The sequence below is a fragment of the Pinus tabuliformis genome, chromosome 5_2 (assembly GCF_031772625.1).
Source record: "Pinus tabuliformis cultivar Carrire ecotype Pingquan chromosome 5_2, CPIR1, whole genome shotgun sequence".
NCBI lineage: Eukaryota > Viridiplantae > Streptophyta > Pinopsida > Pinales > Pinaceae > Pinus > Pinus tabuliformis.
Genome location: NC_142306.1, coordinates 496,240,686 through 496,312,774, shown reverse-complemented (window position 1 = coordinate 496,312,774; position 72,089 = coordinate 496,240,686). Strand labels below are relative to the sequence as shown.

The following is a 72,089-nucleotide window of genomic DNA, read 5'->3' as shown; positions in this document are numbered from 1 at the left end:
TTCATCTTATTTTACTTTATGTTCAATAATTGAATATTCATAGATTATAAAAATATGTTTAAATTCAAAATAAAAATAAAAGTACAAAATAACTATTATTCATATATACCTGTTTAAAAAAACATTTTATTTACTAATTTACGGTATAAATTTAAGAATAATTCAATAAATAAATAAAGAAAAACATGTTATCTTATTATCCGTCCTTCATCATTGCAATTAATCAGAATTAATAATTAAAACTAAAAAATTATCTTATTATCCATCCTTCATCCTTGCCATTAATCAAAATTAATTATTAATTAAAACTAAAGCATATGATTAGATTCTGTTATGATGCATATGCAATCATGTATACCAAAACTCCATTCAAATTTTATAATACGTATTATTGTTAATGAAGATTAGCTGTACCTGAATCATTTGTAAATGATAGAAAATAGGGAATTGTGAAGGAATATATACATGACGTTATGTAACCTTCGAGTCCCTTCACGAGTTGTCCATTCAATCAACAACATTGAGTTATTTTGGAGACAAATGTGTTGCCAAATGGTTAACCTCATCTCAGATTATTTTTTCTTTTAAATTTTTAAGTTAAGTGGTGGAATTTTTCATTAATCAAAATATATTAAAATATCTAGTCCAAAATTGAGACATGGTAGCTAGTTTCACCATGTTTTAGAGGAAATTAAATATGTAGACTATTAGAGGAAATTAAATATGTAGACTATATGTAAACATACAAATTATTTTTTCTTTTAAATTTTTAAGTTAAGTAGTGGAGTTTTTCATTAATCAAAATATATTAAGTATCTAGTCCAAAATTGAGACATGGTAGCTAGTTTCACCATGTTTTTAGAGGAAATTAAATATGTAAATTATTTGTAAACATAGAAATCAAATATGTAGATTATCTATAAACAAAGTAGGTAGTTTAAAATTTTAACAACATAAAAAATTGTATCCTCACAAAGGACATTATATGAATATCAAAACATAAAACTAAAACTAAAAGCATCAGAAAACTAAGATTCAGACGAGTTCACATGGGTTGGATCTCTTTCGCTCAATCCCCAGTGGTCTAAAGTAGCAATGCAAGGGAGGTGTTGCTCAATTTTAGCTAACTGAATGTCCATCGGCTCCATGTAAAATCCCATGTTGTGTTAATCTCTCTTAACATCTGTCAAGTTGGAAAAACTATTATAATGGTATGCTTACCTCTCCATCAGGTTCATGCCCATTAAGAACTTCATTTTCCAATGTAAAAAAAGAGCTTGAAGATAATTCTTCCTTCCGCCACTGGTGTGTCTGGGGTCTCACTATAGTTGGCCAAACTCCTCCACGAACTTTAAATCAGACATAAAATGTTTTCTTCTTGCTGCAATCTCCTCCAAATTATGTAGTTCATTGTGGACGTTAGTAGAGGCGGTTTCATGGATGGCTTCCATGACCTCACTAGCTTGTGCTTGGTCCCAGTTGTACCCCTTTGTGCCTTGTCCTCCTCCTCCACCCCTTCGGCAATGCATTTGTTGGCGTTCCATGTCATCCATGCAATCACCACGAAAATTTATATATCCCCAACTCAACACACAAATATTTACACCCAGGTTGGTAGGACGTTGCACCTCAGCAAATAAAAACCTTCAACTGGTTCAAGCATAGATGCAGCCCCTTTGCAGACATAAGGTGATTCTCACTGAAACACCAGATCCAATGTGACAAAATGTGCCACACAATTCTGCCACTATCTTCTTCTGGAAATTGTTTTCTCTAACTCCCAACAAGTTCGGAGAATTGTGATGCATCTCCATAATAACAGTAAGAAATAAATCTTTCAATAGGATACATTTACAAAAGCAATAGGGCAAGATTGTTGTATACCGATACACAACTTGACACTTCATAATAACTCAAAACACAACTACATGAAAGGTCGGACATGTAGAAGCGCAACTCCTCCCAACAACACACGGGTAAACCCCACCCACAAAAGTAAGACACAATGCAATATGATCTAGGAAGTTGGTAGACTCACAATCCTAGGTGGTTTTATATGACTAGATAATTCTAGAGTCGGAGGAAATATACCTAACGCATCAAGTTGACCCATGAGCATTGGATCCCAACACATTAACAACTAAAAATAACTAGACCTAGTCTCTCCATCTGTATCAAGCAAAACGCCCTCCACTTTACAATTCAAACTCGATAAGTATTGGTCCACTGAGTCATTGACCAAATAAATGCAAAACCAGACAATTAGCCAACTAAAAATAGCAACAAAGAACCTAAAAGACCATGCATAAGCCTTGACATAAGAATTTCAACAATGAAATGAAAACTTAAAGTGGTTAATACTTATATGAAAGATATTAGTTTGTGACTTAAAAGAAAGTAATTAAATTATAAATTATACCATTTTTGTGTTGTATAATTAGTTTATAATTGATCAAAATATATAGTGTTTAAATGCAATAAAATTTAAAGTTCAAATTCCCTTATTTACATGTACTTTCTTAAAAAAATTATGTTTTAAAAAAAAACATTAAATTATAAATTATATAATATAACTAATTAAAAAAATTGATATTCTTTGAAAAAAATCATTAATATTCAATAAGATTAATTAATTTTAATAATAATAATAATAAATTTGTAAAAAAAACAAATAAATATCTTTCGAATTTAACACCGATCCACAAATATGTCCCTAATGTTTATTTCCTTTCTACTTTGACTTAAGACTACGAATTATTCACATAATATTGAAGCGAAAATGATGGACACGTGAAATCGTACAAAGTACGATATGGAAAATCGAAAAAGAATCCCTGATGTTTACTTTCTTGCTACTTTGACTTAAGACTACGAATTATTCACATAACATTGAAGCGAAAATGATGGACACGTGAAATCGTACAAAAGTACGACATGGAAAATCGAAAAAGAAGATCGATGATGAAAACTGTCACTTCTCTTAATGTCGAGGCGATGGCAGCGGCAACTAAACGGCACACTACTCCCATTTGAAATGACGGTCGCTCATTCACTAGCTTTAGAGTAGGTTGGGAATTGAGATGTAGATGAATGAATCTCAAATAACTTTAGTACATCCGAGTAATATAAAAAATGCATTATTATAAACCAGACCAACCAAATCATTGGATGTGTCACACATATTTTATATTTGTGATAAGCCAAAATGGTTTGATTTTAGCTTTTTCAGTAGTCATGGTCAAAGTGAGTTATATCAATTTTGTAAATGCACTAATTTTTGTAGCCTTATTAGTCTCTGTCTAGGACTATTAGCGATCGATCGATCGCTGACCGAGTAGTTTGACCGTTATATTTTTGGTATATTGGCATTTTAACCTAAGTTTATGCAAAGTTTTGGTGCGGAAAATAATTGGGGTTTTATTATCGGCTTCGAGTTGTTCGATGCAAAGGACGGTTGATATGCCGCGCAAGTTGGTTTGTCGTAGGACTCGCCGTACACGCTCTGGTCTGCTCCACAGTCCACCCGCTTAGTAGTCCTGAATATGGCAGTATCCCCCCACTCAGCGCCAAAATCATAAGCTTGTGGATGAAGCTGAAGAATCTCGATGCTCATTACCGAAGGATCACCATGGCCGGTGCTGTGAAAGCAGACAGTGGCAGCAGTGTCCAAGACAAAAACTGAAGTTTCGACATATGCCTGGTCGTCGTTCATGCTCCAGCCCGGCTTTAAAGAATAAACCTGTGTTCCTTCAATGGAGACGTCAAAGAGCGGCTCGCGGTCGGCCAAAACATCCTCGTTGAGGCCAAAGAACATTCTAACGGAATAATGGTCGTTCGGTAAACGAGTGACGTTGTAGCAGTTCTCAGGACCGTCCGAGAGCTTAAAGAAACATAGTTTCTTGAGCTGAGGAGCGATCTAGCTCATGGTGGTGGCGTTTGCGGACGAGCCGCCTGTGTAACCGTAGTCTTTTACCCAGAGCATATTCGTCTGGGGGTTATGTGTGTTCTCCCATGAGCCGTCGCTGATCCAGATGGCCAACGGCTCTGCAAAACCAAAAATGCTGTTATACTCTTCTTTTGACTACTTTGACAAGTAGAATTTAATCAAAATATGATTTGAATTGTCGAATCTTGAAGCTATCGGCTTCTGAAGTTGAAATTTGAAAACCTTCAAAATATTCTGGAATTTTAACTTAACTGAGATCATGTGGCTTTGAGCTTACCTGCATTCTGTGAAAATGCTGTGTAAATGCTCGTCCACACACAAATACACGCCACTGCGGTCAATCTAAAGCCAACCTTGACTGTTTCCTTCGCCATTTTTCAGTAACGAAACTCGATCGCGAAGCCTCTTACGCATGATTAGGATATGGTTCCTTAACAGAGAGCCTAAACTTCATCAGAAATGGAGACATAACGTCAATGAGAACTGCAAAACTCCAAGACGATATCCATGATCTCCACAGGCTGGAATCATGAGGCGTCTTCAGGGGCTCCACAGTAGTCCAAGAACCGCAAGATATTGCAATGATGGCGTTTTCCTGCCTTTTTACAGTCATACAACGGTAATGTTTGTTGGTTCCCGTGGATCTGTGTTCCCACGCCGATCACGCGTTCGAATCTCATCGCCAGTACCTGCAGAAACCAAAGTACATATACGATTAGAATCAAAGGTAAAGGTGGATGCCTATGTTGAAAATATGAACGGGAAAAGAGTGTTGCAGTGTAACTTGTGGTTGGATATGTATTTTGCTATTTTTTGAGTCACAGATGTGAACCTAGTCTGCCTCTGTATTTGTGATTTTGCAAGATTTTCAAAGGAAGAAGAGAATGTCATACCCCTTGAGATTTCAGTTCTCTGAGACTGAGCATAACAAGACGACATGACCCTGAGGGTGTCATGGCAGGGTGTCCTTTAGCAGAGGGTGTCCTTCAATGCGATGTAGTAGCTATTGTCTCAATTTTGGCGGTCAGGAGTTCGAAGCACAGGGTCACTAATTCTTCATTAGCGGCCTTCCCTCGCCCTTCTGACAGATCCAATTTCAGCTGCAAGTCGATATACGCATTGGCGCCACCATCAAGGGACCATCGCTGAGTATGAAGCACATACAGATGATGCACATGGGTAGTAACGTCTTCCTCCAGTTGCTTCCTGAACTTACACTCTTAGATTGACGTGTCTAACTGTTGCCGCCTGCCATGCTTGTACAAGCAACATAGTAAAATGGTAAAAATTAGTTGCATGCAACTTTCCAACTGTCGAAATAAAAATATGAATGGCATGGCATTCAAGGCAGCACCAGCTGTTATGTTTCGCTCTTCGACACCCAACACCAGATGTTATGAGTTGGGAGTTGTGCTGAATTTTGGATATCACACAGTATTTTATAAGTTTAGTTTGAGTCGGTAGTTAGTTTGAAAATAAATTAATTGTAATTTTTACAAATCCGATAAAACTCAGATTTTTTGTGAAATTTTCTGGATCCCCTGTCAAATCGGCAGGGACTGCCATTGCTTGCAATTCTTGTTTAAATGGAATTTGGCGCTTCTATAAGTGGGATTTGATTTATTTATTTTTGGTTAATTCGTCATGTTAATTTATTTTTCTGAATATTTGAACAAGTGAAAACTCAGTCGTAGTCTAATGAGCCGTAGGGAGGAATTGCTCGGAAAGTTATGGAAATTCCAATCATATTTAGAGAAAATCTGGCAAGGATTTTCTTAAATCCAAGTTATAGTTGTTAAACTTCAAAATTTTAGGTGTCCTAGACATTTTTGATGGTGTTGAATCTATTCCCACCATCAAAAACATGATTCAAACACTGCTTCCACAAGATTTTTTGAATTTTTTTGCTCGGATTCTGGCCACTTTTGGCCATCCGGGCAATTCCTCCACCTCGATAACTGACTCCAAAAACTCAAAACCGAAACAAAAAACATGGGTAAGGTTGAACTGCGTATAGAATTCCGTTCATGCTAAATTTCGTTCAGGCTAAATTCAAGCTATGGCAAATATTTTGCTAGGAATTTATTTTTTCCTTTATTTTTAAAAATAGAATTTGTTTATGAAAAGTATAATCTCCATTTCATAATAAATGAAATTTTGACTATAAATATTATTACCACAATTGTATTAGAATATATGGTTGATATAAACGAGAAAAAAATAATTATGATTATTATTACTATTGATTAATATTAATATTAATATTAATAAATATTATTATTTATTATGGTTAATAAATATTATTATTTATTTTTGTTGATATTAATATTATTATTTATAGTTAATATTAATATTATTATTGTTAATAAATATTATTTTTTAAGCTTTTGCCATGGTTTGCCTCTTCATTGGTCCTTATGATGAACCACACTTGTTGGTTCAAATCCGTCGACCAAAAAGTTTTCTCATGTGATTTCTACCAAAAAGCTTTGCTAAGTTATTTATTATTGTTAATTAAATTTAAATTATTATTATTATTTCTTATTGCTAATTAAATTTAATGGCATTTTTGATTAAAAATATTAATAATAATTAATTCACTCATTGTTATTTCATTCATTATTAGTCATTTCATTAAATATATAAATATAAATATGGTTTTTATTAATGATTGTTTTTATTAATATAAATTATAAAAGAACAATATTTATATTAATAAATATTAATTTTTTTTATAATTTATATGAATTAATTAAATTAAAGGATTATATTCAATTCAATGACTAATATTATAAACTTTATTAATAGTATTATAATCTATGAATATGAACTTTTAGATTAATAGAACCAAGGGATTGATATTATAAACCCAAGGAAATAATATTAAACCCAAGGGATCAATATTATAAATTCAAGCTATATAAAACCTAAGGTATATATTATAAACCCTAAAATGATCATGGTTGACCATGGTTAATTTTCATATTGAGACAAGCTTGGTCACAATGTGACATTGCACCATGGTTGACCATGATTGTTCTTTATACGCAGACAATCTTTGTAACAATGCAACGTTGGACCACGATTGATTTTCATATTGAGAAAATACTTGTAACAATGTGACATTGGACCATGGTTGACCATGATTATAAACCCAAAGGATTTATATTAAACACAAAGATTAATATTATAAACCCTTTGAATAATATTATACCCTAGGAATATGAACCATTAGATTAATAAATCCAAAGGATTGATATTATAAACTCAAGGGAATAATAAAACCAAGGGATTAATACTAAAACCAAAGGGAATAATATTAAATCCAAAGGACAAATATTATAAACCCAAGATATATAAACCCTAAGATAGATATTATTAACCCTAAAATAAATACGATTGACCATGTCTTACCATGATTGATTTTCATATTGAGATCATCTTTTTCATAATGCGACATTTGACCATAGTTGATTTTCATATTGAGGCAATATTTGTCACAATGTGACATTGGACCACGGCTGCACATGGTTGACCATGATTATAAACCCAAGGGATTTATAATAAAATTTAAGATTAATATTATAAACCTTATGAATAATATTATACCCTTGGAATATGAACCCTTACATTGATAAATCCAAGCGATTAATTCTAAAACCCTAAGTTATTATAAACCTAAAGGAATAATATTAAACCCAAGGGATTAATATTTTAAACCCAAGGTATATAAACCATAAAATAAATATTATAAACCCAAGGAAATAATAAACCAAACAAATGAATAATGAAAACCCGAGGAATTATAAACCCAAGGGAATTATTAAACCAAATTGATAAATATTATAAACCGAAGGTATATAAACCCAAATATAAATATTTTAAACCCTAAAATAAACATGGTTGACCATGATTTACCACGGTTGATTTTCATATTAACATAATCTTTGTCACAATGCGACGTTAGATGATGGTTGACCATGATTGATTTTCAAATTGAGACAATCTTTGAAACAATACAACATTGGAAAATGGTCGGCCATGGTTGATTTTGGTATTGAGACATGGTTGATTTTCATATTGAGACAATTGTTGCCATAATGTGATGTTGTACCATGGTTGACTATGAATGACCATGGCTGTCACAATGTGACATTGGACCAAGGTATTGATAAACTGAAGGGATATGAACCCTTAGATTGATAAACTAAGGGAACGATATTATAATCCCAAGGGATTAATATTATCAATCCAAGATATATAATTCCTAAGATAAATAATATAAACCCAAGGGAATATTATTAAACCTAAGGAATGAATATTATAAAACCAATGTATAAAAACCCTAACATAAATATTATAAACCCTAAAATAAACATGGTTGACCACGGTTGATTTTCATATTGACACATTGCTGGTCATAATGTGAAGTTGGACTATTGTTGAATATGATTGATTTTCATATTGAGACAACCTTTGGCACAATGTGATGCTGGACAATGCTTGCCCATGGTTGACCACGATTGATTTTCATATTCAGCCAATACTTGTCACAATGTGACGTTGGACCATGGTCGACCCATTATTAATGTGGTTATAAACCCTAGGTATATAAAGCCTACGATAAATATTATAAACTCTAAAATAAGCATGGTTGGCCGTAGTTGATTTACATATTGACACAATCTTTGGAACAATACGATGCCGAATCATGGTTCACCATAATTTCTTTTTGTATTGAGACAATATTTGTCACAATACGATGTTGGGCTATGGTTAACCATTGTTGACAATGATTGACCTTGAATAACCATGGTTGACCATGGTTGTCCATGGTTGATTATCATATTGAGGCAATCTTTGTTTAAATGCAACGTTGTACCATTGCTGACCATGATTGTACGTGGTTGACGATGGTTGACCATGATTAATTTTCATATTGAGACAAAATTTGTCACAATTTGACATCAGACCATGGTTTACCATTATTATAAACTCAATGGATTTATATTAAACCCTACGAATAATATTATACCCAAGAATAGGAACCTTTAAATTAATAAAGCAGAGGTATTGATATTTTAAACTCAAACCTATAATAAACCTAAGGGATTAATACTAAAAACCAAAGGTATTATAAAACCAAAGGCATCACACTAAACCTAAGAGATTAATATATAAACTCATATATAAACCCTAAGATAAGTGCAAGGTTGTTTTAGCGATCCCCTACACGATTTAGTATTAGCTTGGTCGTAACCTTAAAATTAAATGATCATTATTATTGGTATTATGATTATAAACTTTATTTACCTTAAAGAAGTATAAAAATCAATGTATATAATGACTTCATAATAATTCTATAAAAATATATAATTATGTATATGTGTGCGCGTGTTTTAAGTTGAAATGCAATAATATAATTTTTGGTGGCTTAATAAATTTTACTTATTAAAAGTTTTATTTTGTAATTTTAGTATTTTTTTCTAAATTTTATACAAAATTAATAAAAAAAAATAAATGGAAAAAATAAATAAAATTAAACCTGACACATATAATCTAAATAAATTGTATAAAATAGCATAGAATTTAACAAATATGTATTAATAATTTAATTCTTATTTAAAAAAAATCAAAATCAATAAAAAAGTTAATATATTAAGAATATTTAATTTTCCTGGCTTAAAATAATAAATCTATTAAATAGTATTAATTTATAGAAATTAATACTATAAATTTCTATAAGTAAAATATTAATTTTTAATCCGTGGCTCCTTCAGGTCTGTGAAAAGGCTCCTAGTGATCATTTCTTGGGTGTGAATCTTCCTTACATCCAAGGAACCACGGACAGGATTGCGAGGATTCTGAAGAAGTATAATGTTCCCGCAACTTTCAGACCTCTCAATACTATCCGTGGCTCCCTCAGGTCTGTGAAAGACCCGATTGACCCTAAGGACATGAAGGGCGTCTATGTCATTCCTTGTTCATGTGGGACCCCTTATATTGGTGAGACTGGTCGCTCTATCAATCAACGGATCAGCGAGCATTCGGCGGATTTAAGACATGGTAGGACCAAGTCCTCGGCCCTGGCTGAGCATGCTGGGAAGACTATGCATCATGTATGCATAGAGGAGGCTCAAGTCATTGCCAAAGTTGCGCAGTTTCACCATCGAAAATTCAGAGAGGCCCTGGAGATCGAGAAAAGGCCAATTAATCTTAATAGGGATGATGGATGGAAGATCAGCAGTTGCTGGGTCCCAGCCTTATCTTCCTAGCCGCCTCATTCCCCTGTCTTTTGGTTTTAGGTTTCTTTCTTCCCCTTCCTTTTATTTTCTTCTAGCAAATTTGGTCCGATCATTTTGGAGTTTTATTAGAGTTAGGAATCAGTCTCGGGCTTATCAGTGTATTAACCTTATCCTAATTATGAAGGCATTTATTATTATTATGTTCATAAATTTATTAATTATACCTTGATAATTATCTCTATGATTAATTGAGTTTCCCTTTAACTAATGTCTAAAACGACCCCCTTTTTTAGTATAGTATTATAACAGAATTAACTTTAATATTTTTGAATAAATAAAATTTGAATATTGACTATTAATAATCTTACCTTAGATTTTAAGGTTAAATTATGATTGACGAATGATTTTAGTTATATTCTTAAGAATAATCATTCAACCCTATAAGTAATTATTTATTTTTGAATAGAAAATATTGAACTAATATGGATTATTTGACCATTAAAGGAATAATACTCTTGGACCTTATCCTTAATTTTGGCTGTTACTTAGGATAAGAAACTGTTTAGTTAGTGAGTAGTTATAGATTATTCAATAAGCATATATTATAGGTTTAATGACCATTATATTTAAATAATAAAAAACTAACCTACTAAGGGCCATTAAGAAATTATTACCAATTATCCATTATAACTAAATTATAAATAGTAGCGCATTATTACATAATAATTAGATAGCAATTGAATAATAATAAATCAATATTATATAATGACCATGTAGATAATTGAAATAATATTCAATTATATATCTTTAAATATATTATTAATAATCATTATTTAGTAATATAATAGTAATAAAGCAATTAAATAATATATATAATGACCTTATAATTAAAATATTCTCTTAGTAATGTTATTAATATATCGAATTTTAAATTGATTTATTTAAATAATAATTGAATAATATTGAATATATATTATATAATGACCATTAGAATTAAAATATTAATATTATCCTTGAATTAACAAAAAAAAAAAAAAAAAAAAACTCCTTCATTTACCTATTTTAACTATTTCTTGAAATATTAATTAGTTATTTGAGTGGTTTGACCAGGTTCATTAGGTCAAACTAGCCGTTATCCTATAGCCGTTGGAGTCTCTGCACACTCTATTTAATCGAGCTAAGCGTGATTTGATCTTCATCTTGTCCTGACGATGAACCACACTGGTTGGTTCGAAACGCGTCGACAAACGATTGATTATGTGATTTTGCCGAAGATTATCTAAACAATATTTATCTCATACCAATCACATAAAATGTTATTTATTTTTTATTGGTCAATGTATAACGTTTGATAAAGAATACTAAAACCTTCTTTAATTTCATTTTATTTTAAAGAATATTAATCTTTACCAATCCTTCTTGCAAAACAATACATTAATGTATTCAATTTTATCTATTATTGTATTCTTCTTTATTGCCTTTTTTTTTTTTTTTTTGTAGAATGAGAGAAGCATAACAAATAATAATTCAAACATAGAGAGCATAATAGAGATAGAACAAAAAAGAACTAGAGAACATAAATCACACTTAACATTACATGACAAGACTTGGCCTTCGCTTGCTTAAACATAGGAGAGATTTCAAATTTATAGATGAGGGAAGCTCTAGAACTTTCTAATTCTCTCATGTGGAATACATGACTGCACAGTCAATTCAATGGATGGTGTAGTAGTTTGGCATTAGTGGTATCTTTCGGTGTGCGCACTAGTGAGAAGATGACTGAGGACGGTTGCATCGACTTCAATTGGTTCCAGATTTAATATTCTACTAGTTGAATCCAAATGAAGAATGATGAATCAAGTCATACTGAGTCCTACCGGGCCTCTACATAACTCATTTTTATTTCTTGATAGAATCTTAGTGAGAATATCAATAGGGTTCTTATCTATATTGATCTTTGCGAAGGATAATTATCGTTCCTCCAACACATGCAAGATCAAATGGTACCTTAAGTCAATGTGCTTGGTTTTTTAGTGAAATGTTGGGGTTTTCACCAAGTGAATGACACTATGACTATCGCAATATAACACATACTTTTCATGCTTTATTCCTATTTCTCCTAGGAATCGCTGCATCCAGAACATCTCTTTATAAGCTTCTATTGTAGCTATGTACTATGCATCTATTGTAGAGAGAGATACTATTCTTTGTAGCCTTGACACCCAAGACATTGTTGCACCAACAAATGCATAGAATAAATTGTAGTGGACTTTTTGGTGTCCATATCTCTAGCCATATCTGCATCAGTAAATCCCTCAAGCACAGTCTCATTATGACCAAAACATAAACAATAATTACTAGTACTCTTGAGATACGTGAAAATCCATTTTACTGCTTGCCAATGTTGTTTTCCAGTATTGGCAAGGAACCTATACACTACTCCCACTGAATATGCAATGTCTGGTCATATACATACCATGACATACATCAAGTTTCCAACCGTTGAAGCATAAGGAATATTGCTCCTTTCTTCCTTCTCCTTGTCATCACTAGGACATAACTCAATACTCAACTTGAAGTGGGCTGCAAGGAGTGTACCAACTAGCTTGGCATCCTTCATATTAAACCTGTCAAGAACCTTCTTTATATATTTTGCTTGTGACAACCACAATTATCGTTTTCTTGCCACGCATGATCCTCATGCCTAATATTTGTTGTGTTGGACCCAAATCCTTCATTGCAAACTTGCTGCCAAAATCCTTCTTCAACCTATTGATAATATTCTTATCATGCCCAACAATCAACATGCCATTCACATATAACAATAATATCATATAATTTCCTTGATCAAACCTCTTGATATAGACATAATGGTCAACTTCCAACCTGTGAAAACCATGTTCCAACATGAATGAATCGAATTTCTTGTACCATTGTTGAGGTGCCTATTTCAACCCATAAAGACTCTTCTTCAACCTAAAAACTCGGTTTTCATTGCCTTTCTCTATGAAACCTTATGGATGCTCCATATAAATTTCTTCTTCCAATTCACCATGAAGGAAAGCAATTTTTACATCTAACTATTCACATTCTAAGTCTAAAGCAACAACAAGACCATGGAAAATTTTAGGGGCTAATATTCAAAGGTGGGCTAATTTTCCATACTTTTTCGAAAAAAAAGATTCGTCAATTTCGATTTTTTTTCTAAAATGATTCATCGAAATTTTATAGTACACTATTTTACCTTAAAAATTGCCAAAATATTATATTGATTAATATAGTCATTATAAATCTAAATATTCCTACAAAAATATACCAAAAAATTTACAAATTGCATATCAAGGACTAGTAAGATTAGCCAAGGTTTCTAAACTTTAATTGAAACTTCCATCCTTAAATTTTTCTTTGAACAAGACCAAGAATAACTCTGATGGATGACATTTTGATAAAATTTGAGAAAATCTCAGTGAAGTTGAAAACTTCCTTTTGGGAAAATCCTTTCACCGCAAGCCTTTCTTTATAACTATCCTTATTTTTATCACTTTCATGTTTAATCCTGTAAACCAATTTGTTTTGTACAACCTTTCTACCTTTTGGGATATTTACCAACTCCCAAGTTTTATTTTCCAGCAAAGAATTCATTTCCTCCATTTCTTTCTTCCGTTCTTTATTGTTCTCAACTTTACAAGCTTCTTGAAAACAGTCAATCTCACCTTCATTAGTCAATAGTATATAGTTTGAAGGAGGATTATTTTGTGAAGGCTTATGAGGCCAAGAAGATTTGTGAGCCAACTGTGTTGGTGCATTATCAGGTTTTATCTCATATAAAGGGTCTTGCAATATTCTTTCTTCTTGATGTTCATCACTTTCCACTTGCTGTCCTTACTGCTCTTGAATTTTTTGTCAATTTTCTTGTATTGGTGGGATGCTTTCCTGCTGCTCTTAAAACCTGTTAATAACTTTCTTGACCTCCACCTCACCTACAGTCCTCTTAAACAATTCTGACTTATTAAATATAACATCCCTGCTTCTAATAATTTTATGTTTAACTTGATCCCATAGAGGATAACGAAATTCTTCATCTGCATATCCCAGAAAAATGCATTTAATAGATTTATCATCTAGCTTAGTTCTATTTTATTTTGGAATATGTACAAATGCTTCACATCCAAAGATTTTCAAATGATAATAATTCAACTTCTTACCAGTCCAAACTTCTTCAGGGATGCCACCATCTAAGGCTATAGTTGGAGATTGATTTATAAGGTAGCAAGTTGTCCTTACAGCCTCTGCCCAAAAATGCTTCTCCAAACTAGAATTGGACAACATACTCCTCACTTTTTCCATAATGGTGTGATTCATCCTTTCTACAACACCATTTTGTTGAGGAGTACTAGACAGAGTCTTCTCATGCTTTATGCCAAACCTGTTACAATATTCCTTGAATGTTTTTCAGCAATATTCTCTGCCATTATATGTTCTCAAGCACTTGAGCAACTTGTTAGTTTCTCTTTCAACAACAACATGGAATTTTTCAAATATTTCAAATACTTCTCTTTTACTTTTCATAGGGTAGGCCCAAACCTTCCTAGATGCATCATCTATAAATGTTACAAAATATTATGCTCCTGCTAAGGACTTGATGTTAATTGGACCAAACACATATGATCGTATCAATTCTAACAATTTTTTCTTTCTATCATGACCACCTCTAACGAATAAAACCCTTCTTTGTCTACCATATATACAATGCTCACAATGATCAAGATTGTATGATTTCAAACCTAACAATAAACTTTTACCAACAAGGATTTTTAAGCCCTTCTCGCTCATGTGACCCAAGCACTTATACCCCATATTTGCTGAATTTATTTTTATTTGTGACAATAGCCAAATCTGATTTTCCTATCATTTTCTTCAATGTATTTAATGTTCCTATCTTAGGTCCTCTAGCCAGGACCAATGCTCCTTTGCTAATTTTCCAGCCTCCTCTTCCAAAGCTTGTGGAATAACCTTCATCATCGAGTTGTCCAATAGAGATCAAAATCATGCACATTTCTCCTACATGCCTAACCTATTTCAACAATATATCTTTTCCATCATTCATCTTGATCTTGACATCTCCCATCTGCAAAAACTATTATTCCCCAAATGCACTCTACCATAATCACTAGGATTGTATGCAACAAAACTATCTTTGCATGGGGTTACATGATGAGATGCCCCAGAGTCAAGGATCCAATCAAAGCTATTCCTAGATGTATATAAACATGCATCCTCTACTGAAACAGTGAATAACACATCACGATATGTGACTACAGTAGTAGTCTCACCTTCACTTTTGTTGGATGACATGTGGTTTGTACTCGCTGGTCTCTAATCCTTTTCTCCTTTCTTCCAGACTCAAAATTCTTTCTTCATGTGCCTAGATTTGCCACAATGAAAGAAAATGAGATTGTGCCTCCTTGATTTTGATTGACCTCTCGATATTAATTGCCCTTGTTGGCCTCGATCAATTCTCCTACCATGATCAGCTAGAGCTAGAGCTTCTCCTCCTCGATTTTCCACAATTGACTTGCATCACAACTCTTCATTCATTAAAATGCAGTTGACATCATGAAACATCAGGGTCCCTGCAGGTGCTAAAGTGCTCATAACTACATTAAATTTTCCCAGTTGCCTGGCATAGAACACATTAACAAGATAGCTCTAATTTCATCATCTAGAATGATTTTAATAGAGAAAAACTGATTAGTAATAATATTAAATTCATTCAAGCACTCAACAACTGAAGCACTCTCATTTATCTTGAGATTGTAAATCTTCTTCATCATGAACACTGTTGGATGGCGTGTTCTTCTCATATAGATCATGGAGGTTCTTCTATAATCCTTTGCTGCATTTTCTCCAAACACATTGAAATACACATTCTTTGCTAGATATTGGTGGATTGTTTCAATCACCTTTCTATCCAGACTATTCCACTCTTCATACATCGTCAATGAGTGTTTCTTTGTTGTGCTCTCAATCAGAAAATATTGATCTTTTAAAATCAGTATATCCTCCATATGTGATTTCCATAGGGAAAAATTATCCTCAATCAACTTCTCCATATTAATAACTCTTGTCTCCATTCTCAATAATATTGATGCCCCAAAAAGCAAACTCTACCTACAAAATAAAACTTTTATTAACCAAAAATTAATCTCCTTTTAATAAAAAATAAAAGAAAATTATATGACAAGGACGACCTCTACTTTTTTTTTTTTTAATATATAAAATAGATTAAACAAAACCTTTACTAGAAAAATGAGATCAAATGCAATTTAAAATAGTGTACCGCTACAATAATAATAACCCAAAAAATACTTCACACATACATTCCAATTCTTATTATACCAATTCATGAAACTTTTCTAATTCAATAACTCCTCATTTTCCATGTGGGCATAACTCATCGGAATCCCCTTTCAAAAATTATGTATAACCTATTCAGCCGCAAAATCCTTGTTGCTCTTCCCTAACTTGACTTTTAGATATTCTCTGCACTCTTAAGGGAAGCAACAAAGTGCAGCAACATCAGAGAAAATTGAGGCAACACTCGAAACAACAGCACAATGTGAACATACATGCATAATACGTACAAATCATAAAGAATACTTACAAATCATAAGAGAATATTTATACAATCTTCACTATGAATTCCACTAATAAGGAGGTTGTTGCTTACAGGGAACGCTCATGAGGACGATGGTTTCCACAGTCAGGCCTAGCACAAATCCGAACACAGCTCCGATACCGGTTGATAGAATCAGAGAAAATAATTCAATTAGAGAAAACAGAACAGAGATAAAACAATGGAGAAAAAAAATCACATTTAACATTGCATAACAGGCCTTGGCTGGGCTTGCTCACGCTGAGAAAAGATTACAAATTTATAGATGAGGGAAGCTCTAGAACTCTCCAATTCTCCCATGTGGAATGTGAATATGTGACTGCACAGTAAAGTCAATGGGCGGTGTTGTAGGTTGGCGTGGGTGGTATCTTTCAGCATAGGCAGCAGTGAGAAGACGGCTAAGGACGACTTTCGACTTCAATTAGTTTCATTTTAACATTTTTATTACTTAATTTTATAGAACTTTATAAAATTAATATTCGTTCTTTGGTAGGGGTAAAGAGTGGATTATTTCATTATTTTAATTTTAATTTATATATTAAAAATATTTAATTTAACTTTAATTTTGTCATTTTATTATTTAATAGTTATGATGCTTTTCCATATTAAACTAAACTTACTTTATTCTCAGTAATGTCAATTAACAGCATTAAACACCATTCTCAAGAATGTGTTTCAGTGACATTACCACTCCCCACATTTTAAATTATTTATTTATTTATTTTAAATTAAACTAAAACCAATTAATTTTTATTATTATTTATTTTACTAGTTTTTATAATGAATCATATTTATTAATTTGATTTTTGTAGATCAAAAATTTATTTTATACAATTTCTATAATTTTTTTTTTTAATTTATTATAAATCACAGAAACCTGAATTCAAATAATATAATTAGAATTACAAATATTAATTAAAAAACTTCATTATTCAATTAATCACCATCACATCTAGGGCAACAAGCTTAAGTTCTTTTGTTTGACTGAGAACGAGCGTTAGGTTGCGGTTGTTCTCCTAACACTCCTGCCCTTCGACCGACACAGCATTGATTGTGAAATCGATTAATGTCGCTATCATCGCGTTAATGATATCTGGACATGGCTTTTCAAGTTCATGTCACATTGAATTGGCTGTCCAGATTCAACCGACTCAGGTTACTGTTTATATGTCTATATATAAACTAATACTCGAAAAAGTTACAGCTCACATATATCTTTCTATTGTGCATCTAATATTTGGAAGACGACAAAGCCGTTTCTATGCCATCGGTTAGGATATTAAATCTCCCTGCGATGTTTGACAAGGAGCATTATGATAATGTTAGAATACATTTTAGTTAATTTATTGAAGATTAAAATGCAGTGCTAAGTATAATATTCGTTGTTGTTGAAGTGTGCGTATTTTTATTTAAGATTGTAAATTTTATGGTTTAAAATGTATTCACACATTTTAGTTAATTTATTGAAGATTAAAATGCAGTGCTAAGTATAATATTCGTTGTTGTTGAAGTGTGCGTATTTTTATTTAAGATTGTAAATTTTATGGTTTAAAATGTATTTTTGAATGTGTAACAGAGAACCTAATTATAAGAAATTCCAAAAATAACAAAGTGAAAATGAAAATACAATATAAACTAAAACACTTAGCCATTAAAATACTGAACAAACATTCATACTGTCCATTAAACTAAAACACTTAGCCATTAAAATACTGAACAAACATTCATACTGTCCATTTGTGTAGATTCCGATTACCAATATAATTTTTTCCCAGCTTACCAAGCTAATGAAAATGTGGACACCAAATCTGGAAAAATATCACACCTTGGTCTTTTTCGAAAATGATCACAACCTACCTCATTGACTTATAAGAAGTAATTGTATCGAGCAACTGCCCGAAACCCGAAACCATGTGATTCTCGATTCTGCCCGAAACCCTAAACCCGAAACCAAATAATTTTTTTGAGGGATAGATAATTGTTCTCTCTATACAATTAATTTTTTTATACGTACACGACACAGTCCCAATAGGCGAATATACCCAACAGACCAATCGATAGAACATCGCGATTCGCATGACACTTAGATTTTTTAACAAATCTAAACGACTAGTTAGGATTTGGTAGTGCTAATTAAATATCATCTTTCATTTATTTCACATTATCATTAAGTGATTGCCAATGAGGAGCCAAACAAAGTACATAAGTCATTCCTCGTGCTTACTATAATATAAATTTGGCTTTTAAGATAATTTTTGAGAAATTTTTGGATAAATTGTCTTACCTTGAGACAAAAAAACTTGTGTATTGTTTTAAATATTGTCTTTAAGCGGTTGTCTCAAATAAAGACAATATATGAGACAATTTCAAATTCGTCTCTTAGGAGACAATTTTAATTTTGTCTCTCTAGAGACAATAGTTGGGATTAAAGACATATTGTCTTTATAGAGACAATATGTCTTTAATCCTAGCTATTGTCTCTCTAGAGACAATAAAAAATATATATTTAAATACAATACAATATCATTTTTGTCTCACAATATAAAAAAATGAATCTAAATAATGTCATGTCACCATTGAAATAAATCAATATAAAAAATATTTAATTAAAAATAAACTACAATATCATTGATTAATTCATGTCAAGGCACAATGGAATCGAACCACCAACCTCCTTCTTATAAGACACATGCTCTTCCATTGAGCTAGCACCCTTTGAAAAAGTATGTGAGTTATGAAAGTTCTTGAAATTGCATATATACACATTGACTAAAAAAATGCATAATAAGATAATCTTAAATAAACATACTAAGCACCCCTCTTATATAGTAGTGAGGCTAGCGAGGAAAATTCATTTTTGAGAAGAACGACGAAAATTGACATATTGTAAAGATGCTTCACTGGACAATATCCATGGCCCCTATAAGAAATGACTAAGAAGCCAACAAATCTCGTTCCTCCTTAATACTATAGGATGATAAATGTTTTGATCTCCTCAATGGTAGAATGTGGAACGCTGATATGAGTTTTGTCGGCAACATAAACCAGCGTAAATTTTCTAAGTTGCTTGAACTCACATTGTATCATGATCCTATCACTCATGTTGTTGTAACCACTCATGTCTAGAGCTGAAATAATGGCCTGTACGATACTAAGGTTCGTTTCCAATGTTATATCTCATGCATTCTATGAAAAAAAATCAAGAAAGAAGATATAGTTTATAGTACATACCATTTACTTTTATTTCATGAATTATTTTATATGTAACTCCTCAAATTACTAATCAGATTGAAGAATTGTACCTTTATGTGGATGATGGCACAAATATTTCATTGACTCTATGCAAATTACAAAAGGTAGACAGGTTCATGTATTTCTCCACATTAGCTTCTGTAGGAATCCCTAAAAGATTATAGCCATATATAATAAAAGGGTTTTAAATGTTTGCTGCATAGTCCAAGTAATTCATATCATAATATTACATCAGTGTCCCTCTAGAATCACAACAAAATGAATAATGTGTATTGTGCAAGATTTTAACTCCATGAACCTGTTATATTTAACAGAGCTAAAGTTCTCAATTATTATTGATAAAAACTGGGAGAAGTTAACAATGTACACTCAAATATGATAAAACTTTTGGTGAAAATCACATCATAAGAAATATGTCGACGCATTTTTAACCATCCAGTGTGGTTCATCACGAGGACAAGATTTGAAACGCGTCAATGCTGGATGGTTCGACACACGTTGACATATTTCTTATGATGTGATCTTCACCGAAAGTTTTCTCATATTTGATTTATGGATCATAGAAACCTTAATTTAGATAATGTACAATCATTTGAAGAAAAATTCAAATGATTAGGCTTTTCAAAATTTGGAAATTAAATGGTGAGTTAGGAAGAAGTTTTCTATTATTTTTAGTGATTTAGCCAGTTTGGGTCAGACTTACGTGTCAAGCTTTGAATTTCATTCAATGTGATATCAAATGTGAAGATGCTTGGCTTGTTCTTTGGGGTATCTGACACCATTTTGTTGATGTTTGGTATTGTTGTTAGGCAAGATGGATAAAATATTGGATTTCATAAGATATTTGTTCTTATCATAGTTTGTTGATTCCCTATAGATAAGAACACCATCTTTTTAATTTGGACAACGCAATCAATGTAGTCAGCTCCATCTCTTATTGCAATCTGATAGGAAATATCCATACAACCAGGGCAGTCATCACTAGCTCCATTGTGAGAAATTATTAATGGTTTTCCTAGAACCACCAGTTGAAGCATAGTTAATGTTAGCAGTGCATGCACAATACTCTAGATTTTCAATATTTCTAGCAAAAACTATATCAAAGCATTGAAAGGCATAGGTAAAAAATGACTAACAAGCAAGCAGGATATGAAGTGAACTGTGCACCTGCTTTGGAGAATATATTGACATTGCTCTGTGCATAGCAAGCTATATTTTCATTAATCCATAGAAATTCAATTAGTTTATAATTCTAATAATCTTGATAAACAAAGAAATATATTCAGAAATAGATATATACTTATTGTTATAAAAACATTATGGCCTTGAAAGACATAAGAAGAATTATAGACCTGCATGGATAAGCGATTGGACAAATTGGTGGAGGTTAAGTTGAAAGAAAGTCATACATATAGCCTATGGTGTTTTTATAGAGAAATCCATTAGGATGCCATCAATTGTGAAATTCTTTTTTTCCACAAACTAAAGATATTCCCTTATTAGATCATCATTATAATTGTAGCTCATGCTATATTCATCATTGGAAAATTAGCAAAAAATATTTCCAATGTTGCAGAGTGTGCATCTTGTACAATACTTGTAGGTTCTTGCAAATATAAGTTTGTATCAATAGGCCAAATGTAGTCCTTTGGAGCCATGATTCCAACCACAAATGTCTTCACAAATGTTATTTTTTTTTATGAGAGAACCATATGTTTCATTTTTCGATGGGTCCACATATTCTTTGCCAAGAAGCATCAATATTGGCTTTGTCTTGTTTTTTCTAAATTGTGGTGCAACGACTTACAAAAACCCGGCATAAGTGGAAGAAATGTAGTTTAAGGTCATAGGTTTTGAAAGAGATTTCGTAGATGATGACACACTTAAGTCATGCCACATATCAAGAAAAAATTAGCCATCCAAGATGATGAAAACAAACAAAATAGAGCATGAGAGAAATCATTCAAAGCAACACCCACAAAAGGATCTTGGTACTTTATAGAAAAGATTCACTTAAAATACACAACTGTGAAATGGAACAATATATATGGACATTAGAAATATATACATGTACATTCAATCAAACTACATTCGGTTGATATTTTGTTATTCCTTCTAGTGGAAGTAATGGATATGTATTTTGAAATTCATAAGAACGAGATTGCAATGTCTGAATTGCTGCAAAAAATGGAAGCATGAGATTCTTGTAATTATTCAAATTCAAGAAAATCAAGAAATTCCACTAAGTATAGATTCCCAAGTTCAAATCTCCATCATCTATAATATATATTTTACTCTGGCCATCAACGGCCACCCTATGAATTTTTTGTTATTAAAAGAGGGCCTTAAAGAGCCAGTTAAAATAAACATGTGCCATGGCATTACTTGAACACATGTTTAGTTTGTACTTGTTATCACTAAAAAATGCACCACAGGGTGGAAATGATTTCAAGATATCCAATAAGAAATATCAAGTAATAACTAATAAACAATCAATTTGAAGGTGATTTTCCTATATTTGGGCACCATCCCTAATTCTCATATGTTGAAAATCATTTAAAATTCTACATTTTATATAAGAAATCATCACATAAAGATGGATCCTTGGCCTGAAATCAAGAGACCCATTGTATCATCGATACGAAATACAATATTCATCCGATAACATGCCCTGCAGAGCATATAGATAACAATAAAATACTTTCTGAAGAAGAGATAGAGATGAAGTGTTGCTAATTAATTTCATAGAAACTGTGTTAAAGCATGGTCATTTGCCCTCACTTTATAGATATTTGATCCTCTTGAAGCAGGCGCCTAGCTCATGCAATGCACCTTCCCTAAAAAATGATGAAGTGAGGTAAAGAAAAGACAATGTAAGGTCGTGCACCCTATATGAAGTGAATTGGAGTGAAGTGATCTCATACATGTCCATGTTTAACTCTCTCATGCATGAAGTCCATATTCTCTCCTAAAGTTTAGAAGGGCTTCCTTTCAGCAAAAAAGTTTGGAATGAACTTTTGACTTTAATTTAAGGTAAAGGAAGATGGTATAAAATATCTATGAGAGAAGGACTGAAGCATTAGATGGAAGACATGAATTTTTCAGATCGAAAGGCACTCCCTTATGTGGTTACTTTGGGTATCTCAGATTTCTTTTTAAGGCTTTCCATTCTCCGAAAATTGTTTTAATGAATTTTTTACTTTAATTGAAGGCAAAGGGAGATGGGTGAAACTATCTCTGATAGAAATACATAAGCATTATATTGAAGAGATGACTATTTCATATGAAAAGGCACTCCCTGGTGTTGTTTCTTTGTGTATCTATAATTTCTTTTTCACGGAAAGTCTCTCACCCTTCGAAGTTTTCTTTAAAAATCAAATATATTTATGATGATATCAATATCTCTCCAAAAGCCAAAGTTCAAACCCTCCAAAAAAATAGGGACGACTAAATAAAACTAGTCCTTGGGTTTATTTGATGGATAAAACCAAGGAAACCCCAACAAGTGTGGTGTTGGAGGCATCTTGTTCTACTCAGATACCAATAATTTTTCCTTTAACTAGGTCATGGAATGGGCTCTAATAAATGGGCAGAGCATAGGACATTGGCTACACTACTAAGAATTACAGTGGAGAAAGGATGGATTGTCTTCAAGTATTTGTTGATTTGAAGTTGACCATTGATTGAAGATGAAAAGATTCATAGTATATACATTCAACCATTCCTAGAACAAATTAGGCTTCTATCGCACACATCTTTATCAGGAACACGTCCTGTTGGCTAACAACCTTTTAAAACAAGATATTGAAGTTGCAAAAGCCTTGGAGCTGGCAGAACATATGGAGGAAGGGGATCATCCAAAAAATCCAAAATGTTTTCTCATCTAGTCTTAATATCTTTTTTTTTTGTTATTGTTTTTACTATTTAAATAGGTGCTCTATATGATGTTTTTCTTTCTATCTTCTTGAAACTGTGATAGACAGAGTTTATGCTCGTTATGATGGTCATTTTTTTGATTCCATGAAAATTTTAAGGGCCCTATAATAGGAATAAACACCCTTTTGTATGTAAGAGATGGTAAAATATTTCAAATAAAAGTTAGCTTAGGAGTTATTTTTTGCTTGAATGTATATGTGCCTAGTAGCACTCACAAAATATGAATACTTTTTATTTTTACAAAGTTACAATTTTTTTCTTGGAATAACAAATATACCATTTGATTTGAGATCCAACAGATATGAAGTTATATATATGAGGAGATATTGAATTTAATGCAATGAAATTGGATGCCAAAAGATTGCAGAAGGTATGGGTTGTTACTTCACTTAGCTACGCTCATTTTTTTTGTAAGATTTAGAGTTGGATTGTTTCTTTTTACTTTAATAGATTAGACTAGCATGGGTAGCCGATAGATTTAAAAATAAGGTAATGACTCCTGTGAGTGAACCTTGAGATTTTAAAGGAGTGTCTTGTAGATCCACTGGCCTTAAGGCCCCATGGGTGTAGGGACAATTGATCTTTGAATCTGTAAAATATGACATTGGGATTAATAAAGAAGAATGCTGCATTATAAGAGAGGGAATAGTTACATTTTATAAGAATATGGTAATATTTAAAAGATTCACCATGGGTATCACTATCTCTTCGCATAAGAAAAGGGATATATTTCCAAAATATAAACACCAAAACTACTATTATTTTCTTTTGCACAAGAGAACACTCTTTTCCAAAAAATAAACCATCACAACTACCCATATTTTTAAAGGAAAGCTAGCACAATAGCCATTGTTTTGATGCATGTAAACAACTATTCTTTTCAAAAGGAAGCTAATATCATGATAGCTACTATTCTTCTGCATATGAATACATATTCTTTCTCAATAAATCTCACACAATAGGAATTACATATGTTCATACAAACACATAATCTTTTTAAGAAAAATAACATGGGTTCTTATCTATGTATGCACAAGATTCATATGCAAGGTTTCATGAAAATAAACTTGACTCTTATCATCTCATGCACAATAATTCATATGTAATCTTTCAATAAATAACAATGGTTTCTTATATTTTATGCAAAAGATTCATATTCATTCTTTTCCAAAAGATTAGCATAGTTAATTTATCTTTTACCATGTTGTCTTTCCAACAAAATAATGTGGCTAATTGTTTTATGAAAAATGTATTTATATACACATTTTTATATTATGAAAATGGATACTTCCTTTCTTTTTAAATGAAAAATATTCATATGAAATCTCTTCTTTCAAGAATAATGGCATGAATACTTATCTCTTGTGCACAATATCCATGAAATCTATGAGTTGCAAGCTAGCATAACACCATGCAGGTTTAAGGTTGAATGACTTCATTGAAATGCAGTCACCAACAACCTCGTTTTAGAGCATTCATGCTCAACGGATATACCAATCATAGATATTTTTGAAACTAAGGAAGGGATTTCGTTACATAGTGAACATTACTAAAACAGAGAAGACAAGTGTGGAGGAAAGGCGTGGTTTCAGTATCTATCAATTTCACTCCACTCATAGCCTCCACTGCTTGGAGCCACATGATTTGAGCTCCCAACATGATGTCCATTTCTCCAAAGCACTCTCCATTGAAGAATGGGTTTCCCTTTCATCCTTCAAAGGGGGTTCCAAAAGATTCTTCCAACAAAGATATATTTGTTAGTGTTTCTTTTGTTGCCTTCTCCCTCAACTCTCCTTGAGGGCATCTACACATTCCTTCCATGGAAAGAGCAAGATGAGTCAAAATAATAAGAATTGTTATTATTAGTATTCCTCTCTGACTTAACAATAATTATGTTAGCGAATAAATGATTTTCCTACAACACAAAGGTTCCCCATATTTTGTGATAATCACACCTTTTTTTTTCCAAAACATAGATCCACAATGAATAAAGAATAAAAAGGTGGTTATCAATGACCATTAAATTTTAATTAATTCTTGATACTCAATATTCATTATACACATTAGATTTGTAACATTTTCACTCATGTAAATAGATGAGATTTTACACCAAAAAAAGCATGAAAATAATTTAACAAAATGTAAAATAGTTTTCTTTATAAAAATATATGAAAAAATAATAGACAATAAACTTTTTAGAATAAATATAAAATTTAAAATATATTTTAATATTTTACAAAAATTATAGTATTATCAATCAAAAATAAAATTAAAATATTCCATATCTTAAGTTTACTCTTATATACCATACCTTAATTTTACAGTGTATCTTAAGCTTAATGAATAATTAGCATAATATGTTGATTCCTTAAACATCTCACATTTAATAACCTAATATTGTATTTTGAATGATAGTAATAAGAAACTTTATGACGAAAGTGATAGTTACGCGAATATGAAATTATGCGCATCATAAATTTTGTTGTAGATATGGATGAGATATTACATCATTATCATGTCATTGTCAATGTCGTGGTTTTGTAAATAACATAGTATAAATATTTTGAATGAGGGCAATAAAAAAATTTACTTCATGAGTATTGTGTGGATTCATTGTTGAGATTACGTGTATAGCCATGGAAGAAGACTATTGTAAAAGTGTTTGTTGAAGTGACCACTGCCATGATTGATTTATTTACAGGAGTGTGTAGGCGAGGAGTCAGTCTTGCAAATGTGTGAGGAGTAGGACGTTGTGTGCTTGTTGTGATGTGAAGTATTAGGTGTGAAGCACAAAGGAAAGTTGAGTTGAATATGTGAGGAGCCATTGATGTATAAGGATCTTGGTGGATCATGTTGAAAGGTCTGTGTGTGGAGGAACATTGGAGAGTGTGAATCAAAAGACATAGCTTGTGTGTGAACGGCTAGTGTCGTGAATGTGGAGCGGTCCAGTGTGGTTTGACAACAAGCACTAGTTTGGTTCGTAGTCAAGGTTGGGAGCATGTCATTGTTTGAGAAGTTATTGGTATTGGGTGTGTCTTGTGAGAGGTAACTGTTGTCCCACATGTGGAACCAATTCTTATGTGTTGAGGGTGAAGATAGGAGAAGCTGAAAGTGGGTACCTCCATTATGGTTATCATAGAGGTGTTTGTTTTATATAGCATTACATTTGTGTTTTCCACTTCTTAAAGCTTGTGAAGGAGTTAAATTCCGGCTTGTTGGGATTCCAAAATTAAATTTTGTTGGTTTGTGTTCCTTTCTAGTGGTGTAAAGGGTAAGTGACCAATAATTTCTCCCTTTCATCGACATTCAATATTTCAATTTGTATTTATCTCCCATATCTACCTAATGAGCATCTTCATAACAGGATTTTGGCAGGCTCTTATGCCTTCTTCAGTCATCATCATCTTCATGGTCTAGATCTCATTTACTAGTAATGGTGAAAAATATATCTCAGCCTTTCAATGTGAAGTTGTAAGTCATGTTAAGCGTTGCTGATCCCTTGTTCATCTCTGATGAGGGTCATTGTTCAACTTGGTGTTGGAGGTCTGGTACTCTACAAGTCATGGACCACTACTTGTGAACTAATAGTGTAGTAAGTGAGGTTCCCTATGGGAGTGGAACAATGGGTGAAAGTAAAGTGGTGAACATAGACTTATTGGTTAACATTGACTAGTGTAGTGATTTTATAAAGAGATGAAGTGACTTTTTATTGTCCAATGGTCACATGTGTGTGGCTAGGCCACCTACACGTGCATGGATAGGTCAACCTTGTAAACCTGTGCGAATTTAAAGAAACATGAAGACTTGGCATTGAGGAAGACCCACACTAGTGTTGCGGAAGACCCGAGTAATGTCAAGTCCCAAACTGAACATTACAGAGTTTAACTGATCTAAGGAAAGATGTTGTAGCTTGTTCGAGAATTTTGATGAAACTCTCTAATTATTGTGCATTACCAGTGTGTAAGATGTGGATGTCGTGGAGCCTAAAACGTGTGAAGAAACCCTGTGGTGTGAAGGGTGTTGATTGAATGACATCGACCTACACACTAGTTAGCATTGGATATTGAGCGTTGGAGCAATTTTTCATATAACAGGCACATCCCCTATTATCTTGTTATGCATTGAGCATTGGAGGAGGCACAAATCAATCTTGTATCAACATTGTGTATTATTGCATGTGAAGAAGGCCAATTGAATGCATTTTTTCTTCTCATCATTGATTTGTGTAATATAAGTGAAGTTGGTGTGACTAGCCCATGATTGGTTAATGTAAAATCACATGTGGTTCTTGTGTGCTAAGTCAAGGGTTGAGCTTGGGGTGGTGCATTGGAATTGGCATGGATTTTGTGTGGCTAATTGAATGCATTGTTTATGTGTCAACTTGATTATTGTATCATTGGATGTGTTATGGCTATTGTTGGCCATGTGCCATAATCTATGGTCTCTACTGTGAGCTAGAAAGTGACTCTATGAAGGTGCTTGACCAATCACTTAAGGAATTCCTTGATGACTTTGGGCAGGTGAAGGTGGAGATTTAATGTAAAGGAGCACATATGTTGTGGAATACCAATAGCAAGAGTGAATCACTAAGGGAGCTGCAAAACTGAGTTGCGTGGTAAAACCTGACTTAGAATTTATTGTTCACCCTCCAAATTCTAGTTATATCAGAACACTTTTTTAAATAATAAAAAATGGTTGTTTACCATGAATGCCTCATTCTATATAGTGATACTATTGAAATATCATTGAGTTTTTGAATGGCATGAAGGGTCTTTCGTTTGGTAAAAACGAGAAAAGTTGTATGTTCATTAAAGCATCCAAAGTTTATTATTTTGGTTCTTAAAGAAAGAGGGTTAATTTATTCCATATTTGGATAGAACAACACAAATAAAATAATGGAAATGCATATTTGTTGGAGGTAACAGAAGGAGCATGCATAGAAGTGATATGTAGGAAACGAAAACATAAACAATTACATAGATAGTTTAAATTGTTTAGGAAGAAGTATTATAAGGAAGAGGCAGAATATGGAATTCCTGAAATGAAGTATAGTGAGAAAGATGATCAAGATGAAGGTGGATATTTAGTAGCAGACCTATAGAAAAATGTAGAGAAGGAAGAGAGAAAAGTTGTGGAGGACATAGCAGCAACTGATGAGTTGAAGAAAGTGAATAGCTTCTTTGAAGTAGAGGCTGTAAATGCAACAACTATGGTTGTTGAAGATAAAGCGGAATTTACAATAACAAGAAAATTTGATGAAGGATACTTGTTTTATGAAGACAAATTGCAAGTTATCATTGAAAAGAAGTTGATTCATAAATTGTTGTTTCCTTTAGAAGACCAAGCGGTTGATGATCTTCCCATAGCAATAGAAGAAGCAAAAAATCATAATGAGAGCCTTGTTATAATAGCGTAGGTAGAAGAACATGTTAAGGGAACAAGCAAGTTTGAACATGAATTACAGTTCATTAAAGCATGGCTTGAAGCACCACGTTTTAATGGAGTTTTCACAGAATTTCAAACAATGAATGTTGAAGAAATAATGGACAATGTAGAAGATGAAAAAGTTAATGAATTTTTTGTGTACTGGAGCCCTGAAGAAATTAAACATTACTGTGGATTGATGTGGGAGCAGTCCATTGAAAAAGAGTTGAAAACATACAATGGTGGAACTGAATTTGTTGAGAAAGTTGAAATGAATTGGCATCACCCCATTTGGAGCAAGAAGCAATATCCAGAGTTTGTGATAAGAAGAACCAAGTTGGAAACACCAAATTTTGGAGCAACAAATTCAAGAAAAATTTTCATCAACGTGTTGCAACAAAGAAAGTCAAAATAAAATACTTGAACACTTTGTCACAGTTTGTAAGTATGGTTGAGACTTAAACCAGTGGGCATGTTTTCTATGTTATGCTTTGATACATTTCTCCATTTAGGGGGAGACTTGTAATAATGGAGAAATGTAGATTGTTCTACATTATTGTTAGTTGTGTTTTGTTGAGATTATGGAGCTTATTTAGTTCTTAAATCCTTTTTTTAAGGAGATTATTATAAATTCTTAACTGATTTGTAATCCTATATGTATGACATTTAGGGTTGATTGAATGTGGAGTGTTGAGTGAAGAAACTCTCCAATTTGATCTAGACTCACCTGAGAGTTACACATTTCTTTCATATTTTGTCCCTCCTTAATTTTAATTACAAGTTTCCACACAGTATTATAAATGTATTTCTAAAAAGAATTCATATTTATACAGAGATCCAATGCTTCAAAATCTTCTACACTTTCAAACTTAGCTATAGCCAAGGAATTTTGACCATACATTATTGCAAATTTCTTCCATCCATGTGCTATATTAGAAATATGTCCCTCTTGAATACTAGATGACACAACTCAGATGGAATCCCCATATTGATCTTTGTTTGCAATTCACCTCTTCCAAAGGAAATCATATAAAAGAGTATTTAACGTATCTCACATTAGTTGGGCATCCCCCAAGCCATGAAATGTTTTCCATTGGGGATGCTACTGGAATTAAGCCATAAGATGAACAATATCAAGATAATTATCAAGCGTTGGAAAAGTTTTCTTAGGGTGGGATGTTCACACAGTCATCTCACTTCCATTTATGATCTACTTAATGATGATGCTTATGATTGGGATAAATTTTTAGCACCAACATTTGTATAAATAAATCCATCTCATTTCATCTGCACAAATAATGACAAACCACACGAAACGCCCGAGGGATGTAAAATAGTTTATGTTGGTAAGTATTGGAAACAATATTACATAAATGCCCATTATGTGAATCATCCATTATTGAGAGTTTCAGATACAACTTCTTAGTTTCCTGTGAGGTGGTGTCATTCAATCATTTGGCGTGGATGTTGGAAAACAAAAAACCAGATATGATTCAGAGTGATTCCAACTTCAAGGAGTTGGTTGAATTCTATGTTTGTAACCTATAATGAGGCGGGGAAAACACAATAATTTATTTTTCTTGTTTTCTACGTTATAAATATTTAGTTTAGGTTATTCCATCATTATGTTGATTATAGATTCTTGAATAAACTTTATTTTATCTTCATTACATATTTCAAAATATTTCTTTTTTCTTTTTCTATTTTAGATTCTTGAGTAAAATCTCTTTCTTGTCTCTATTGCAAATTCCTAAATGAAATTTATCTTATCTTTCTCACTTAGCATGGGTACAAAAGGTTTCGTCTTTCAACATTGAATCCCATAAATTCATAGGGTTTTCATATAAGTGTGATATTAGATCTCACTTTTGAATCACTATAGGGATGGCGGCCTCATGAACAATCTAACAGGTTGTTTTATTAATCTTGTATATGACAGTTAACATAATGATAATCTTGAAATAATAATATTCTGTCCATATCTCATCACAACGAATATCACATATGCAACACAATAATTTTAGGATGAAGGAATATTCTAATTTCCTAAAAAATGAATAGTATTTGCACAAAAATACACAAATTTCTTTTTCCTACTAATGGAGAAGTACACTGAAAAAAGTACATTGAAGAAAATAGGTGTAGGAAACTTAAATTTAAGATGAACGAAAACTATTATGACTAAAGGATTAATGATTTTTATGAATGTGAATAGTTATTTTGTGACAATATAGATCTTATGCGGTCTATAAAGGAGGATGATAAATTTAAGATAATTCATTTGAGGTGTGTTAGTAGATAATGGATCTCCAAATACAAAGGAAAGGGAAACAATATCATTGCATTGTTGAAAACAACAACACACTTTAGTCTGTTACATTTAAAGGTTAGTTATTTGATTGATTATGACATGTGATCATCTTAATTATATTTTTAAATTTTTTATAGGGAATACATGAATTGGTTTGTGTGGAGTTTGTTTTTTAGGTATATATTGGAATACATCTTATATAATTTTTTTTTCTGCGTAAGACTAAGCTATTTATATTACAAAATATCAAAAATTACAGCAATTTTTACATCAGGGCAGAGGCCCTGCATCTCCAGAGAGATTGGCAATTTCTCCATAATGGACCTTTCAGTGATGACACTGTTACAAAAATGGATCAACACGGTGCAAAGTTCCGACACAGTGGACATAGGAATCGACACAGTGGGTACATAAATCGACAGACAACATATAAACTAACACAGTGGGCATAAAAATCGACACATTGGACACATACATCGACAGAATGACAAACAGACGAAGAGAGCAAAAGAGACGAACAGAGAGTTGCGTTCCTTTCCCGACAGCGAAGATCAGAATGTTGGCTGAGCTAATCCTCATCAGTTGTGTAAGGCTCATCCTTCATTTTGCCTTTGAGCTTCTGGGATTTCTCCGTGTCCGAGAGCAAAGACTTCTGTACCGGCTCACTGGGGCCAGCATCAGCTGCTTGTGTGGCTGGGGGAATGTCTTCTCTAGTTGGCCGCCTCATATCAACCGCAGGAACTTGCATATCAACCATTGGCACATTCAGGTCTTCCAATTGCCCCCTGAGACTGCTGCAATGTTCCACCGAGACTGAGACAATGAGAGTGTTGTTCTCCAGAGTGCAGGGGATCCGGTAGCGAACAGCCGGATGCTCCACATGTCCACAGTCCATAATTTCTCCCCACACTCGCATATTGCTGCGGCCTGCAAGTCTGCTTGAGTTCCTATGCTGCTCAGAAGTGATTTCCACCGAGGAGGAAGGCGAAACGACTGGCCTCTGTGTTGCAGCACGTCCCCTGGAGCCGCCATGACGACTGCTCATCCTGGGCCTTTCTCTCTGCATCTCCAGATAAGAATTCCTCTGAGAAATCTTACACTGAACCAGAGAATGTTCCGTCTCTGCCAGCACTTGCTCAGATGGCTTGAAGGAATGCGGGAAGGCGGCATTGGGTTCAGGTTTAAGGAGCGCCATCAACATCGCTCTCTGCTGCGCAATGAATGCCGAAGAGACGGGCTTTAAAACCCAAGTTACCTCTCCCTTAATCGCATTAACTGTGCCTGCGTGCTGTTTCATTGTGGCTCGTCCGGGCTGACACCTGCCCATGTGACGAGCCACATGCCTATCGCGCGGTGAAATCACCCGCATCCGGGACATCTTATATAATTTTAACTTAATTATGAATATTTATTTATTGGATGGTTGCAATTTATTTTGCATGGAATATTCTAAAATATAAGAAATAGTATATACAAATGGATGGTTGGGATTTACTATCAAAGTTGTTATGCTCTTTTCAATATTTTAATTAAATTGATTAATTAAAGAAGTGGCATATGAAGAAGTTTCCTATAGAATGAATTAGGGTTTTTTTGATATGTGGTATTGATAATTAGAAAAATAAAAAACAACAACAACAACAAAACACTTTTTATTAATTCAGGTCTAAGTTGCTCACACCAAATACATCACAATGTGTCTAACATATAATGATGGATTAATATATTCGATGGACATAACAACATGGAATATAGAGACTTTAACTCAGTTACAACTCACTTACATTGGAAAACAATGAATTATAGAACAATACCTCGTAACTCACATAGATCTAGAACGTTTCTAGAATCTTCCATTTCTGCATTATTCTAACATACCCCCTTAATGGAGAAATTTATTTGCTACAATATATAACATAAGTAAGAATGTATATTGGTCTAAGTCTCATCTAGGCTTACAATTTGACTTTAACAACTTCATATTGACTTTTCTTATTGTTAACTAGTGATGATGCTTCATCCTTGGTTTGCTTTTGCTTAACTGCATGTTGCAACTAGGTTGTGGTCTTTTCCTCATCATTTGCAATACTTCATCAGGTTCATGGGACTTGAATTTGTCTACAATTCTTGTAAATTCTTCATTATATTCATAATTGGGTTGCTGCTATTTGTCATTATATTCATCTCTGCAAAATTCAATGGATTGCCGCCACATTAGCTCATAGTAAAGTCTGATTTCTTTAGGGCTCCAATGCATTAGAATGCCATGAACTTCTTCAGATGTATGCACTATTGTTTTCCTTTGCCAAATATATGTACTTAGTTTCATCTGTCTCATCCAATTGTTCTACAAGCATATTTACTCTTCCGCTTAACAACTCATCTACAAATTTCTTCTCATGTAGCATTTGTAACCAACCTTCACTTGAAAAGTTTTAAACATCGTATTTAACTAAATTTACCAAGTATTCACATAGTGGTTAATAAGTTGTTGCACATTCATTATTAAATACTGTATCATCGAGAGTTTCCTTACTATCACATGATATTTTACTATCAACTACAAACCTACTTTCTTCATTAATCATTGTAGTTTCTCTCTCGATTTTAGTTATGGTACTTTCAACACAATCACCATGGTAAGCAACACTTTCATCAACTTCAACTTTCTCACTACACTTCATGTTGTACTTCATTTCAAGAATATCCCAATATATTTTTACATTACATACTTCACCAAATTCATGCAAAATACTAGAGAACATGTTTTCATGCAATGTTGATATAATAAGAAGCAATGTTACTACACCTTTACTTCTATCATGGGAATTTATAGAATTTTCTTGAGAAAATTGAGATAAATATAATGAACTAAGTAATACTTCCATTTCCATTGCCAAAAGTTTAAATTTTTACCTACTAAAGATGACATAACTAGAATTAATCATTTCAATATTGCACTAGTTTCTTCAAGTTCTTCGGGCTAATTTAAATATATATTTGGATTCATGTCTTAATTATGCATGGCTTCTATGGCTGGAAACATTTCCTCTTCTTCGTCTACCCTTTGTTACTTCTGTTTCAAATATTTAAATATCATTTGTTAACCCCACTGTTGTGCATTATTCTTCTATCAACTACCAATTCAGACGAAACTCAAATAATTTTTTCTTTTCCACCACATTTCCATTACTTTTAATACATAACCATTCATCATGGTTGGTTACTTCACATTAGGTCGAATCTATGTGACCATAAAACAACCAACACAACTAGCCATAGGCTCCATGCACTCAATCTCTCATGGGAAAGCTTCATGTCATAGGGTTGGTCATGACTGATCCTATACACAACAGTGATGCCCTCTACTTACTGCAACCAAATCACTAGTCACAAAACTCACTTAACAGACATTTACTCTAATCACCAACATGGAATTTCCTCATCCCTTTGCTACCAACAAATTACTTTCAAAGGCACAGCTCCAACATAGCGTTCATAAAGAACTCTTGGCACCCATTTTTCACACAACCACTTCAACATAGTGAACAACTTCTCAAACCACCAGCGAATAACTTCACAATGTTTCAAATCTCAAACAATGAACACCTTATATGCAACCACACTTCTTCACACATAACCTCATACCAATAAAGATCAAAATTAAATAATGTTTCCACAAATAAATATTTATATAAATATGTGGCCAATTCATAACTAATGCGACTACCACTTTAAAAATAATATGAGGATTATTAATTTTAGACCAAACTCATCGTATTCTACCTTTGGCCATCATTATCCTTTCACTTTCTACATAAATGATTCCCTCCTCGAGATCTTGACTCTAGAATCATTTTGATAGATATTGGTGACACTCTTATAGTAGTGTTTTATTTACTCCCCTTGCATCATCTTCTATGTAAAACAAGGATACTTGCATCCCCTTCTATGTCCAACCAGAGGCCTCTATTGTAGACTCGACCTCTATCTTTTGTAGTGAAAACATCAAACTTCGTGACATTAAACAAAATCATCTCCAACCTTGAGTTGTGAATTCACTAATCCAGCTAGGTTCTAGCCCCATCTCCAAGACACAATCAATAGTCAGCCTTTAAGATGCTTGTTCTTTTGCCTTGAACCAATATACTGTAGGGAACCCATGGCAAGGCCTGAGAATACGTCCCACCGACAAATTAAGAAGCCCAAACTGAAATAAGGGAACTCTAGAAATAAAAAGAAACGATATTAAAATATATTGCAAACATAAAAACACTTAATCGTAGGCAAGAGTTGTATATAGCCAACACTAAAAAAAATCACACTTGTCTATGCAAATCAATCTTGGGCACACACACGATATTTACACAATATCAACCACATGAAAATTCCTCTTGTATATCTGACCGATTTCAGCCACATATATCACACCAATTTGTTGGGGTTACAACCACACATCCCCCAAACACAGTCTACCTCCATAATTCCTCTGTACGGAGAATATAACATAAAAGGATATCATATCTATATTTTCACACCACATAATAGGTTTTAGTTCTTTCAATGCACACTCCCACTGGGGCACAACACAAACACTTATATTCTCCACACAAAGAAATGAAAACAACCACATGCAGATCTACAACACCCACACACACGCAGCTCCAATTGTAGATCCCAGTCAGCAAAGCAGAACAGCATCTAACAATGCACCAAAACAAATCAATCTAGATAACATCCTCTATGATAATTCAAATTTGGAACATATCTCTAAGATATTGGCCAACCTTGCTTTGATACCAAATTGGAAAAACAAAAAAACAAACAACAATATAACACGTTTTATTAATTCAGGCCTAAGCCTTCTCACACCAAATACCTCACAATGTTCCCATTATATAATGATGGATTACTAGACTCGATGGACATAACAACATGGAATATGGAGACTTACTCAGCTACAATTCACTTACATTGGAAAAAATGACTTCTAGAACAATACCTTGTAACTCACATAGATCTAGAATATTTCTAGACTCTTCCATTTCTACATTATTCTAACATTGATAATTTATGATATTGGTAGATGGTACTATAATAAAACCTATTTATAAATTTTCAGAAGCTCATGGTTGTGAAAATCTCGTTCTAATGAATATATATTTAACTTCTATGTTAATTAATTTTATAATTAAGCCACAATGGTTAGCTCAAATGGTCGATTTTTCTTTGCTAAAGCAACTCACTAATGGGAGGTCAGGTAGCTAGTTCTTCTTGATGTCGTTGAAATTAGGCAAACTCAAATGACTAACATTGTGTTATGAAGTATTAAGTAAATTATAAGATTTAAATCCCATAAATGTTTACTAAAAAAACATATCACATAATTATATATGTATAAATGTTAATTATTTTAGAAATAATAAAATATTCATATTTTAACTTATTTTAATTTAACAAATAATATATATATATATATCTATATCCTGCTGACACAAAAAAAAACTAATTATTAATTAAAACTATTCTATTGGGATTCATATGCAATGATATGTATCAAATCCAATCAAACTTTATAATACCTATTAAAATTAATGAAGGTAGACGTGAATCATGTATTAAGGATAGAAATTCAGCACTGAGGGAGGAATTGTGAAGGAAAATATACACGACGTTAGGTAAGCTTCTAGTGCCTTCGATATTCATATTAAATTGGAGCTTTCTATTAAATCAACAATATTGAGTGATCTGGGAGACAACAATGTTACCGGAGGCTTATCTTACTCTAAAACTAAGTAGTTGCCTCAATTGTATTTGAAATTCAAATTACATTAGTAAATCCACAATAATGAGTGATTATGGAGACATAAATGTTACAAATAAGGCCTAACCTACTCTAAAATTAACAAGGACAGCTGCGAGGCAGCGAGTCCCTGCATCAAGTTAACATAAAACGAACAGATTATAACATAACACACATCGACCAAATGAGGCTAGACAGAATGTCAGCCAGAACCCAAGTAGGCAAACTAAAGCCATGTGTGAGATCAAGTCCACCACTCGGTTGCTGCAGAAGCAATGTCAAGCTTATTAGTCCATATCATTAACAAAACAAATCTCACACTGAAAATGCCAAATGCCTTGGCATCTACTAACAGATTACACGTGTTTCACAAATGTAGAACTCAAGGCTATACCAGCCTTAGCATCAAAGATACTCGACCTATAAAGGAAAACTTGAAAATTTAGCCGTTTATCTAAAATACAAAACCAAAATTCCACTAAGCTATTTCATGCAAGTTCTTACCTTGCATCGCCTACAAAATCATTCGAAACGACATCTTCATCAGTGTATCCAAGGATGCCTTTTAGCGACCCTTCAGATGTGGCCCTGACCATGTATACAACACATTATAATACTAATCAAGGCTTTAAAATATGATACTAAGAGTGATCAGAGAAGAAGCATAGCTAAGGCTCCAAGATGATTAAGAGTAAAAATATGACACTAAGAGTTATCAGAGCAGAAACCATAAGCCATAATCAAAGCTTAATTAAAGATGACACTAAGAGCACTCAAAGCAGAAACTATTTTGGAACAATATAATGTTTTATCGTGGCAAGGTAAAAGGACAATACTTCATTGCTGCTTTTATATCATCGTAAGATGCTGGTTTCTCAAGGCGACATGTCAGATCCACAACTGAGACATTGGGTGTTGGTACACGGAAAGCCATTCCAGTTAGCTTTCCATTCAACTCTGGAAGGATCTTCCCAACTGCCTGTAAAATATAATGTCGAAAAGTCACCATAGATATCCTATAATCTCCATCATTATTCATTGCAAGCCTTACAATCATTATTCATTGCAAGCCTTACAAACAGCAAATTCCACTTAGTTCAACAGATATAAAGGCAATAAAACTAAATGAGAGAGAGAGTCGAAACAGGGGAATTAGAAAACAACTCTTCCCAAGTGCTAGCTTTTGAGTTTGAAGAAAGATCCTGGCTAAAGGATCTTATATGACTCTTTGATTCTGACAGAGGAGATCAAGTCCACCACTCGGTTGCTGCAGAAGCAATGTCAAGCTTATTAGTCCATATCATTAACAAAACAAATCTCACACTGAAAATGCCAAATGCCTTGGCATCTACTAACAGATTACACGTGTTTCGCAAATGTAGAACTCAAGGCTATACCAGCCTTAGCATCAAAGATACTCGACCTGTAAAGGAAAACTTGAAAATTCAGCCGTTTATCTAAAATACAAAACCAAAATTCCACTAAGCTATTTCATGCAAGTTCTTACCTTGCATCGCCTACAAAATCATTCGAAACAACATCTTCATCAGTGTATCCAAGGATGCCTTTTAGCGACCCTTCAGATGCGGCCCTGACCATGTATACAACACATTATAATACTAATCAAGGCTTTAAAATATGATACTAAGAGTGATCAGTGAAGAAGCATAGTTAAGGCTCCAAGATGATTAAGAGTAAAAATATGACACTAAGAGTTATCAGAGCAGAAACCATAAGCCATAATCAAAGCTTAATTAAAGATGACACTAAGAGCACTCAAAGCAGAAACTATTTTGGAACAATATAATGTTTTATCGTGGCAAGGTAAAAGGACAATACTTCATTGCTGCTTTTATATCATCGTAAGATGCTGGTTTCTCAAGGCGACATGTCAGATCCACAACTGAGACATTGGGTGTTGGTACACGGAAAGCCATTCCAGTTAGCTTTCCATTCAACTCTGGAAGGACCTTCCCAACTGCCTGTAGCTATTTATAGAAATTTCATTTCTTTGTCAGATATATACATTTAACAAAAAACAAATTACAGGTACAAGAACTGAATACACATCAGATAATAACATAAGAAATTCATAACAACTTTATTATCATTTTAAATTCAGGACTTAAAACAAAGAGGCCCATGCCTACCTGTTGTTGCATGAACAGTGGTCATGAGGGCCTCAGCAATACCAAATTCTTCATTCACCACCTGTAGCCAGTCCATGAGTATTCGTTTCAGTTTTTACGGTGATCTAATTTTGACACATAGTTATGACTCAATGACAATGTTTGCAGGAAGTACATTTGTCGATGGAAAAATATAGATGCAACAATCTTAAGTACATTTGTCGATGGAAAACTATAGATGCAAACAGAAAAAATACAAAAATTACCACAAAAAGTATACCTTAAGATGTGCAGAAGCCTTCTCGGTTGTTGTAAAAGCTCCAGATGATTCTACAACATACTCAGCTCCATAGTTACCCCAGGGAATCTCTGAAGGATCCCTGTAGCAATGGTTTCCAAGAGATCATAGCATCATTATTCTCTAAATCATAATTATCAGTGTTTATTTACACATTGGTTAATGTTAAGGGGCATACCTTTTAGAATTGACAGTAATACTGTGACCATCAATTTCAAGAGTCGTATCATCAACAATATTCAAGCTCCCTTTGTATACCCCATGAGTTGAATCATACTTAAACATGTAAGCCTGCCAGCCACAACCGCAAAACAGAAGTTTAGTCAAATTTCGGTCAATAGGAATGCTACAGTAATGGTTTAAAAGAAAATTCAGAACGGTATAAGGCACAAGAACAAATTCCATCAAGTTAAAGTTCAAAGTATGCACTGAAATTAACCCAAGGAACTTGCTCAACGTAGAGAAATTATCCTACAGCAATTGCTTGCATGCTAAGTAACAAATTGCTAGAGTCAAGCACACCTTACAATCCAGAGAAATAAAGTCACTTAAACAAAAACATCGTCATGCAAAAGCAGCCTCCCAATACGACCAAATCCTGTACATAGAACAGTTTTGATCTTACTTGTTTGATCGTGAATATTCTCAGTGTGGGTTACATATCACAATCTGATTAGAATATTTACACATAGGAAACAATAAGTAAAGGTACTCACCATTTATTCCTATCTTGGTCCTCTCCTTTCCCGAGGATCCTGCAAAAATAATGAATGATTAAATTTTTTTAGTAATTACTGAATCCAAATGCAAGACATTGCCCACGACAAAATCTGTCAATCTGATTTATTTCCTGTTCTAGTTCTAAAGAAGACAACAGAGAGAATGGGCTTGCTAGTACTTACTTTGAACTCTAGGAGGGGCCTCTGTTGCAGTAGCTCTAACTGGCTGCAAATTCCTAGCACTCTGACATCTGTTAAGAGAACACGAAAACACATTACCTACCCGTAAAGCGTTGTGAGAATATTGCTCCCTTTAAGGTGAAGATGCCAGTCTTAACATTAAAGAGCAAATTTAACACCGTAAAACTATCACTGGATCTTCAGAACCCACTGCAGCATTAAGCGCCGCACCCGAGATTCCGTAATACCAATAACATAGTTCCAACTTAAACGTAAGGATACAAACATGCAATCTTTACTGTTTCAGCAACAACTCAATGTATGCTTACAACTCAGCCCATGGCAATCAACCTCCCGAGATGGATTCAGCAGATCTGCTCAAAAGAATCAATGAGGGTGTGTTTTACACACCCATGGCAAGAAACCGAGAGTCTAACGAGAGATGGTCGGATCAAGACTGGGCAAATATGGACGTGGTAATAAACAGGCTAGTAATAAAAAGAAAAAACGAATAATTAAAAGTTATATAAAAAATTATTAAATAAAATAATATGACAATTAGAATATATAAATATATAAAAGTCGCCATAGCTGGACCGCTGGACTTCATGCTACCGCATGGATACCAAGTGTCGCGTTACCTGCACCCTAAGATCGCCATGATCGAGCGACGAAGCTGGAATACGTTGTAAGTAAAGATAAGAAATCAAAGAACCATCCAGTATATGCCGTATAGGAATACCTGGGATGTTTCAGCCTCTGTGTTGATCCTGACGGTACAGAAAAGCTAGAGAACTTTCCTGCGCGTCTTTCTGCCTTCATTTTCCAGAGATAATTGGTATCTCAGACTGCCGGCTCCAGCTCAGAAAGGCCTTGCCCTGTTTAATTTAATCGTCTTCTTCTGGGCTTAGATGTGACAGAGAATTCTAGATTTTAGGGGTGCCCTGTGTTCGATTTTGCGATGGTAATGGAGAAACAGAAAGAGACAGAGAAGGAATATCCAGGCCCTGGATTTATTTCAAGCTGCAAGGGAGCTAAATTTTTCATGAAGACGATTATAATTATGGGTTTTTTGCTTATAGCAGGCCACTATTTTCTATTTGGAAGACAAGATTTCTCCTCCTGTAAATCTCTGGCACAAGCATTTCTCCAGGGAGATTCGAACCCTGGTGCATACAGTGTCGAAATCAGAAAAACAGAGCTGAAGGATATGAACATGGCAAGTAAAATGCATAATACTGGTATTGTCATGAACAGCACCAGCAGAATCACTGAGTTAATTCATGTGAAAGAAGATCCGAACAAGAGGGTGTTTCATCCTTATGGGAGCGCTGCATACTTGTTTATCCAAATGGGCGCTTACAGAGGAGGTCCAGCCACGTTTGCTGTAGTTGGGCTCGCTTCCAAGCCTCTCCATGTTTATGGAAAGCCACGATTTGAATGTGAATGCATCCCCAAGAATTCGTCTTCTGGAAGATTAATAAAGGGCAAGGCCTACAAAATGCTAGAGCGTGGGCACCGATGACAATGGTGGAGAGCTCATTCTTCACGCAATCCATGGCGACGAGTTTGGAAAACCAGAGAGGATCGTTGCTCTCGAGGAAGAAAAAGGTAGCTACAATGGCTCTGTTTATAGCCAGGCTCCTCCCTATGATTATCTCTGCTCAGAGAATGAGGGAGTGGATGGCTTATCATGCCAAATTATTTGGGCCTAGGTCGCATTTTGTTTTTCATGATGCAGGTGGAGTGCATCCCCAGGTTAGAAAGGTGTTGGAGCCATGGATCAGGGCAGGTTGAGTGACATTGCAGGATGTAACAGAGCAGGAACAATATGATGGGTATTACCATAATCAGTTCCTTATTGTGAACAATTGTTTGCACAGGTACAAATTCATGGCGAATTGGACTTTCTTCTTCGATGTAGATGAGTATTTGTATATTCCCCGTAGGAAAACACTGAAAGCAATATTCCATGTCCAATAAGCTTTGCTTGCAGAATAAACTGGACAACAGCTCGGCCAACAGTACTTATTCCAGGTAAGACCCATTATATTTTCAATTAAATAGTAGTAAAGATTCGATTATGGTTTTTGGATTTGAAATTCAATGTGATAATTCTGTTGTGCAGGGAATGGGGATTTGAGAACTTACAGTTTGTCATGGATTCGATACAACAGGTCGCAGGTTCGAAGCCCCGCAACCGACGTTTTCGCGAACCAGACATTTGAGGGCCTCACGACCTGCCAGGCCATGCGAGAGCAGAATCCAAGGTACGACATTAACGATTTAACGCCTGGAATTAAACTCGTTGCGCCCCTTCGCTGCGCGTGCCCGACTGCTAAACAGGTCGCCAAAGGCATCAAGCTTATTCTCTCCTACATCGCAGATCCGGACGACAATGACGATATAATCACAGAAAAGTTCAATATAGTTCATGCAGATTTCATCTCACAGCTGTTGAACCATGGTGCATCATGGCATGCACCAGCTGCCAATGCAGGACATTGTAACAGGGAACATGGAGCTTTATTAAACCTTCGCATACCCGGGCGGAAGTAATGCTAACATTAAAACCAGACACCCGTGACGGTTAGCGAAAATGCACCGCGCTTATAGCTTTTAAGCTATGGTCGAGCCTCTTCCGCCTCGGGAAGAGGCCAAATAAGATGGCCAAGCTAAGGTGCGAATGAAACTTAGGCATATCCCCGCTCTAACCGCCGTATAACAGAGAAGGAAAGGGCTGAACTAATGCTAAGTCGGGTCATAACGATTACTATAGTCCCTGCTGGATGCCAGATGGCAGGGACTAATAAGGTTAACTTTGTGAAACTACTCTAAATTAATAGTTTATTGGAATAATTTATGGTTTTAAAAAATATAATTTATTTAAAGTTGCTCGTACTTGTCGTTTTAATTTTTTGCAATTCGATAGATAGATAATGGATTAAAATTAAGTTATAACACAATATTATAAATCATATAATATATCAGCTATAATAACTATATAATATTTAATAAGTATATAATACTTGTGAAGCAAATATCTATGTGATCTTTAATATATTTTATTATATTTTATGTATTAAAATTAATTCCTTTATAAAAACTTTAATTAGTGAAAATTAGTGTTTATACGATAAACACTTATGTAATAATCATGATTAACAAATTTAGTTAATTAAATTATATAAATTTATGGTAATAGCTAATCAAATCATTAATAAAATTTTTAGTTAATTCAATTAAATAAATTCATGTGAAATAATAATAGATTTCAATAAATTACTTTTGTTGTTATTGTACACAATTTGTAGCTATCAACTAGTTATCAATCCAAACATAAAAGTGTCTTGATAATGTCATTAGTTTTATTTTAAATTCGAGTAAATGCACATAATTCACATATTTTACTTTCACCTATATCCAACTAATCTTTATTATAAATTTATTTTTTATTATAAATTAAAATTATAATACAAAAACAATAATAATAAGAATTACCATTTATAAATTTGTACAAAATGTAAAAAAAAATCTCCAAAAACATGAAACCATAATGAAATTATATCAATCGCAAACAGAATGTGCTATTTCCATCGTCTCTTTGCCCATAAATAAGTAGATCATTGTACACAGACTCAGTAATCAATGAGCAATTGAAGCGACTGATTTAGTGCATAACTCGCGAGGTATTATAAAAGCTCAATTCAAACATAATATAAGATTAGGTCATCGAACTTTGAAAAAAGCAATTGGACTTGGGCTTTAATTGCTTCAGGAAGTACGTCAGACCCTGTAATCGATTACAAAATAAGAACTTATAGAATGGAAACAATAATATTTTAGAAAAATAAATTTATTTGTTATTAAATAATAATAAAAATTTATTTATAAAGTTAAACTATAGTTTGGTTTTAAAAAAATTGGTCAAAATTAAATTAATATGAAGTGGACGAAGAAATTGATGTGGCTACAGGTATAATAATGAGTTACCTATGAATTATATCAATTTTTAACACAATTAGTTTTCAGAAAATTTACTTATTAATTTACTTTTAATATTATTTATAAAAATAGTTAATAAATTAAAAAGGTCTAATTATGTAAGGTTCACTAACGCAAGCCCTCCTCTCCCGCTCTAATATCACGTCACTCATAAAACGATGTGTCACAACATGCAAACCACCTTGTCAATAGTTGGATTGATTAACGTGACCTTGAATGCTTGCTTAGATACGAAATCCAAGCTTCTACATGGCGCAACGTACCATGCAAGTACTAGGGTGCACATGTCAATTTCATGGTCCACGGTGGAGGCATCAAATGTTTATACAAAAATGATGGTCCCTACTCATAGCCATAACACTTTAGCTCAATCCCCCTGCGAGGTGGAGACCATGCGAGTCCTTCACTATAGGATCATTGGGACGTTGCACAATGAAAACATTATTTATGAACAACATGTTGCACTCTTATATAATGATGCATGCACTCCGACCACTCGTTATATAAAAACCATTAGTATTGGAAAAATAGAGCTAACTAAAGCTCCCCTATACCTATATCAGGATCACCCATATGTATTACCCATATGTATTGGGGAGTTGTATCCCTTCTTGCTAGCAAATTCCATTCAATATTCGTAATTGTTCTTGTTATCGACCTAGTAATAGGCTTTTTGGTATCCCATGTAAGCTTATTCTCAATCCAATTTTGTTTCATTCACATAGGCTTGTGTTTGTCTAGGCCATTATGTGGTTTCTGTGGTTTTTGGATTGCTACAACTTTAGAAAATACGTTGGTTCAAACTGGCCTCCTAGTCATCCTTTGTTATTTGTAACTCTCCTCTATTAGGTCACACCTATCCCTCTCAATTTATCTCCCTACAGAAAATCCTAATAACCTCTACTCTCGCATCAATTTCCGACTGCCTCTACCTTTACGTCAATTAGCAACAATCTCTACTATTGCATAAAGTCCTCCACTGCTAGCCTCCCTCCCACTCCTCTACCTCTGCTTGTACATCTTAACTCTCCATATTTCGAGACTATAATCTTTCTCATCCCCATTCATTCCCCTCGCCATCAATTTTGAACATTTATGCATTCTTCTATCACTATGCCTCATGGAAAGATGGTAGTTTCTTGTAGAGGAAGGGGTAGAGGTCATCCCTTTGTCTCCTCTTTGACCCCTAGCCATATGGCATCGACCTCTCAACTGCGAGCCCGGTTGCATGTAATGGAATTTGTCGCTCCTTACTAAAAATACATCCTTCAGCGTTGTCACCAAGAAATTGAAAGAATAGAACTTCTTGAGCCGAGAGGTTCATTCTACAACCCAGTATGAGGGGGATGTGTAATTTTATCTGTTCGTCCATTCCCTTTAAAATTAAATTAAAAATTATGTTCTAAATAGAAAAATAATGTCAACCATAGTAAAAAAAAATGAATAGAAGTAAAAAAAATGTATAAGTAATATGTTTAAGTCTTATACTTTTCAAAAATATTTCAACAAGAGATTTAAATAAACTATTTTAAGATCTATGTTAACTAATTTATCTCCATATCAATTTTATGTGTATCTATATATAAAAAAAATTGTTAAAATAAAACATTTTAGTGTGTTTTATTAAAAAATATTCAATGTGGGTTATCAATAAAATATTTTAATAAGAATTAATATTGACGTATACTTAAAAATATATTAATAATAAAAAACCATTTTAATTTGCATGATAAAATGTCTCATGTACAACATAAATTACTTATATATTACATATCATTTTAAAAATCGAATTTAAACAATAAAAAATAAAACATTATATTTTGCACCCTAAAGAAGTTTGCATGTGAATAAAATTGATCCCTCTCCTCTCATGTTAGATTTCGTACTTAAGATGGATATATGTTGGTTATGTGCTAAAAACATCGCTATACTCCTGATGATCGCGTTCAAGTTGAGACTAGGGACTTGGTTCTTAATCTAGTTACCACCACTTGCTTGATATTTTCAAAATACATGTAAAAAATCAATAAATACAAAAATCATTATGTAGTGCATCCTCACATATACAAATAATGATTAACAAGAGAATGTTTACAAATTGGCATGAAGAATTGGATAAAATAGATAAAAAATAGATATCTTCCCGAATAAGTGCAACAATATCCCCTTCCCTCCGAGGGAGGTTATTTCCTTAAAAGAATTGGATAAAATAGATCACAAAATAGATATCTTCCCTCATAAGTGCAACAATATCCCCTTCCCTCCGAGGGAGGTTATTTCCTTAAAAACCCTAAAGCTAACTCACGGTATTACCTACTATGAAATCTCAATTTTTTTCTTTTAGCTCTTCTAATGGGTTCACTCAATTTATGTATTGTCATAATTGTTTAAGAAGCGGCATAGTCACGAGATGTATATATAAACTCGAGACATTGAAGCTACATTGAAGCTAAACCTCTCGTGTGGTTTCCCATTGGGCAAAGGAGAGCCACACAACTAATAATCATATAATATTTTGTAGCAAATGCTAAATTATTTAAAAGGAAAAAAATCTAATTTAATGTTTTAAAAAATTATAGAATTATAGATTATGTAAAAAATTGATATTTTGTAATATAATTTTTTTCAAATTTAAATTAATTTTAAATATATAATTATCTTAAATAAATTGCATAAATTTCGATAATTTTACAAAAATAAACTTCAGAAGTCCATAACATAATTGATTTTGACATAATTAATTATATATAAATATAGCAGTTAAGTAAGGAAAAAAAAGAATCTTAAAATTTAAGACCTGATACACGAGCCTGTCCATAATCTTTATTTCCTTTATACTTGGACTTGAGGAGACCATGAACGCTGCACACAACGCTGGAATTTCACTTTCACATTTTGAAGGAAAGATTTTGACGGATTTGCAAATTTTTAAACCAGGAGGAAATCACCATGTGATGGACAAATTTGCCTGTGAAATACCGTCCCTGGCTACACATAATATTGAACCAAAAAAGATGCACAAGTGAAATCGTACAAAGAACTCTAAAGAAACACAGACGATGAAAATTGTCACTTCTTCTTAATGAGGAAGGCGAAGGTTGGGGCAATGGCAACAACTAAACGACACACTATCCCATTTGAATTGACACTCATGCACTTACACTAACCCCATTTGTACACTCCGTAAGAAGCTTTGACTGCTTACTATTGTTAAGTGTGAAGCCAAATTCATGCAGGATTCTATATCCTTCTACACCGCCAGTGGTTTCTAGAGTCACATGCAGGATTCTAGATCCTCCTACACCGCCAGTAATTTCTAGATCATTCTAGATATCCATCTGAATCACATACATGATTCTAGATCCTTCTTCTGCTTCTATAAATTTGTAATTTCTCTGGCTAAGGAAAGCAAGCTAAGGCCCAAGCCTGTTATGTAATGCAAGGTGATTTCTTTTCTCCAGTGATTGTTTTATCTATTCCGCTGTTTCTGACTGAGTAATCATGTTGTTTCTCCATTTGTCTGTCTCTGTGAATTATTCTCTGCTTTTTCTGTCTAAGTCTCTGAGTATAAATCTACTGTGTATTATGTATGCTCTGTTCTAACAACTGGTATCGGAGCTAGGGTCGAATATCCACTGTGCAAGCCACTTAGTGCCATTGCCTTACTCTGGCAGCGTTCGTTAAAATGTTGGTTGTTACCCTTGGAGCTGTTGAAGGATCTATCCACAAAATAGCCGAGGAACACTAGAACTAAAAGACAGTTGCTGCAAGAAAAACAAGGTCATGGATCTATGTTGAAACGTGTTGCTGGAGTTTGAAAATTGGAGATCCGTGGAGTTTGGAGTTGAAACGTTGTGTTCGTAAGTGTTTTTTTACATCAAGCTTGCACGTATACGTCAAGTTTTTTTCTCAAACCAACATATGTATGTGTGAAATGTGAAAATGTTAAAACATTATATATATTTCATATATATTTTGGAATTTTGAAAAGTATATTTTAAAAGGGAGCAGGAATTTTGAAAAGGGTATTTTAAAAGGAGGAAGGTCATTATTAGTAACTTTTAAAGAGTAATAATTAAAGTTTTATTTTTAAGTGGAGTCTTTGTGTTTTGGGGCGTAAATTTAGACAACAGTTACAGATATGGAGAAGTTGAGCGAGGCTAATTTTGCCTTATGGAAATCACAGATGGAGGATACACTGATTTTAAAGGATCAGTATTTTCTGATTGAGGGCACAACAAAGAAACCCTCATCGATTACAAATGAAGAGTGGAATAAGCTAAATAGAAAGGTGATTGCAACAATCCGCCAATATTTAGCAAAGAATGTTTATTTCAATGTATCTGGAGAAAAGACAATAGAAGGATTATGGAAGAAGCTCCATGATCTATATGAGAAGAACATGACATAAAACAAAGTGTTCTTGATGAAGAAGCTTTATAATCTCAAAATGAAGGAGGGTGCTTTAGTTGCTGAGCACTTGAATGCATTTAGTTATTACTAATCAACTTGCCTCTATTAAAATCATTTTAGATGATGAAATTAGAGCCATATTGCTAATGTGTTCTATGCCAGACAGTTGGGAAAATTTAATTGTAGCTATGAGCACTTCAGCAACAATAGGGACCTTGAATTTTGATGATGTCAGCAGCAGTTTAATGAATGAGGAGCTGCGATGCAAGTCAATTGCAGAAAACCAGGGAGAAGAGGCTCTAGCTCTAGCTGCAAGGGGAATCAAGATCGAGAGGCCGATAAAAATCAAGGAGAGGCAAAATCATCTGCTTTCATTGTGGCAAACCCGGGCACATGAATAAAGAATGTCGATTCTGGAAGAAAGGACATAAGGATCAGAGATCGTCTACTACAAATCACAAGTCATCCAGCACAAATGAAGGTGAGATTGCTGCTGTAGCCACAGATTGTGATGTATTGTTTACTATTTCAGAAGAGGATGCATGTGTATATACATCTAGCAGTAGCTTTGATTGGATTCTTGATTCTGGGGCATCTCACCATGTAACCCCATGCAAAGATAGTTTTGTTTCATATAATCTTGATGATTATGGTAGAGTGCATTTGGGGAATAATCATTTTTGTAGTATTGTTGGAGTGGTAGATGTCTAGATCAAGATGAAAGATGGACAATATATATTGTTGAAACAAGTCAGGAATGTACCAGAAATGCGCATGAGTTTAATCTCTATGGGATGAATGGATGATGAAGGCTATTCGACAAGCTTTGGAAAAGGAGGCTGGAAAATTAGCAAAGGTGCATTGGTTGTAGCCAAAGGACCCAAGACAGGATCATTATACACATTGAAGACATTGATAGGAAAATGAGATTTGGCCACTGTCACAAAAGAAGGAAAATCAGCAGATCTGTGGCATAAGCGTTTGGGTCACATGAGTGAGAAGGGCTTAAAAATCCTTGTTGGTAAAAATTTATTGCCAGGTTTGAAATCCTACAATCTTCATCCTTGTGAGCATTGTATATATGGTAGACAAAGAATGGTTTCATTCCTTAGAGGTGGCGATGACAAAAAGAAAAATGTGTTAGAATTGGTACACTCAGATGTGTTTGGGCCTGTTAACATCAAATCATTAGGAGGAGCATCAAATTTTGTAACATTTATAGATGATGCATCCAGGAAGGTTTGGGCATATCCTATGAAAAATAAAAGTGAAGTGTTTAGAATATTTCAAAAATTCCATGTTGTTATTGAAATAGAGACTAACAAATTACTGAAGTGTTTAAGAACAGATAATGGTGGAGAATATTGCTCAAATGCATTTAAGGAATATTGTAACAGGTTTGGCATAAAGCATGAGAAGACTATGCCTAATACTCCTCAACAAAATGGTGTCGCAGAAAGGATGAATCGCACCTTTATGGAAAAGGTGTGAAGTATGTTGTCTAATTCCGGTTTGGAGAAGAATTTTTGGGCTGAAGCAGTCAAGACCGCTTGCTACCTCATAAATAGATCTCCAACTACAACCTTGGATGGTGGTATCCCTAAAGAAGTTTGGACTGGTAAGAACTTGAATTGTTCTCACTTGAAAATCTTTGGATGTGAAGCATTCATACATATTCCCAAAGAAAATAGAACTAAGCTAGATAATAAATCTATGAAATGCATTTTTTTGGGATATGCAGATGAAGATTTTGGTTATCATCTATGGGATCCAGTCAAACATGAAATTATTAGAAGCATGGATGTTATATTTAATGAGTCAGAAATGTTCAAAAGGACTGTATGTGAGTTGGAGGTCAAGAAGGTTATTGACAGGTTTGAAGAGCAACAGGAAAACATACCACCAATACAAGAAAATGAACAACAAATTGAGGAGCATGAAGAACAACAAGTGGAAAATGATGAACAACAACAAGAAGAAATCTTTTAGGAACCTTTACAGGAGATTCAACCTGATAATGCACCACCACAGTTGGTTCGCAGATCTTCTAGGCCTCATAAGCCTTCACAAAGGTATCCTCCTTCAAACTATATTTTGTTGACTGATGAAGGTGAGACTAATTGTTTTCAAGAAGCTTGTAAAGTCGAGCACAGTAAATAATGGAAGAAAGCAATGGAAGAAGAAATGAACTCTTTGCAGGAAAATAAAACATGGGAGTTGGTAAACCTCCCAAAAGGTAGAAAGGATCTACAAAACAAAAGGGTGTACGGGATTAAGCATGAAGGTGATGAAAAGAAGGGGAGGTATAAAGCAAGGTTGGTGGTGAAAGGTTTTTCCTAGAAAGAAGGTATTGACTTCACTGAAATTTTCTCACCTGTTGTTAAAATGTCATCCATTAGAGTCATTCTTGGTCTAGTTGCTGCTTTAGACCTAGAATGTGAACAATTAGATGTAAAAACTACATTCCTTCATGGTGAATTGGAGGAAGAAATTTATATGGAGCAGCCAGAAGGCTTCATAGAAAAGGGCAAAGAAGGCCTTGTTTGTAGGTTGAAGAAGAGTCTCTATGGGTTGAAATAGGCACCTCGACAATGGTACAAGAAATTTGATTCATTCATGTTGGAACATGGTTTTCAGAGGTTGGAATCTAACCATTGTGTCTATATCAAGAGGTATGATCAAGGAAAGTATATCATATTATTGTTATATGTGGATGACATGTTGATTATTGGGCATGATAAGAATAAGATCAATAGGTCGAAGAAAGATTTCGGTAGAAAATTTGCAATGAAGGATTTGGGACCAGCACAACAAATATTGGGCATGCGGATTATGCGTGATAGGAAAAAAAAAAGGTTGTGGCTGTCGCAAGAAAAATATATCAAGAAGGTGCTTGACAGGTTTAATATGAAGGATGCCAAGCCAGTTGGTACACCCCTTGCAGCCCACTTCAAGCTAAGTACTGAATTATGTCCTAGTAATGACAAGGAGAAAGAAGAGATGAGCAAGATTCCTTATGCTTCAGTAGTTGGCAGTTTGATGTATGCCATGGTATGCACATGACCAAACATTGCATATTCAGTGGGAGTAGTGAGTAGGTTCCTTGCCAATCCAGCAAAACAACATTGGCAAGCAGTAAAATCGATTTTGAGGTATCTCAACGGTACTAGTCATTATTGTTTATGTTTTGGTCATGATGAGATTGTGCTTGAAGGATTTACAGATGCGGATATGGATGGAGATATGGATACCAGAAAGTCCACTATAGGTTATTTGTATACATTTGCAGGTGCAACAGTATCTTGGGTGTCAAGGCTACAAAGAATAGAGCCCTCTCTACAACAGAAGCAGAGTACATAGCTGCAACAGAAGCTTGTAAAGAGATGTTCTAGATGCAGTGATTCCTAGGAGAGATAGGAATAAAGTACGACAAGTATGTGTTATATTGTGATAGTCAGAGTGCCATTCACTTGGTGAAAAACCAAACATTTCATTCAAAAACCAAGCACATTGACTTAAGGTACCATTGGATTCGGCATGTGTCGGAGGAAGAACAATTATCCTTGGAAAAGATCCATACAAATAGGAACCCTGCTGATATGTTCACTAAGATTCTACCACGAAATAAACATGAATTATGTAGAGGCATGGTAGGACTCGGTGTGACTTGATCACTCTTATTTGGCTTCAAGTGGGAGAATGTTAAGTGTGAAGCCAAATTCATGTAGGATTCTAGATCCTTCTACACCGCCAGTAGTTTCTAGAATCACATGCAGGATTCCAGATCCTCCTACACCACTAGTAGTTTCTAGATCATTCCAAATCTCCATCTGAATCACATACAGGATTCTAGATCCTTCTTCTGCCTCTATAAATTTGTAATTTCTCTCGCCAAGGAAAGCAAGCCATGGCCCAAGCCTGTTATGTAATGCAAAGTGATTTCTATTCTCCAATGATTTTTTTATCTATTCTGCTGTTTCTGACTGAGTAATCTTGTTGTTTCTCCATTTGTCTGTCTCTGTGAATTATTCTCTGCTTTTTTCGTCTAAGTCTTTGAGTATAAATCTATTGTTTATTATGTATGCTCTGTTCTAACAACTATCGTATTGTTTGTCATAGATATCATGCTGGTGGATTCAACTTTTCTAAGAGGGCGTCGTGGACAATATGTGTCTAAGAGGTCAGTTATTGTTGTTATTGCATGTAGGTTATTGGCTGTAGTCTCTTGGTAACTGAGATGTAGACGAATGAATCTCAAATAACTTTAGTACGTCCCAACAATATTAAATTCATTATCGTTAAAATGTAAGACCAGACCAACCACATCATTCCATGTGTCACACATATTTATGATAGGCCTAGAGGGTTTTTATTTCACCTTTTTTCATTAATGATGGTGAGAATGAGTTATGTCAATTTTGTAAATGTAGTAATCTTTGTAGTCTTCTTTAAATTGTATTTGGTGATTATGTCACTAGAATTTCTTTGGGGATTAATTTGTTATTTTAATTGTTTTTTTTTTTTTTTTTTAGTATTTGGATCAGTGTAGATTCAAAATCAGCAAAAAACACATGGGTAAGGTTGTACTGCATATATCATGTGGGACATGTTAAATTCACCAAAATTCTTCGAAAGGTTTTCTTTTGGTTTTGTTTTTTTTTTTAAATCACATAATTTCATTTATTAAAATGAGATTGATATATTGTAATATGTGTCATTTTTAAAGGATGGTTGATTTATAAAAAGTGAAAAATAATTTTATATCAACCATATTTATTAATGTAGTTGTGCTAGAAGACAACTAATGCATAAGGAAAAATAGTAGATGATTATTGAAAATATTATTAATACTAGATGCTTATTACTTAGACTATTGTTATTATTAATATGATTAATAGTCAATTTTATTAACATTATTATTATTATTAAACATTTTAAAACCATGATTATCACCTTGGTTCACTTTGGCTGACTATAAATGAATATAAGTTACGTTGACTAAAGATGACTATGAGTGAACAAGGTTCACTATTGTCAAGCATGGTAAACACAAGGTTGACCTTGTTAGATCATAGAAAAGTACTAATAATATATTCAATCACATAGTTTCCTCGTGAGATGACAATTGATCTTGTTAGATCATGGAAAAATATTAATAATATATTCAATCATATAGTCTCTTTGTGGGACGATGGGGTGGTTGTCTCACTGTGATGTTATGGCCTCGACCCAGTTTCAAATCAACAGGGGGACCCCATGGCCCATCATAAAGGGTAGGTGTCCCATTAGAGTCTAGGATCCCGACTCTAGTTTCCATTGGTCTTGAGACATCTTGGTCATCAGATCCACTATGAGTTTCTGATATATGTGGCTTGTGGGTTTTTGCATCTTGGAAGGTTGCTACTTCCCCATCAATCATTTTACTGTTTAAAAAAATATATTCACAAATAATAATAATATACTCCTTATTATTATTATTATTAGTTGTCAACTTTATTATTAAACATTATTAAATATTAAACCTTATTCACAAACTCGAATATTGTTATTATTATGAAATGTAAATAAATTTCGTAAACCCTATAAAATTATTATTACTATCATGATCAACTATTAATAATATATTCAATCATATAATAATGACAATATAGTCAACCTTACTATTACTCTTATTATTAAACAATTTTAATTCTTGATTGTGACTTACCAACATTAACCTTGGTTGTTGACTACGCTTAACAATGTTTGACTTTAGACAACCATGACAATCTAAAACAAAAAATAGTTAGTAAAATAATTCTTAATATTATTATTATTTGTGAGTTTTATTTCCACTGTAGTCAAACACACTATTACCATTATAATAATAATAATAATTTAAACTTTATGTTGGATTATTATTAATCAATTTTATTATTATTATTATTATTATTGTTATTATTATTAAAAAATTTAAAGTATTTCTTATTTTTGGTCAGACATGGTTGAATATATTAGAATATGATCCAATTATGTTGACTAAAAATTACTATGAATAAACAAAATTGACTTTCATAGAATATGATAAACATAATGTTAACCTTCGTAGATTACGGTAAACTATTAATAATTATTTTCTAAAATGATAAACTAATAATAATAATAATAATAATATATTTAACCTTTATATTAATATTAATATTAATATTAGTAGTAGTAATTGTGAACTTTTTTATTAATAATAATAATATTTTTATTAAGTGTTAAATTTTATTCACATATCATTATTATTATTATTATTAGTAGTAGAACTACAAAATAAGGCTAGGCATCCGTATACAATTATTATTATAGAATTGATGAAATTTGATTATGGTTAATTATTAACAATATATTGAATCATTTAATAATAATAATGTTAGCTCCATTCCCAGATGCGGGTGTACGTCCGAATTGATTTGCTAGCAGGGGAATGGGACGACAAGTGGTTTTACCACATGACCATCCGTAAACATGCACACAAAGCCATAAGACTAATTTATAGCAACAGTATATGGAATTTATGTTGGCACTCTAATCAACTCGCCCACGTCTACTAGCCTCGGCTCTGCATAATGGTGCGCTTAGTTAATTTACATTCCACCTCCTCTGTCTCTAATCCTATGCCTCTGAACTGCCATTGTCCCCTCGCTACAGTGGAACCACGTTCACGGGTAGGCGTTGCAGCATTCTATGATGCATTGAATTTGGTCCGGGTAATCATTATTCGCAGAGTTTTTTCTACGACCTTATTCTCCATCTTGAGCCTACTGAACTTTCTACCTCTGAGCTAACCTCTGAACCTGCTGAGCCCTCTTAATTCTCAGTGCTGACTTCATGTAGAAATTCTCTTCGACCCCATGTCATCATGCCCTGGCCTCGCCATAGAATGTGGAGAAGCAAAGGGAGTAGTAGAGGTAGACTTCCTCACTCTCCACCATCACCAACCTTAGATTCCTCCTCCCCCTTGGCTCATTATGTCTTAGAATGCTATCCAGACACTCAGAGTGGCAGAGGCCGCTCACGAGCTCTCTACTCCCAACCTTCACAAACCACCTCTCTAGCCTTTGACATCCCCTCCAGCTCATAGCAACCCCTTCACTCGGCCAAGTTCATGTATTGTTGCTCCCTAAACCAACCATTCATAACAACCACCATATCAATTACCTTCCACGAGGAGCCAGCCAACGACCTGCGAGGAGCCAGCCAGTGACGATGGACACCCACATTGCGCAAAGGTGAAGAGGGATATTCCTCAGGACAAGACTACTGTGGAGGAGAAGAATAGCGATCCTCAGGCGAAGGGCGACACGGGTGCGTTGCAATAGGAAGAAGACAACATGGATGCATACGGGTGTTTCATCATTGAAGAACTCCCATCAGCACCGCATGACACATGACTCGCCAGCATAGCATGACACATGACTCACCATGCGTCTTCGGGTTTCAGGTTTCTGGAAATCACGTCAATAGGATTCTTTTGTGCATTTTTGAAAATTATGCTAGCTACCTTTTTCATTTGCTGGTTTCCCCTGCGCGAGTAGCAAGTTCTTTTTTGCAAATTCATTTTCTGGACTGGACTGGTTTCCCATCTCTGGGCAGTCTCAATCTTGTTTTGATGCTTTATGCCTTGAACCTTGGTACTGACCTGCAGAGGTCAAAGCCTCAGTGTATTATTATGTTATAGTAATAGAATTTAGACTTACTTAGAAAAAAAGAAAAAATAATGTTAGCTCCATATAATATGATTATTATTCAATTTTATTATTTCTAATACTATTAATATTAACCATTTTTAAATCTTGACTGTGCTCGACCAAGGTTGATTTTTGTTGACTAAAGTTCATAATGTTTGACTTTATACAACCATGGTTGCATATGATAGAATATGGTTAATATAATCAACCTTACTAGTATTATTAGTCAACTTTATTAATATTTGTATTATCATTATTAAACAATCTAAAATTTTGATTAAGTTATTATGGATGACGTTGGTTTACTAAGGTTAACAATGTTTGGCTTTGGTTAACCATGGTTCACTATAATTGAAAATGATTGAATTCCATTAACTGATGACAACAATGAGTGATCAACATTGACTATTGCTAAATATAGTAAACATAAGGTCGATTAAATTTGTTCATGGTCAAGTATTTAGATATCGATTATCAATGTTGAATTGTTTGGAAATGTTTCGTTGATGTTGTTGAATATGTTTTATTAAAAATATTAATCAATAATAATAAAGGTTATTATGTTTGATCAAAGTTGAATAGCGTTGATTGCCAAACATAGTCAAACATAACAAAATATAGTCAACCTCATTAGTAAATGTGGTTGAATAATTTTGTAATGTCGCGTTGTGATGTTGGACAAATTCAAATGTAATGTAACATTGCGACAATGTTTTTCACATTGCGATGTTAGACAAATTTATGTAACAATCTGGTGCTATGATATGTTTGATTATAAATATTAATCAATAATATTAATAGCCAAGTAAGTTTGGCCGAAGTTGAAGAGTGTTGACTATCAAACAAAGTCAAAATACTTGAACATAGTAAATGGTATTAGTAAATATGATTGACTATTTTTGTAATGTCGCATTGCAACATTGGATAAATTATAATATAATGTAACATCGCAAAAATGTTTGTGACATCGCAACGTTAGATTTATATACCATTCTGACATCACATTACATTATTATTATTATTATTATTATTAGTCAATTTTATTAATATTAATATTGTTTTTATTAAGCAATTTTAAATCTTCATTTTGATGGATCAAGGAGACCTTAATTCAATAAAGTTGAAAATGTTTGCGTTTTGTCAACCATGGTTGACTATAATTAAATATGGTTGACTTATGTTGATTGAGGATGATTTTCAATTGACATGGTTGAGTATTGTTAAATAAAATAAACATGGGGTTGACCAAGTTTGATCATAGTCAACAATTTAAGCATTGACTAAAATGATTGACTTTGTTTGACTATGCTTGACTAATGTGGTTGACTATGTTTGACAAACACTGTGAAAATAAAGTGCTATTTACCATATCTACATTCAAATCCCCTACAATCACTGTATTTTTGGAAGAAGCATATATAAAAACATAAAAATTACAGTAGTAGGGGGCATGTTCATGAAACCAACCTAATTATCAATTCCTCTAATCACAAAAGAAAAATACAAATTTTTTAAATAATAATAATATAAGATACTTGTGAAGTTTATATATATATATATATATATTTGTTTTATTAAAAAACTATTATATATTACCTTGTTACAATTATTACACGTCATGTTTAAATTAAAAAAATAAAAAATATATTCTTAGAAAGATGGATATTACAATAAATAAGTAAATAGTTTTTTTTTGGGTCATTTTCTTTTAATTTTTCATTTTTAAAAAATATGGAAATGTCCAAAGTAAATAGAACCCTTTATCACTCTTTGAAATGTTGTTATATTCCATTCCATTTAAATAAATCATCTTATTAATTTTAAAATTTAAGAATTTTTAATATTAGTAGATGTATGTCTTTATTTTCTTTTATCTTTTTCAAGACCACCGTATTATCATTTTCTATCCTTCCAGGTCAATTCGGAACATCCTTGAACCAAGTCAATATCTTTGAAATAAAAAACCCCCTTTTTCTTTAACCTATGAACTATATATTATATCATTTTCGTGCTTTTAGAGACGTTATGGAGTGAAAAGACAGAAAGCAATGAAATGGTAATTTTTATCCTCTAAATGTTGATATGTGTAAGATTATGAACTATATATATAAAATAAATTTTCAACTTTATAAAATATGGAAATGTGCACATTAGAGTAAGAATTTTCAAAGTAAATTAAAATTTATTTTTTCTTATTAAATATTGGGTTGAGGTGACCTAAATTTTTTTTATTTTTATTTTTTCAATTTTTAAATTTAATAAAATTGCAATTAGTTATTTAAAAAAACAAAAAAATTTATGTTTAAAGGTAAATAATTTAGTAGTTACGCCAGGGTAACACTATTCCATTTTTTATTTAACAAATCATGAAATATACTTTAGAACTTTCGGATGAACCTTTAAACATAAATATTAACAATATTCTTCAATTTAATATTAGTTACAATTGCAATGTTATTACTGTCAAATAAGTTATCGATAGACTGCTCATATAAAAAGAAAGTGAAATGAGCATCACAATGAACATTGTAATTCAGCATAAACATATTTGACATACTCATTTATGTTTGTTGCAATGTGATAAAACTATTTAAAAATGTGGCAATGTGATGAAATTCAACCATATTCCTTTGATGAATGTGGCAATGTGACATACTCCCTTGAAAAACTTCACAATGTGACATTCACCCTTTACAAACATCACAATGTGACATAATCTATTAAAAAGTGTCACAATGTGTTCCACTTCATTGATTAACATTGCAATATCTCATACTTAACAAGCATAACAATGTGACAATCCCTTGACATGTGTTGCAATGTGTCATACGTCCTTACCAAATTTCATAAAGTAACACACTCACTTGATAAGCATTTGAATGTGATTATACTCTGTTGAAAAGTCTCACAACGTGGCATGCTCACTTCAAAAATTCCATATGGTTAGATACTCCACTAACAAACATTTCAATGTTAAATGATCCTTTAATTAGCATCACAATGTGACAAGGTGACATAACGTCTTGATGGTTTTCACAAGATGTCTTACTCCATTGATAAATGTCACATTATAGCATAATATGTCTTACTCCATTGATAAATGTCACATTATAGCATAATATGTAATACTCCATTGATAAATGTCACATTATAGCATAATCCCTTGACAAGCATCACAAGATGTCATACACCCTTAACAAGTCTCACAATGTGTCATACTGCCTGAATAAACATTGAAATGCAATATGCATAATCCCTTGACAAGCATCACAAGATGTCATACACCCTTAACAAGTGTCACAATGTGACATACTCCCTGAATAAACATTGAAATGCAATATACTACCTTGATAAGTTTCACAATATAATATGCTACCTTGATAAATGTCATAAGGTGGCATACTACATTAACAAATTTTGCAATATCACATACTCCCTTATTGAAAATTACAATGCAACATAATCATATGATACATGTCATAATGTGCTCTACTTTGGTGATGAACATAATTTTGTGACATACCCCCTTGACAATTGTCACAATGTGGCAAATTCCCTTAACAAGTGTCACAGTGTGATATGTTTCCTTGAAAAACATCACAATGTGACATAATCCAATGACAAATATTGTAATGTGATATACTCCTTTATTGAAAGTCACATTGTGATGTATTCCCTTGGAAAGCATTGCAATGTGACATAAACCTTGATAATTTTCACAATGTGTCAACCTTATTGATGAATGACACAATGTGATGTACTCCCTCAACAAACATTATAATGTATCACAATCACTTCACAAGCATCATAACATGTCATACTCCCTTGAAAAATGTCGCAATGTGACATACTTCCATGACAAACATTATAATTTGACATAATATGTTGATAAGAATTACAATGTGACATGCTTCGCCTTCATAGACACCATAAGGTACATTAACCAACATTGTAATGTGGCATTACAATGTGAGGTCACAATGTGACATACTCGCTCGAACTGTCAAAATGAGAATGACTCCCTTGACAAATGTCATATTGTGACATAATCACTTAAGAAGCAACATAATTCTACTTACTCCCTTGACAAACATTGAAATTTGATAGACTCCCTTGAAAAACATGGTTAACCATATTCAAACATAGCAAAATCTAAATGTACATGATTAGCCATAGCTAAACATATGATCCATAGTTGAAAATAGTGAACCAAAGTCAAATGTGATCAATCATTGTGGACGATATTCACCTATAATCAAAATGGCCAACCATAGAAAAACATAATCAACTATAGTCACAAATGACCAACCATAGTGAAAGATGGTAAACCATAGTCAACAATGTTGGCAAGTGGACAATCAACATAAACTATAGTAAAAAGAGTGGTTAAAAATGTAAATTTTTGTTAAATATGCTCAACTATAATCAATCATGGTCAAATGTGGTTAGCCATGGCAACCATCATCAACTATCATTAGACATGGTAAACCATGGTCACCATAGTTAACCATAGTTAAACATGGTAAATCATAGTCAACTATGTTAACACAATTAATTATGGTCAACTAAGTGAAATATAACCAAGTGTGGTCAACCAAGGTCAAACATATTCAATATTTCTTAGCCATTATAAATAATTGTCATACATAGTTAAACATTTTCAACCATAAGAAACCATAATCATCCAAAACTATTGTGACCCATTTTCCGTGATAAGTAACATTGGAAATCCATGTATATATGTCAGGTCAGGATGGTAACTCTCGAATGAATGCATTTCATTAAGATAATTGTCATTATATACAATCATAATGATACCCCTTTGGATTCACATTCCATGGTCTTTTCCTATTCTAGTTTTTCTATTTACATATTTACATAATTTCACCCCTCCCAAAGGATTAAGTGTCTAACATTCCCCTTAATAGGAAGGGATGTTAGTGGCTTTAAGAATCATTTTCAATCTTTCAAACATTTGTCTTCGAAGTGATTTGGTGAATAATTTTACAATTTTCGCATTTGTGGAACAATGTTATAGGTGAATAGTCTTGGCCTCAACATGATGTTGAATCAAATGATACTTTGTATTGATATGTTTAAGTCAATCATGGACTTTTTGATTCTTTCCAAATTTAACTACAGAAGTATTACCAATTAGAGGAGGAGTATAATTCACTTGTTTGTCCTAAAAATATTTAACAATTTTCCGAAGCCACATAATCCCTTTGGTTTCTTCTGCAACTACAATATATTCTGCCTCTGTTGTGAAATTTTCTAGAACTAACCATTTACATGACCTCTGGGAGACAACTCTTTATCCAAGACTCATAGCATAACCTAAAGTAGATACTCCATTTTTCTTATCTCTATCAAAGTCTAAGTCAAGATATCCAATCAAGCTAAAGCCATCCACCTATGTATATTTGAGTCCAAAGTCTTGAGTTCCTTTCAATTAATTTAGAACAAATTTTCTAGGAGACTAATCTCCCTCACAATCCTTTTGCATAAACTTAGAAATGATTCCAAAAACAAATGCAATATCTAATCTAGTAGTTTTGAGGTAGATAAGACATCCCACAAGTTGATTATACTTAGAACTGCATCCTCACAGTCATTTCCTTCTTTAGATGTGAGCTTTAAATTTTGTTCCATTAGATTAGATAAAGGATTTCATTCAACCATGCAAAACTTGTTTAATGATTCTCCAATATACTTCATTTGAGAGAGGAATATATATCTCAGATGTTGAGTCACTTCAATATCCAAATAGTAATGAATATGTCCAAAATATGTCATCTCAAATCCTTTCTTCATTTCCTTCTTTATGGATGCAATATAATTTTGATTATTCTATATCATCAACATATCATCTACATATACCATAAGATAGACAATAATTTTTCCAACTTTCTTGACAAATAAAGTTGTAACATCAAGATTAAAGTGCTTGAAATTTATTTTTAGAAGATGCTTAATCAATTTTTCATTCCTAGATCACGGTGCTTATTTTTGGACATACAATGATTTGATGAGTTTACATACTTTACGCTCTTTTCCCTTCACAATGAAACCTTTTGGTTGACACATAAAAACATTTTCTTTCAAGTCTCCATTCAAGAAAGTTATTTTTACATCCGTTTGATGGAATTTCCACCCATTCTTAACTGCCAAGGGAAGAGAGTCTGGATTGTCGCTAATTTTGTTCTAGGGAACTTTATTACCCCTTATTTTTGTGGAGATAATTTTTCCACGACACTTTCTTTGTGTTTGTCAAGTGAACCATTTGATTTATACTGTTTTTTAAGAGTCACTTGAAGCCAATTTGTTTGGATCCAAATGGAGGGTCTACCAACTTCTAGGTTGCATGTTTTATTAGAGTAAAATATTAGTATTTAATTTCTTTTTTCCATTCATAATGAGAACACAATTCTTTGAATTAATTTGGTTCAAAATTAATAGGAAAACTTCATTCAAAATCAAAGGAAACATCCATATCATCAGCCGAATTAGAATCATCTTCATCACCTCCATTTTGTCTACTAGAACTTATAGTTCTTGTCTTCTCAACCTTATCCGGATGAACAGTTTCAATTGTTTTAGTGATCCACTTGGCCACCTTCCTGAGATGGTCCAGGTTACTTTGTTGACTGATATGGGTTTTCATCAAGTTTTACCCTTCCAATCCTCTCAATGGAATCACTTAAAGTGTCTTGTTGATCTAAAGAAATAACCGAAACTTTATGAGATGGGGACAGTGATTCAAAAGGAGATTCTATAGATTGATCTAGGATATGAACACCCCCTTCAAGATGTGGAATCTCCTTATCAAATTACTAAAAATATTTTGCATGAGTAAATCTATCCAAATGATCAGGATGTTTCTCAATAGCATTGTCAATCTTCGAAGATTTAAGAAAAACACCATTGAATGGACCATTTTTAAGATTTTCCTATTCATTATTTTAGCTACACCATTTTGTTGAGGATTGTATGATACAATTGTTTGATGTTGAATCCAATGTTTGAAAACATGCTTTTCAAATTCATTTGAAGAACACTGCCCCCATGGCATATTCGCTTGCATCTGTCTCAATATTGAATGGATGTTATATATTTGGCAGTGCTAGTATTGGTGTTGTACTGATCCTTTATTTCAATGTGTCGAAAGATTTTTGTTGTTTTCCTCCCCACTGAAACACCTGTTTCACACTTGTCAAAGCATGTAAAGGAGTTGTAATAAAAAAAAAGTTAGTAATAAACTTTCTCCAATATTACGTTGCCCCTCAGAAACTTCTAAATTCTATATCAATATTGCGCTTAGGCCAATTTACAATGACTTCAACCTTAGAGGGATCTATCATTAATTCACCACCCCCTACAATTTAACCCAGATAATTTAAAGATGTTCTGCCAAATTCACATTTTGACAGTTTTACATAGAGATTTTCCCTTGTCAAAACATCTAAAATCCGCTTTACATTCTCAACATGTTCATCCCATGTTCTACTGAAACAAGAATATCATCTAAATAGACTATTACAAAATCATCAATGAATGGTCTAAATACATCATTCATGACTCGGATGAATGTAGCTGGAGCATTAGTTAAGCCAAAAGGTATTACCATCCATTCATAGAGTCCTTACTTTGTTTTGGAAGTAGTCTTCCATACACCCTGTTCTGATGGTAGCCACTTTTCAAGTCCAATTTAGAGAAGTAAACTGCATCCTTTCACTGATCTAACAAATCATCAATACGAGGAAGAGGATAATGATTCTTTATTGTGATTTTATTCAATGCTCTAAAATCAATGCACATTCGCCGTGAACCATCTTTCTTTTGCACTAACACAATAGGTGAACTGCATGGTGATGTGGTTGGTCGAATAAACCCTTGATTGAGAAAATCTTGTACCTTCTTCCTTATTTCTACATTCTCTAGAATTGATAACTTGTGCATTCCAATGTTAGGTAGTGGAGCATCTTGCTACAAATAAATCTCATGTTCTATCTCTTGGTTGGGTGGAAGCCCTTTAGGCTCTTGAAACAAAATCTCAAAATCGAAAACAATTTTAACTAGATCTGCTTTCTGTTTAGGATTACAACCTTGGAATCCATCGTATTTATCAATATCCTTTATGTTTACAATCATAAGTAAAAATTGTTTGCTTGCATTTACAATTCTTTTCATCTATCCTAAATTTATGAGAGAGAAGTTATCTTTGAGTTTATGAGCCCTTAAAATATATTCAATTCCATCCTTAGTGAGTTGATATTTATTTTCAGTTCGATAGAAGATAGCATTTCTATCGTAAAAGTATGGACTTCCTAATACAATCCCACATATGTCCAATAGGACTATGTCTAACTCAACCTCATCTACAAACTTTGACCCAATAGCAAAACAAAGTTTACATTGTTTCATAACTTGTAGCTTAGTTTTATCACAGACCCAACCTAATGGATATGGATTTTTATGAGGTTTTGTTTCTAAACCCAACTTCTTTATAATTGCTTCAGAAATCAAATTAACTTGTGACCCACTATCAAATAAAGTATAAATTTTAGTATGCTTGGGAATGAATCTTATGTGAAATAGCTCATTTCTTTTCCTCTCATCATTATCATTATCAACAGAATTTGAATAAGTACTTGTAGATGCTTTAGAATATTTACCTTTTATACCTGTAGCTATAATCGTTGTCTCGCCACCTAAATTTGATCCCAAGTCCTTTTGATAACACCAACATTATTTCACTTTTTACCCCCAAACTTCTTAGGCTTCAATTTCGATGCAGTGGCCAACAATGGCTTATAGTGTGCCTCATCATGTCCTTCCTTCTTACAATGAGTGCATGAAGGTTTATCCTTCTTCATAGTGTTTGTTTTCTTCTCTTTCCAATTGATTTTCTTCTTTCCTTTATTCTTGCCTTCAATAGGTTTGGATGATTTCCCAACATATGGGGTTACATTTTTACCTCTAGCTTCTAGATGAGTTGCTTGAACAGATATATCATCTAAGCTAGTTGGATTAAACATAAGTATGGTATGCCTCAAATAACTCTGAAGACCACCTATGTATTTCAACAATTTTTCTGGTGAGTCAAATGCTTAGTCAAAACATATTCAAATGCTTATTACTATAAATCTATAAATTGCACCATGTCTATGTTACTAACCTATTGTTGCATTATAAAGGCAATATGCTATGAAACAAAATGTAAAGTATTTAGCTTCATAGCATAATGAGATTTATGTTTTTTAAGACTTGGTGCGAATGGATATAGCTCCAATTGTTTGAGCATATGATACAGGAGCATGAGGCTTAAAGGAAAAAGGCTTCGAACTTATTCCAAAAATCCAAAAAACGTTACAAGCAAAGGAGTGGGATCCTTTAGCTGTCAATTTACAAGCTTTCTAGATAGGATTTGAGCTACGATTTAGGGATTGAATGGCTTTGTAATTAATTCATGCATTTTTTATTTAGTTGAGATTCTCGAGGAGAATATCGACCATATTAGATATTGTTAAGAATAGGCTAAATTGATCCGGTGTTTTAAGGATCTGATAGTTAGGATGGAATAGTATTTATGTAAGTTATGAATGATTGTAAAAGGATTTGGATGTATTCGGCTTGTTTTGACCATATATGATTAAAATTGCAGACATTAACTCTTTGTGCATTTCTGTGTAAATTGGTCAATCCCGGAGGTGTTGCATCCTTCTGTAGTATCTCTGTGTATCATTGATTTTCCTGAGTTTAGAGTTATGTGTGATCACATTTAATCTCTTTTTTGCCATGTATTAACAACTGCGGAGTTTGGAGGTGTACAGATTCTTTAATCGAGTTTGAAGTCCCAGACTCGTTCCTCACCATTGATTCCATTTTCAACATATTGTGCCATAGTCAACAGCGGGGGTTGGCCTGGTTTTGACCCTTGTGTTAATTGAAGCCCCGTGAGCCGTAGATGTGAAGACCACTGTCATTGGGCATCAATCTCAAGTCTGGACCCGGACTATTATAAATTAGAGTTTATAAGTCTATCGGCTCTGTGACGTGGTAACATCGCAAATATCTTTGTGCGATATCATTGTGACCACCGGATCACTGATGAATGCTGACTGTTGGATGGATCTCGCATCACATCGGTCATAAGTGAAGGGACCCTAGTCTAGAGGAGTTGCAAAGTGCGACATATGATGCAAGGAGCAGAGATAAATATCCCATCACATCATTAATAAGTAAAGGAACCCTACCGGTGAGCTTGTGATTCCGATATGGATGTTTAGAGGATTTGTAAAGAATTTGGTAGTTGCGGCTAAATTTAGCGGTTCTGCTAATTTAGCGGAACATCTAACTCTGGAGGTAAATGACTGAGAATCCGAAGGTAATCCAAGAAGAAATTCCGCCAAAACTTGAAGAAATTGTTTCCAAATTTTAACGTTTGTCTCTTACGCCTGCACCTCGGCCACCATTTGTGGTATCAGAGCAGCCTACTGACATTGAACAGGATCTCAAGGAGTAGAAGAAGAAATCTAGCATGGATTTCAGAGTTGGAGGAAGAGGTGGTGGTTGAAGAAGAGGACGAATAGTTGTAAATGTTGAAGTGTTGGAAGCTATGGAACAGATGCAAGCTAGATTGGAAGCATTTGAAATGGGAAGAGATGTAGATGCTGAGGATGTTAGTGAACCTGAAGCTGGAGCTACAGAAGATGAAGAACCTTCAGATGTAACTCCTGAAATAAGGTTCTTTAGGTCAGTATTGAGATCCACATCCAAGCCTAGAATTGAAGTCTCAATCTACATAGGAAGCTTAAGCCCTAAGGAATTGATAGACTAGATAAATGATATGGAGAAATTATTCAATTATGAAGAAACAGATGAAGGGAAGAAGGTAAAGTTTGTTGTCACGAAATTAAAAGGACATGCACCACTTTGGTGGGATGGAGTGCGGGTAGAAAGAAGAAGACTTGGCAACCAACTAATTAAGAATTGGAACAGGATGGTGGCTAAACTAAAAGGTAAGTTTCTGCCAAGTGATTATCAGCAAACATTATTTAGACGGATGCATAATCTTAGACAGAGGTCTATGACTATAAAGGAATACACAAAGGAATTATACAAAGTGAGTATAAGAGCAGGACAAATCCAAGATACGGATGAGAAGGTTGCCAGATATGTGAATGGTGTTAGAATGGACATTCAAGATGAGATAAGTGTACAGTCTCCTAAAATAGTAGAAGAGGCTTATCAGATGGTACTAAAGGCTGAAGAAAAACTCATAAGGAAGCAGTTTGCCATAAATAGAGGTACTTTCTGAGGAAGGGGAAGACAAAGTGGTCGAGGAAGATCTACAACACCTAGAGATGGAGCTAGCAGTAGCTCAAGTCAACATGCACCCAGAGGAGGTGATGCAAGTGGTAGAGGGAGTTTTTCCAGGGGAAGAGGAGGCAGAGGTAGAGGAAGAGAAGTTAGATGTTACATATGTAACAAGCTGGGACACAGAGCTTATGAGTGCCCAGAAAATATAGGAACGAAACGGAGGAACGAAATTGTTTCAAAAATTGAAGAGGAAGAAACAAAGGAAATAGATGAAGAGAATGTACCAGAGAAAGGGGAATCTTTGGTATTCAACAAAATTTTGTTAAAACCAGCTAAGGAAATTGTTGAACCAGCACAAAGGAAAACCTTGTTCAGGACTGTGTGTAAATTTCAAGGGAAGTGTTGTTAGATGATAATAGACAGTGGTAGTACAGATAATTTGGTCTCCACAAAAGTGGTGGAGAAGTTGAAATTGAAATCAAAGAAACATCCAACACCTTATTAGGTGTCATGGCTTCAAAAGGTATATCAGTTGGTAGTAAATGAGCAATGTGAAGTGGAGTTGCAGTTGGGAAAATACAGAGACAAAATCCTGTGCGATGTGATGCCTATGGATGTGTGTCATATACTGTTGGGTAGACCATGGCAGTATGACAGAGGAGCTATGCATGATGGAAAGAAGAACACATACAAATTCAGCAAAGATGGTGTCAATCATGCATTGTTGCCGCTAGAGGAAGAGGATACATCGAAGAAACCTAATTCAAATACCCTTTTGCTGAGTGGAAAGGAGTACTTACAGCATACGGAAGAAGATGAGGTATGTTTTGCACTGGTTTGCAAACCCAAGGTAATAATTACTTCCACAAAAGTTTCTGATTTACCAATTGAAATTCAAGAGATGCTGGACAGTTATTGTGATATCATTGTAGATGATTTTCCTCATGAGTTACCACCCATTAGAAAAATTAGTCATCACATAGATTTGATTCCAGGACAAAATCTACCTAATAAAGTAGCTTACAAGATGACTCCCACATAGAATGAAGAGATCAAGAAACAGGTTTATGAACTATTAGACAAGGGACTGGTTAGAGAGAGTTTGAGTCCTTGCGCAGTGGCAACAATGTTGAGCCCAAAAAAAGATGGAGGCTGGAGAATGTGCACTGACTCGAGAGCAATCAATAAGATAAAAATCAGGTATAGTTTTCCTTTACCTATAATTGAAGATTTGATGGATTGTTTGAGTGGGGCTAGATATTTTACAATGTTAGATTTAAAAAGTGGTTATCATCAAATCATAATTAGAGAGGGAGATGAGTGGAAAACTGCTTTTAAAACCAATGAAGGATTATATGAGTGTATGGTAATGACTTTTGGATTGTCGAATGCCCCTAGTACATTTATGAGACTTATGAATGAAGTTCTGAAGGAATTTATTGGTAAATTTGTAATAGTATATCTGGACGATATATTAGTTTACACCAGATCTGGGAGGAACATGTGAGACATCTGAATTATGTGTTATAGAGGCTACAACAAGAAAAATTACTGTTAAATTTAAAGAAGTGTTCATTCATGAAGGAGGAGTTGGTGTATTTGGGCTCGTTGTTTCTGTTGAGGGTTTAAAGATGGATCCAGAGAAGATTAAGGCTATAATGGAGTGGCCTTCACCGAAAAGTGTCTTTGAGGTAAGGATTTTTCACAGTCTTGCTAGTTTTTACAGGAATTATTGACACAATAAAGAAGGTCATACAACTATTTAAATGGACTACTGAAGCTGAAAATAACTTCCAGCTGTTGAAGAAAAATATTACTGAGAAACCTATTTTGATTTTGCCTGATTTTAATAAACCTTTTCAAGTGAAGTGTGATTCCAGTGGAGAAGCCATTGGAGTTGTTTTGAGTCAGGAGGACCTATAGCTTATTTTAGTGAAAAGTTGAATGAGACAAAGAAGAAATATTCTTCTTATGACAAAGAGTTTTATGCAGTGGTGCAGTCTTTGAAGAAGTTGAAACATTTCTTGATGTCCAAGGAGTTCATACTGTATTCAGATAACCATGCATTACAGTACATTATGCAACAACCAAAGCTTAACTAGAAGCATGCGAAATGGGTAGAATACTTGCAAAGTTTTAATTTTGTATTAAAAAATATAACTGGTCAATCAAACAAAGTAGCAGATGCCTTAAGTAGAAAAATCATTTTAGTTCAAGAAAGTCAAATTCAAGTGTTGGGTTTTGATTTTCTTAAAGAGTTATATGAGAAATATCTAGATTTTAAGGAGGCATTTGAAGCTTGTAGAAATCTTTTTTTGTTAGATAGAAGCAAGTGGCCAGATTATTTCCTGCAAGAGGGGTTGTTGTTTAAAAGAAATCGACTGTGCATACCAATTTGTTCTATGAGGGAGAATTTGATCAAGGAGAAACATAGTGGAGGACTTGGAGGGAATTTTGGTGCAAAAAAAACTTATGAATAATTGAACAAGTTTTATTTTTGGCCAAAAATGAGGTCTGAAGTAGAAAGGTACGTGAAAAGTTGTAAAGTCTGTCAGTATGCAAAGGGAAGGAGTCAAAACACAGGTTTGTGAGTTCCATTACCTATTCCAGATAGGCCTTGGGATATGGTAAGTATGGACTTTGTTTTGGGTTCACCAAAAACTCAAAGAGGTAATGATTAAATTTATGTAGTAATTAACAGAGTTTCAAAAATGGCACATTTTATTTCATGTTATAAAACTAGTGATGCTACTCATACTGCTAATCTGTTTTTTAAAGAGATTTTAAGATTACATGGGTTACCTAAGAGCATTTCTTTAGACAGAGACACCAAATTTGTTGAACATTTCTGGAGGATATTGTGGAAGAAGCTTGGAACTAAATTGAGTTTCAGTTCTTCTTATCATCCTCAGACTTATGGACATACTGAAGTTGTAAATAGAATCTTAGGTAATCTTTTGAGAAGTCTTGCAGGTGAACATCCGAAACAGTGGGATCAAGTATTGGCATAGGCAGAACATTCATATAATGATTCTCCTAACAGAAGTACAGGGAACAGTCCATTCCATATAATATATGGAATGCACCCAAGAGGAGTGTCTGAATTGAGAGATTTGGGAAAAGCTGAAAGGAGAAGTGCTAAAGGAGAAGATTTTGCTACAGAATTTCAAGCAATACATGAACAGGTAAAACAACAACTACATGACAACAACATGAAATATAAGGGCAGAGCAGATTTGAAGAGAAGAGAAGTTAATTTTGAGGTTGAAGATTTGGTTTTAGCACACCTGAGGAAGGAAAGATTTCCAAAAAGGGAGTATAATAAATTAAAGTTTAAGAAAGTTGGACCATGCAGAGTCTTGAGAAAATTTTCTTCAAATGCATATGAAATAGAATTACCCCCTGATATTGGAATATCTCCAATTTTTAGTGTTGCTGACTTATACAGGTATGAAAAGGAACAAGCAGATGACACAGCAGAGAACCAAGAAGAACAAGAGATTGATTGGGTAAAATAGTTACCTATAGCAAAGGAATTGAAGCCAGAGAAGATTTTGGACAAGAAATTGTTGAAGAAGACAAGAGGACAGGAGTATTTTCAGTATTTGGTCAAATGGAAGGATCAACCAATTGCTGAAGCTACTTGGATGATAAATGCCATGCTATAGAAGTTGGGTAGTTCTGTAGAAGAGCTCATGGACAGAAGCCCATGAAG

General features: G+C 33.7%; 1 protein-coding gene and 1 pseudogene across 1 annotated transcript; both read right to left on the bottom strand.

Moving 5' to 3' along the window:
* Window positions 1-3,370: 3,370 nt before the first annotated feature.
* LOC149159871 (receptor-like protein 4 pseudogene) lies at window positions 3,371-3,814 on the bottom strand (annotated as a pseudogene).
* A 34,065-nt stretch (window positions 3,815-37,879) lies between these two features.
* Window positions 37,880-41,741, bottom strand: LOC149159870 (glyceraldehyde-3-phosphate dehydrogenase GAPCP2, chloroplastic-like). Its single transcript, XM_089434447.1, is given in 14 exon segments — window positions 37,880-38,013; window positions 38,098-38,181; window positions 38,430-38,639; window positions 38,957-39,016; window positions 39,101-39,184; window positions 39,433-39,581; window positions 39,691-39,809; window positions 39,848-39,954; window positions 39,992-40,102; window positions 40,199-40,367; window positions 40,589-40,618; window positions 40,737-40,775; window positions 40,923-41,050; window positions 41,662-41,741. Coding segments are annotated over 14 exon segments (1,434 nt in total). The 3' UTR covers window positions 37,880-37,949.
* Window positions 41,742-72,089: the final 30,348 nt, after the last annotated feature.